The sequence below is a fragment of the Dasypus novemcinctus genome, chromosome 10, assembly GCF_030445035.2.
Source record: "Dasypus novemcinctus isolate mDasNov1 chromosome 10, mDasNov1.1.hap2, whole genome shotgun sequence".
Taxonomy (NCBI): domain Eukaryota; kingdom Metazoa; phylum Chordata; class Mammalia; order Cingulata; family Dasypodidae; genus Dasypus; species Dasypus novemcinctus.
This window is the reverse complement of record NC_080682.1, coordinates 105,948,364-106,018,647: the sequence shown is the minus strand read 5'-3', so window position 1 is coordinate 106,018,647 and position 70,284 is coordinate 105,948,364. Positions and strand designations below refer to the sequence as shown.

Below are 70,284 nucleotides of genomic sequence, written 5' to 3'. Positions count from 1 at the left end.
ACTTAACTGGGTTAGGCGTTATTTCACGAGATGGCTGCAACTGATACTGGTGCCAAAAGCAGCCTCCCACAGGTCCCCCTTCCTTATATTATTACAAGGAGGTGAGCGACTGACAATGTATCCGGACTAGGAGGGGGCTGTGCCTGTCTTAGGTCAGGGCATGTGACTGAAAAGCAGCTTTTCACCTTACCCGTCATCGAGGTTCATCGGCAGCGAAGGCTGTGTCTTTGTCTTAGGTGGTTTTCGTCTGCTTAACTGACCAGCCCAGTTGCCCATCATTGGCTAGCCAGCCCAGCACCCCTAGATTTTATAATGATGATCATGCTATGGCCTTTGAGTAGACTCGTCATAATTTTCACAATCGGCCATGTCTAGTCGGTGATAATGGACCTGGAGAGGCTGCATTCTTATGGCCTCCAGCTGTTGTTTTAAAAACACCATAACCTTGTTAAATAGGATAGGTCCTAGTGACACAAGCATTATCAAACCAAGCAAAGGTCCCAAGAAAAGGAGTAGATAGGGCAATAGTCCATTCATCCCACTCCACAGGGGGTTGTCCGCCAGCTCCTTTCTTCTTTTCTCCAGGTCTTCTTGAAGCTTCTTAGCTTTATCTCGAACAATGCCAGACTTGTTGGCATAAAAGCAGCATTGTTCAAAGAAAGTCAGTAGAATGGATCTGTCCAGCGTGGTCCAGTCACTCAGAGTGCCGGTGTATAACAGAAGGGCTCCAACGATGGTGATGGAGCTGCATAGAAGGATTCCAGGGGGGCTGCACAGCTGCATTGGTTTTAGCGTTGGTTACTCTCCTGCAAGAAAGCAGTATTCATCTCAGGGAGAGTCCTCTACCCTGGATAGATTGTTATTATCCATTTGTTTAACCAATCGTTCCGGCAGCCACCTGGCTGCATCTAGTTCTTTTGAATAGACACAAACTGATCCTCTGCCCCATATTAGGACGGGATCAGGTCCATGCCAGGTATTATCCACTGGGTCTTTCCACAGAACTGTGGCATGGTTAGTGCCGGGGTTAGAGTGCCAGAAACGCTCGACTGCAGAGTGTCCCTTTTGGTCTAAGCTTAAAAAATTTAAAATGAAAAGAGAGTGGGATAATAGATTTCTGGGGATCCCTTAATAGGATACCACTCCCCCCCTTTTTTATTTTTTCAATGGTATTTTTTAGAGACAGATACGCTCTTTCGACTATACCTTGCCCTTGGGGGTTATATGGAATGCCTGTGATGTGTTTTATGCCTAAATGCTGGCAAAATGTGGCGAATACATGGCCAGTATATCCGGGGCCATTATCTGTCTTTATCTGTTGTGGGGTTCCTAATACTGACTGACACGGCAGCTAACACGTGCGATAATGTTTTTTCCTGCTTCCCCTGCTTGTGGGGTGGCGAAGATAAAGCTGCTAAAGGTGTCAACTGTGATGTGCACATATTTTAGATTTCCGAACTCAGGAATATGGGTTACATCCATTTGCCAGAGGGCATTAGGTATCAGACCGCGGGGGTTTACTCCAAGATGAGGTGTAGGTAAAAGGGTTACACAGGAAGGGCATCCTTTAACAATCTGATGAGCTTGTTCTCTGGTAATTCTGAACATAAGCCTTGAAGTATGTGCATTAATATGATGTAACTGGTGGCTTTAATGCCTTGTTAGTGTTTTCTTGATTACCTGAATTGGGCGAAACTTGGTCAACATAGCACATTAGCCATGTGGCCTGATCAGCTAAATGATTCCCTTGAGTGAGGGGACCCAGAAGATTGGAATGAGCTCTGAGGTGACCAATAAAAAAGGGGTGATTCCTTTTATGAATAAGAGATTGCAGTTGAGTGAACAAAATAGCCGCCTCTGAGACATTTTTTATTTGAGCGGCTGTTTCAAGTAAAGGGACTGACTGAGCTATATAAGCGCTATCCGTGAAGAGGTTAAAAGAGGCACTTCGGAATGCAGAGAACACAGCTATGACAGCTTGTAGTTCTGTAAGCTGTGCAGATTTTGAATGAGTGTGAAACCGGACAGTTTTGCCATTAAAGACGTAAGCAGCCATTCCCGAGGAGGACCCGTCAGTGAATACTGACAGGGCTCCAGTGATGGGTTGGAGAGAGGTGGTCAAGGGAAAAATGAAGTCATGCGTACTCAAAAATTGTAGTAGCTTACCATTGGGGTAATGGTTGACTATTTGTCTGGCACAAGATGCACAAGCAATAGGCTAGCTGTCAGTTGTCTGCAACAGCCAGCTGATTTGTTCCTTAGTATATGGCTGAATAATGGTATCAGGTTCTTTACCAAAATAACGTTTGCCTTGTTCTCTCCCCAGGCAGACTATATCTGCGACAGCTTGGTAGTAAGCATAAATTACCTTAGCGGGTGACGCGGGTAAATGCACCCACATTATGGGGGCAGTCTGCCAAAATACAGCAGTAGGAGTAAGAGAAGTTTTACATATGACAAACAGTAAAGGTTGGCTGTAGTCAATAGTAGTGACAAACTGAGACTGTATGGCTTGTTCAACTGTCTTAAGGGCTTAGCATCCCTCCAGAGACAGATTTCATGGAGAGTTGGGATTAGAATCTCCCTGCAAGATGTCAAATAAAGTTTCCAAAACTCCTGTGGTTAATTTTATATAGGGGCGAGGCCAATTTATGTCTCCCAGGAGCTTTTGAAAACATTTAATGTTTTTAGTTTATCCATCCTGAGGTTTGCTTTTTGAGTAGTTATTTTATTCCTCATCATCTGGAATCCTAAATAAGTATACGGATCTTGTAGCTGCACCTTATCAGGGGCAATTTGAAGTCCATGTGCTTTCAAAGTTACCTCCATATCATGGTAGCACTTCAGGAGATCCTGCCGTCTCTGCCAGCCATCAGAATGTCATCCATATAATGTATGATATAAAAATTTTTCCATTTTGTCCTAACACTTTGTATGGCTATGTCTACAAACTTTTGGCATAAGGTGGGGCTATTGGCCATGCCCTGAGGTAAAACTCTCCACTGGAATCTTTTCATAGGCTCCTTAAAATTGATAGAGGGAAGGCTAAACCTGAAATGTTTCTGATCATCTGGGTGTAATGGGACGGTAAAGAAGCAATCCTTCAGATCTATAACGATTTTATAATAGCCAAAAGGAATAGCAACAGGAGATGGAAGACCAGGTTGCAGAGCTCCCATATGTACCATGGTTTTGTTCACTGCCTGTAAGTCCTGCAATAAATGCCATTTTCCAGATTTTTTCTTAATGACAGAGATAGATGTGTTCCAGGGTGAATTACTCTCTAAAATATGCCCTGCTGCCAGCTGTTCCTGTACTAACTGCTGTGCAGCTTGTAATTTTTCAAAAGATATAGGCCATTGATCGACCCATACAGGTTTGTCTAAAAGCCAGGTGATTTGGTCTGTATGGGGTACAGGAAGATCGATGACACCTAGGCTAAATTTCCCAGGCCCCTTTTGCTATTTTGTCCCTTTATAGATAGGGGTTGAGCAATGCTCAAAAGTTTTCCTAAAACTTTTCCCAGTTTAAACCCTTGCAAGAGCATTTGAGCTGTGACTACATCATTGGGACTACACATGAGAAGCCCTATTTGAGAAAGCAAATCCCTTCCCCAAAGATTAATGGGGCGTCCCAATATCACATAGGGTTGTATAGTTCCCTGATTTCCTTCTTTATCCTTCCAGGTTAGTAATTTTGAGCTTTTTTCTCAGGGTTTTGACTCTGGCCTATACCTCTCAAATTAGTCAACGTGGAAGAGAGAGATCAATTAAGTGGCCAGTCCTCTCTTTTTAAGATGGTAACATCTGCTCCAGTGTCTACAAGCCCATTAAATTCCTTACCATCCAACCATAAGGTCATCCTAGGTTTACTGGCGGAGATAGCTTGTGCCCAATATGCATCGGAGGAACCATATCCCCCTGAACTGCGCTTAAAACCTTTCACTCTATTATCTGTGCCTATTAATGGGAGTAGTAATAGTTGAGCAATTCTTTGTCTCGCCGGAATAGTGGAAATGTTCTGTGGGGAGGATGCCATTACCTTTATTTCTCCAGTATAATCATTATCAATAATGCTAGGAGAAATTTGAAGTCCATTAATTGTGGAGCTACTCCACCCAATTAGTAGCCCAGAAGTATTATGCGGCAGGGGACCATACACGCCCATTGGTAAGGCTTGTACCCCCATCTGGGGTGTTAATACTGTGTTGGTGGTGGCACAGAGGTCCAGTCCTGCGCTCCCTGGGGTGGCTCTACAGAGGTATGAAATGGATTGCTGTTGGCCGGAACGAAGTTGATTGCCCCATAAACTAGTTTGGGTTTGGGGGCCTGGGGCTGGTCCCGGTTCCTGTTTCCCTGGGCGGGAGGTAAGGGTTGACCCTGGGCATCAGTTTTTGATTTACATTCGTTAGCCCAGTGCTTTCCTTGGTGACACCTGGGGCATAGCCCAGGATTCGCACCTCCTCCTCTTGGAGTTTTTTGGCCCTTACAATTTCTGGCAAAGTGTCCCTCTTGTCCACAAGTAAAACATTTTCCTTTGCTTGGCTGAGCCAAATATTGTTTCACTGTAAATCCTTGTAATGCCGCTGCCATGGCCAGACCCTGCTGATACGCAGCTCCTATATCAGCGCATAGCCTGATGTAACCAGATAGGTCTGTCTTTTTTCTATATGGTCTAATTGCGGCTTGGCAGGCGGTATTTGCATTTTCATATGCTAATTGCTTTACAAATTCAGTGCCTGCCTCAGCATTTCCAAATATTCTCCCTGCGGCAGTTATAAGTCGATGTATGAAATCGGCAAAAGGTTCATCCGGTCCCTGCTTTATACTAGTAAGAGAGAAGCTAAGGTCCCCTTTGGCAGGCAATTTTCTCCAGGCTCTAGTGCCTGCAGTTTGAATTTGAGCAAAAAGTCCTGCATCATACTGCATTTGATCTTAATTAGTGGTATACTTTCCTTCGCCTATAAGCATGTCAAGATTCCACCCATTGACTGCCTGTGCATTGCGGCTGGCCGTGTCCTTGCAAAGCTCAACATATTCTGATTTCCATAACAAATAATCTCCTCTGGACAGGGTAGCGTGGGCGATAGTATGCCATTTGGTAGGAGTGAGCCAATTTTCTGCTATAGCCTTGAGGATGGCCATGGTATAAGGAGCAGTAGCTCCATATTGCGCAACAGCAGTTTTCATTTCTTTGATAACCTTAAAGTCAAAACCATTGTGGTGCCTCCAAGTTTGATTCTAATTGTCTTTGGTTTCTGTTACAGGAAACACTTCTGGCTCTCCTAGATCAGCTAGAGTGTTAGAAGCTGGAGTATTTTTTAAAATCACTCCTCGTCTAAGTGGTCTAACAGAGGGCTCGGGAGTTTTATGAGCGTTACCAGTTTTTCCGGTCTTTAACCTTTCTGGCTGAGATATAAGCTCCCGATGTTGTTCTTCTAATTGGATTTGTTCTTTTAGTTTCTCTATTTTTTTCCTAATAACTCCTTCCTTGGGTCAACTACCAGCATAACTATAGGTGGGGCTGCGGGATAGGGAACGTATGGCGGAGGTTGAGACTTTACCATATCCTCCTCAGATTCACTGGCTTCTGATTCGGATGTCTCATTATCACTTCCTTCTTTAAATTTTTCTTTAAATTTTTCAAGGTCAGGATATAACATTTTATTATATTTTTCTTTACTTCTGACTCTCTCTTGGGGCTCTCAGTTTATTTTGGATAGAGCTTGTTTGATTTTTGTTTTAGGTTTCTCCTCCTCTTCACTATCTAGTGAGATTAAATCCTCTTCCGGACTGGATGCTCTGGATGTCTCAGGCGGGTTGGACTTTGGGCAGTCTGCTGATTTCTTAGGGTCGGTGGCTAGAGCCTCCAGCCCCTGCCCTTCTTCTAAAATTTCCTCACCCTTCTTAATAACATTTGCCACCACCGTGTCCCTATGGTGAATACTTAAAATATCATTAATGAGATTCCAATATGAGAATGTGGTTATTGGGATTCTTTCAGGGCCAAAAGTTTTGTAAAAGTCCTGTAAAGCATCCCCTACTCTTTTCCATCTTCTCTCATCAATAGTTCCTTCTTGAGGAAACCATGGACATACTTCCTTCAAAAACTCAAAAAACCTCAATAACTGTTTTACTTTCACCTTTACTCCTCGTGTCTTTAATGCCTGCTGGAGACCCTCTACAAATGTATCATGCTGGCTCATTTCTTGCCCCATGATCGCCGATCACTTACCGAGGCTGCAACCGAGAGGCAGGCTCCCTCGCGGCGTCCTCCGATTCTCGCGTCCTGGCCGGCTCCTCGATCAGCGTTCCTCGCTTCATCCCTCGTACTCAGGTCCCTGTTCGGGCACCACTTGACCCGACCCACGGATCAGTCAAACCAAGACCTGAGGGAGGGAGTGGGAATGAAAGGGACGAGAGACACAAAGAATGGAGACAAGACAGGATTCTGATCAAGTCTCATTTATTGAGGGTCAGTCAGGGGCATTTATAGCCAGGAATGAATGAGGTTTCGTGCCACAGATCTGATTGGTCCACATCATGAAGTCTTTTCATGGATGTTTCAAAACAACCATCTGTGGATGTGCAAGGCGGGAAAGACTTTCGCACTCTTTAGGGAGTGCCCAATCGGAGCCCGGGGGAGTGGCGTGAGGATAGAAACTTAATTACTTCAGCGAGGGTGGGGAAATAGAAAACTTAACTGGGTTAGGCGTTATTTCACAAGATGGCTGCGACTGATACTGGTGCCAAAAGCAGCCTCCCACACTGGAGGACATGAAGTTAAGTGAAGCAAGCCAGATGCAAAAGGACAAATACTGAATGGTTGCACTATTATGAACTAAATACATTGTGTAAACTCATAAAGGTAATAACTAGAATATGGGTAATCAGAAAATAGAAGGAGTTTAGAGGATGGAAAGCTGAGGGTCAACCTGTGAAGCATTAGAAAAAAGGCTGTTGGTTAACCTTTGGAAATGAGGAGAAAAGGTGAAAGCACATCATAGCTTTTGTAATGAGCAGTGCTATTGTACGGGTATTACAGTGGTTGAAAGGGAAAGTCTAAAGTTATGTATATTACTAGGAGGAAAGCTAGAAAATTTAACGTGGGACCGTATAGCATATTGAAGCCTCATGTGAAATATGAATATGCGTGATTTGCATATATAAGGCATTTTCTTTGAAACAACAAATGTATTGTTACGAGATGTTATTATCAGGCAGAAGAAAAAAACTGCTAGGTGAAAGAAACCAGACAGTACTACATATTGTATGATTCCATTTATATAAAATGTAAATGTAAATCAATTTTTAAAGATGGAATTAGATTAGTGGTGATGTAGGGCTGGAAATGTAGAAGTATTGAGAGGTGACTGTTAGTGGGGTATGGAGTTTTCTTTTTGGAGTAATGAAATTGTTTTAAAATATTTTGTGATGAATGCACAACACTTACTATATAAAGGCCATTGGTTGGGAAGCAGACGTGGCTCAGCTGATAAGAGTGCTCATCTACCACATGGAGGGTCTGGGGTTCGATCCCCAGGGCCTCCTGACCTGTGTGGTGAGCTGGCCCCTGTGCAGGGACTGTCCCCCGGCGGGAGCAGGCAATGGATGAGCTCTTCCCAGTGGGAAAAGAGGTCTCCCTGGCATCGAGGGGAGGACACAGCTGCAGGAAGCAAGATCGGCCGGGGGCAAACTTCAGACGCAGCTGCTGTTTCTGCTGGTCGTGAACGGAGATCCTTACAACTTCAAGGGCAGGAGCCCGGTGAGCGCCAAGGTCTCGGCAGCCTTGCGGCCTCTTCCCTGGGTGGCCTGGCCCCGTCCGACGTGGTCCTGGCAGCTGGTGGCCGGGCGGGCCAGCAGCATGACGTCGGGGAGCGGGAGGAGGGGCTGGTGCGGCGATGCCCACGGTCGCCATCTGCACGCGGGTGTGCACGTCAATCATCCCCCCCCCTTTTGGAGATCTGGATAAAGCCGCTCTCAAAGATGGGCGCGTCCTTGAAGATGCCGTATTCTCCCTTGCGCAGGTGGCGCTGAGCTTCCCCGTGTTGAACATGCCCATGGCGGAGCCGCTCTGCGCCGTGAAATACGGTAACAGGAGCCGCTGCCAGGGCGAGCTGGGGTTGCGAGGAGGGCAGCGCGGGCCAGGCGGGTCGCTGGAGCTGCCCTGGTCAGCTGGCACGTGCGGGGGCAGCAGCGCTGGGTCACCGCGGTGGCTCCCCAGTGGGTCAGCACTGCTCACTCCACAAGCCCCGTCTGCCTCAGAGCCCCCAGAGAGGAGGGTCTGGGCCAGCGGGGGGTACGCCTGGGGAGTCTGCACCCCAGACCAGACCTCTTCCAAGTTGTAGGTTGAGCTCCTGACAGGCTCTCAGCAGTCCTGGCGGGAGCAGTAACCGCTCTCAGCCCACACCCCCTGCGCAGCCCTCTTTATCCTCTGCTGCCCTTTGTAAGCTGTCAGCGTCACAAACCCCTTTGTCCTCCTCCCCCAGCTGCCCCCTCAGGGCAGGGCCACCATCCCCCCACACCTCCCCCAGGTACCCCGTTGCCTCCACAGGGGGCAGGCCCACCCTGCGGGGATATGTGCAGGTTGGTGCCACAATAAAATGGGAAAATTTTGTGCGGTGCTTTCTTTTTCCCTCCCAAATTCAAAAGTTTCAGCAACTAAACAAAGGCTGTAGGAATGCAAGGTGAGGGGACACATTTGAACCATTTGCGCTCGTGATTTAATTTTATGGAAGAACCCAGAGTTGGCAGGCTTGGCCCCTAGCCCGTCCTTCCATAAAATCTCAGTGATGACCTCCAATAAAAATAACATCAAAAGTCGCTTCTCCCAGGCCCCGCTATCTATGTCTTCACTATCATAAGAACCCATTGGGTTTGATGCTGTCATCACTGCCCCCACTTTACAGGTAAAGAAACTGAGGTGCTAGCACTTGCCTACAGTCACAGAACTAACGGGGTGCAGGCACTATGTGAATTCCAGCCTAGAGGCTCTGAAGCCCGCGCTCTGAGCCACTGTAGTGCTCGGCCTCACAAAGAAGACTTGGGCCATCCAAGTGTTTTCCAACTGGACCGATGGTGAAATGTCTTCAAGAAACCAGCTCACTAGAGTGCCTACAACTGAAAGCAGGAGGGTTGCATCCAGCATCCATGTGGAATCTGAGCCTCCTCCTGACATAGAGGTGCAATGGACACAACCAATCCAAGGCCCACAGAGAAAAGGTGGCATTGGAATGGGAAAAGTGGACATGGTGGCTGATGGATATGGGGAATGGCAGGAAGAGATGAGAGGTGGAGGCGCCTTTGGGACTTAGAGTTGCCCTGGATGGTGCTTCAGGGGCAATCACCAGACATTGTAAATCCTCCCAGGGACCACTGGATGGAACGTGGGAGAGTATGGGCCATGATGTGGACCATTGACCATGAGGTACAGAGATGCCCAGAGATGTACTTACCAAATGCAATGGATGTGTCATGATGAAGGGAGTGAGTGTTGCTGGGGGGGGAGTGGTGGGGTGGGGGTGGTGGGGTTGAATGGGACCTCATATAATTTTTTTAATGTAATATTTTTACAAAATCAATAAAAAAATTTAAAAAAAAGAAAACCAGCTCGATGTGCTATGGGGAATGGTACAGTGAATCCTCTGCCCATGTGCCTGAGGACCTAGGACAGCCCCATCAGACAGCCTCTCCTCAGTGGCTGGCTGCATTGCCTTAGATTTTCCAGGTGACACCTCTGCTCCTCCCCTCTGTTATGCTTGTACAAAGAGCCCGTGGGGGGGACTAGTTCATTTTGTACAAGGCCCCAGTTTTCAGTGGACTCGGGGGGCACCTGTCAAACGCCCCCCTCCAGGCAGCAGTGGCGTGGGAGCCATTTACATTTGTGGGGCACATGCTAGTACACCTCCTGCTTGTCCCTCCCACAACCACAGAATAAGTGATTTTCAGACAGTTACTTGAAAGTTCTGAGGAGGACCCCCTGTTCCCAAGGCTTGCTTCTTTCAGTTTGATGTTATAGCTAAAATCCCACCTGAGAGATTCATTCCTGGAGGGTAAACACTATAAAAATACACACACCTGTTCATCAACAGATGAAGAGATAACAAGATGGGGAACCATCCACACAGTGGAACGTCATTGGACCATGAAAAGGAGTGAAGTATCGACATATACGGCGGCAGCGTGGATGAACCTAGAAGGCAACGTGCTGAGTGAGGAAGACAGCCCCAGAACACCTCCTAGTGTGTGATTCCATTTACATGAAATGTGCAGAAGAGGCAGATCCACACACACAGCAGGCCAGGGGGTGCAGGGGCTGCCGGAAGTGGGGAACAGGCAGTGACTGCTGGCAGGTGTGGGGATCGCATCTGGGGCATGAAAATGTCCTGGAACCAGACAGTGGTGATGGTGGCCCAACACTGTGAATGTATTTAATGCCCTGAGTGGGTCTTTAAAATGATTTAAATGGTAACTATCGTTAAGTATATTTGCCACATACACACAAAATATGCACACCTGCTTGGAAATATTATGGTGGAAAAACATCTTCCAAAAAATACAATTTACAAAAATGATGGGGTGGGTGTGGGGAGTGTGTTATATGGGAACCTCTAATGTTTTTTAATGTAATGTTCTTTGTGATCTATTAACTTTTTAAAAAGTGTTAAAACCCCAAAAAGCACGGGTCTCAAGGCAGCTGCGCACCCGCGTCCTCATCTGTAAGATGGGGCTGGTAATGGAGGTCGTGAGGAGTTGAGGAGATGAAGCTGTGGGTACGTGCGTAGGTCCTGACTGATAAACGTTAGCTGTTATTAGCATCAATCAACACTCCCTTTAACCTCAGTGTGGATTCATTCCTAAGACTAGTTTCTGAAAAGAGAAAAGAGGGAAGCTTCTGGGCTTAGAGCCTCCAGGAGAACACAGAAGACTGCTCAACGGTGAACTTGGCCTCCTCTGAGGTTTTACCTCAGGCGCACCGTGACTGGAAAGCCCTGTTCAGTCTACAGAAAACAGTGCTCGGAGAACCCAGAGCAGAGAATGTGACCAGGAGAAGAGAACGCTTGACATGGGTTTGGGTTTCCAAGACCCCTGAAGAGAAATTAGGAGAAAAGTGGAAAGCATTCAGTATGTCACTTGTGGATGGAAGGTAAGGATTCCATTCCAGAGCCTGTCCTGGGCCAGAGCCCTTCAAAACTCTTTCTTCTGAAACATGTGTCAGGTCAGGTGGCAGGATGAGGGCAGGAGAGAGGAGGATGGAGTCTCCAGCCTTGCAGGTGAGAAGTCACCCCCCAGCAGGAGACCGTGCACTGAAAAGACACGTCAAGCTGGATGCTCCATCCTCCAAACCCCATCCAAGTTCATTCTCCTGGGCCCCCCATGCTCCCTGCTCCTTCAAACGTGAAGCAAGAGAATGAAACAAGAATAAATACATTACTTATCCTTTTGTATTTTATTAAAGTATCAAAACATAATAAACTTGACTACTACAGAAAACTGTTTTAATGCATTTTTAAAAGAATTTACATTAACCATACACAGTGCATTATTCAGGTCAAAATATTCTTGCCACATTGCCCCCCCACCCTCCCCCCACTTCCTAATCCACTGGTATCCACGGCTGAGGGATGAAATGGGGTCCCTGTTATGGGACGAGCAGGGTCCCTGTTGTGGGACGAGTGGGGTCCCGTTGTGGGATGAGAGGGGTCCCTGGCATGGGGAAGAAAGCCTCGTACGGCCACTGAGGCTTCCCTCGGGGGCTCCGAAGGTGTGGAGGGCGCACGACCCAGGAAGGAGTCGTGGAGACAGGCTGATGGCACAAGTCTGATTTATTGCGGAAGGGGATGCAGATTTATAGGATTGGGGAGTGGTGTGGCAGGTTCTGATTGGCTAGGGCAAATGCTGTTTCCATATAAGGCAATGTTCTGGCATTGGGCTAGTGATTGGCCAGTAGAGTTTGTGCTAACTCTTGATAGGCTGACACTGTTACTAAGCTGATAGGTGGTTGTAAGCTGTTGCTGGGCAAACAGCGTACTAAGAGATTAGGTTTAAGGGAGGGGGGAGGGGAAGTGAGAGCTGGGCTAGGCGGGAGATAGGAAGGGGGAGGGCGGTGCCGGCTAGCCGTTAGCAGCAAAGGCCTAGTCAGGCGTGGCCACCTTGTCTAGGCCCAGTGGGCAGAGGCGGTGTCACCTCTTGCCGCACTGTTTGCCACTGAGGCAAACCGGGTGCCCCTCCTCCCACACACAGCAGCTTAAAAATTATGTTGCTTCATAATGGCCGATTGGTGGCACCACAGCCAGAGGGTAAGTTATTCAAGGGAGGTTTTTCCCCTCCACCAAGACAAGCGTAAGAGACCTTCTCCTGAAAGAAGCGGTGAATGGTACCAATGCCAGATGGCCTCCACAGATTCAGAAGTACCCCTGATGTGTAATTAAAGCAGCAAAATTAGGACACCAGGGAAACGGACTTTGGCCCAGTGGTTAGGGCGTCCGTCTACCATATGGGAGGTCCACGGTTCAAACCTCGGGCCTCCTTGACCCGTGTGGAGCTGGCCATGCGCAGTGCTGATGCGCGCAAGGAGTGCCGTGCCACGCAAGGGTGTCCCCCACGTGGGGGAACCCCACGCGCAAGGAGTGCGCCCGTGAGGAAAGCCACCCAGCGTGAAAAGAAGGTGCAGCCTGCCCAGGAATGGCGCCGCCCACACTTCCCGTGCCGCTGACGACAACAGAAGCGGACAAAGAAACAAGACGCAGCAAACAGACACCAAGAACAGACAACCAGGGGAGGGGGGGGGATTAAAATAAATAAATAAATCTTTAAAAAAAAAAAAAAAATTAGGACACCTATGCCATGGGTGATGGTTTAAAGTGACCACACACAAATACAAAAGGGCGCAGCACACACTGGTCTGGAGGACTCTAGTTCAGGGAAGCCTGCATCTGTGGAGAACGGCGCTGGTGACGGAGTGGCCCATTTTGACTTCTGGCCTGTGAGCATCATCTACAGGCACAGGCACAAAGCAAGGAGCCTGTTCTATTCCAGGCCAGAAGAATTGTGTGCCGTGGAAATTCCAGAAAAGTCAGCAGAATGTCGTTCTTTGAATTATCACACCCTTCCTGTCTAAAATTTCTTTCTCCCTGCCTCCTAATTCTCTTCTGCTATTTGAAATACATATTTACAATCATGAGACACAGTCAGACATGACAACTGATTTAAATCAAGCAAATAATACTTTGGCAGAACATCAGGTGTCAAAAGCTTCGGTGGAACAGGTGCACATTTCAGGTGTTTGTAGTCAGAGAAACTGATAGTCGAGGTATTTAGCAATTCAGGTTTTATAGCAAAATCCCATCCTAAGACTTCACAAGAGGCCCATGGGGTATCCTTGGCACTAGCTGCAGGGTTTGTCAATGAGAAATGGAGCAATTAGGGGCCATAGCCTGAGGAACAGGATTCAAGGTCCACTAACCTACCTGACAGCAGCCCAAAGGACAAAAGAGGACACTTTGAGGCTATTTGAACACCCCCAAGTCCGAGTGGGTGCGGGGAGCAGGGAATGGCTAGATCTCAACAACCAACAGATTTTAAAGAACAGAAACCAGCACAACACGTAGGTTTACAATATCTTGGTTCCAAAATTTACTATACTGACAGGTTAAAGACATTAGGATAAATAAGTAATACTTTCTCTTACAGAAAATTGCAATGATAATACTGAATAGGATTATTCAACACTCTGAGGATTTCACAGAAACATCAGAATTTAACAGACAGTGGCCAGAGTCCTTATGACCAGGACATTTTCTCACGGCTGCAAATGCTCTGGGCCAGGCTTTTAAAAAATGATCTAAATGGCAAAAATGGGGCCACTAGTACCCAGCAATGCTAAAGCCTGGCCATCACTGGGCTTCGAGTGCGTGTCTCCATTGACTGATTTTCAGGCACAAGGAAAGGAAAATGGAATTCCCTGGCCCTTCCAGCCTAGAAATAACTCCTGACCCAAGTCACTGAGCAGAGTCGGAGCCCCTTGGAAGGTGGATTTTCTTTCTGCTTTCTTCCTGGGATATAACTGGGTTTGCACAGAGGACCTCCAGTCGTACCCGCGGAGCTGGCATCAACACCTGGGTGTCGAGGGAAGGCGGCCTCTGTCTGCACGAGCCCCCCTGCCCCCCGGGGCTGATGAGCCCCCCCCCGCCATCTGACCATGGTGTGAGCCACTGCACCTGATGGCAGCTCCCCACGCTCGCAGAAACCAGGTCTGAGAAGAGTCCTAGAAACATCGTGCCAGTGTTGTACGAAACAAACATCAAAAGGGCACGATGCCTCGTTCTGCACTGAAGGCCTTGGAAACGCTCATCTGGTACCAACGGCACCTTTGCCAGAGGCCAAGGCACAGCTCCACTGGAGCTGTTCTCACTGCATCTCCCCTCTGAGCAGTGGCGGCAGCAGCGATGAGGGAAGTGCCCCCCCACCCAAGGTGCAGCCCTTCTTCCGTGGGAACCCCAGTGGTGGGGGTCCTGGGCAAAGGCCGGCAGGACCCTCCCCGGGACCAGCGGAGCTCTAGGCACGGCCGGTGTGGCTCAGCCTGAGCCTGGAATGGAGGTGACGACGCCCTGGTCCCGGTCCACAGCCTGTGCCGGGCAGGGTGGAGAGGCCCAGCGGAGTCCCCGGGCGTCCTCCTCGGGGGTCTCTGCTGCGGGGATGGTAGAGCTGGCAGGAAGTCAGACCTCCCGTGGCGTCGAGGCGCTGGGTGCAGCAGCATTCAGCGAGGACTCTCCAGCTGCCCCAGACCACGGCTGCTGGGCCCTGCAGCGCTCCTCCTCGCATCTGCTGGATGAAGGGGTTTCTCTCGTCTTCTGCCCATTCTGAGCCCGGAAAATGCCTGCGGGCAGGTGGGGGTTGCGCATGTATGTCAAGTGCTGCTTCTCATTCCTGAGTGCCTCCATCTGGGCCTTCGGGTCAGCGATCACACTCTCCAGCTTCTCCGACTCCTGGGGGACACGTAAGGGGTGTCAGAAAGGGAGCCAAAGGCCAGCGAGGATGGGGTGGGCTGAGGGGGCACCTGGGACACCTCGGGGTCATCAGGCTGGGGAAGGCCTGGCTCCCAGATACAAGGCCCCACAAAGCTCGGAAAGCAGCCCCAGGTTTGGGATGACACAAGCCCTGGAAAAGCCTTTGAACTTGGGGCTGCTTCAGGGTGGCCCTTGAGTTTCCACCACAAGGAGGCTGTGACCCCCGAGGGTCAGAGAGCTCTGCCTCCAGCTCACAGCCCACCTGCGGGGCTTCTGACCTGCAAGGGCTGGGGGCAGGGGAGAGACCCAGACTCGAGGTCCCTACCCTTTGTGGGTCACTGCTGGTGGCTGCCTCCTGGACCCCCGCCTGCCCGCAGAGGCTGTTCCCCGGGTGCACCCCTCTTCAGGAAGGGGAGCTGCTGGACTTAGCCGGGGCTCAGGCTGTCGTGTGAGCAGGAAGAAGGGCTGAGAAACCAAAAGCTAGACAGCAGCATAAAAACAGCACAACCACCGCTTGTGGATTGAGGAAATAACTTGTGTGAAGAGATTATTTAAAGGCTTTTCATAGTGAGCCAAACGGGAGCTGGCAGCTTCCTTTTCCTGGGACAATGGGGGAGTGAAGCCTCTTTACCTGGGCTGCGTACCCTGCAGCCTGGAGGCTCTGGACACGTTCAGACTGGCCGAGGCTGCTGGGCATCTGGGCATCAGACACCCCGTGGTTTTTAATGCCCACACCTGCCTTTCACACAGCCAGAGGTGCTTTCATTGTGCCAACGAACTTAGCACCTCTTCATCTGCAAATGGCATTTCTACTACCAACTACTACGTCTTAGAAAGTGGTCAGGTAGGGGCTGCAGTGTGATATTGTTTATGAATTCCAAACAATAGATACTGGGTTATGTTTGTGAACTGGTCTTTTCCCTGGGCATATTAGATTTTATTGGATTCAGAGGATTCACTTTGACTTGATTAAATAATGATTAAGGCTTTGATTGGTCCACATCAGCAGGACCAAGGGGCTGGGGGCTCACAGAGAAAACCACGCGGCAGAGAAGGAGGTCGGAGTTTTGATCCTGGAGCCTGGGAAGCAAGCAGCTAGAGCAGCAGATACGGGAGAAGGAGAGAAGCTCAATGGGACACAGCAGAGGCCCCGGGAAGAGAAGAGCCATTTGCCTGACCCTCCACCCTGGCCTTGTGGAGTGAGCAGAGGAGCTGAGCCCAGAGAGGAATGAGTCCCAGGAAAGGAGGAACCCAGGAAGCCTGAGCCCAGGCAGGTGTCGGCAGCCTTCTTGCTCCAGCACAGGGCAACAGCTTCTAGCCCAAATAAATGCCCTTTATACAAGCTGACGGATTCCTGGTGTTTGCACCAGCGCCCCTTTGGCTGACTCGTACCGGGGCACCTTCACTCGCTTTCTGCTGGGCCACGAGGGTGGGTAGGTGGGGAGGGGAGGCAGAGCGTTCAGGAGGGGCCGGGAGGCGCTCACTTCCTGCAGGCACTCCGTCTTCTTCCTGTTTTGGCACTTGGCCACTGCAATCTCATTCCTTTCCCATCACCTCTTTCTCCTTTCATCTTCTCCAGGGGCCCTACAAAATCCTAAAGGCACACGCTTAATGGGGGCAAAGAACGCCAGGCATCAGCTGCCACGTCACACCCACTGCCTTTCACTACCACAGCAAATACGGCAGCCCTAGTGCTCAGGGACCTGGGGGTGGCGGGGTAGCTCTAGACTTTTGTGTGAAACCCTTCCACACACACCTGCACGCTGGAGAATGAATAATGAAAGTATCGAAGAACTGCTCGTTGAAATTACACTGGTGGGAGTGGAAGCTGCTCAAGTGGTTGGACTCTCGCCTCCCACACAGGAGGGCTCAGGTCCCGGTGCCTCCGAAAGATGAGCTGACAACGAGGAGGCAGACAAGGGAGCCATCTGGTGGCAGGGGGCAGAATAAAAATAATAATTAAAAAAAATTAAATTGGTGATATTAGTTGATCAAAGTTTAGCTTATTCTAATAATGCATTTGGATGTTGAAATGAGTTTAATTCAAACTGATGGCTCCTGGCACTAACTGTGGTCACTTAGAGCAGGAGACGATGTGTTTGTGAGCGTGTCCCTGCCCCAGAGCCAGGAACGTCCTCGGGAGCACCCCCAGCCGGCCTCCCCTGCCTCTTGCTTGGCTGAAGTCTCTGCCCTGAGCCAAGGACAGCCCCGTTCCCTGCTCTCTGCCCTGGCCTGTCCCAGCACCCTCCCCTCCAACTCTGGTGATGCCCAAGCAGCTCCTGAGGACCAGAACCCCAAGCCCACTCCCAACCCAGGCCTGGGTGCCACCTGCGGAGGTGAAGTCCACCACCCATTGTCCCGTCTAACAGTAGAGTGAGCCCCTCCCCCATGCCCCCTGAGGATCCCTGGGGGTCCTCAGAGGACAAACCCTGCCCTGCTTTAGGGTCTGGTCCTCCACGAGTGCGTCGGGGCCTGAACTCCCCCAGGACCGATGGGGCTCAGACACCGTGATCCCCTCCGGAAGGGTTGTTTCCCTTCTCCTTGGAATTCGACAGCGACGCGTCTTTGCCTGGACGGAGGTGGAGGGCCTTGCAGTTTAGAGAAACATGGCCTGGGGGAAGACGCGAGAGGAGTCCACCTTTACATCTCGGACCCAGAACCGCACAGACCTCCGTCAGGACTGAGGCCCAGCCGGCCTTGACTCAGCCTCACTGCTCACTAGGCACCGAGGCAAGTCACCAGCCACTGCCGAGCCTGCGTCCTCCTCTCTAACACGGGACACGACAATGTGACCTACATCATGCGGCTGTCGTGGGGGTCGAATCCGTTAACAGGCTCTGAACCAGGTCTGCTTCTAGTGAGTGCGATGTAAGTGTCAGTCATTCTTATTATTAGCATTGCCATCAGCGTCTTCATCGGGAATCCAAATCCAGCCTTTCCTTTCACCCCTGCAGATATCAGGATAGGAGGAAGACGACACAGGGTCTTCTCCCATGAGGAAGTGCTTGAACATAGAGCAAAGCTCAGAGGCACAGGCTGTCAGATTTGGAAGAGGCTTCTGAAGACCATTGAGTTCAGCTTCCTCATTTTATGGGTGAGGAAACTGAGGCACAGAGTAGGCAGTGGCAATGTGCCAGGGATGCCCCAGGAATCACCAGCCCATGCAGCAGGCCAGCAGGCGACAATACCAGGACACAAAGCCAGGCCTTTGGCTCCTTGTCCTGTGTTGTCCCCACACACCACTCCCCTCGGCCACCCTCCCCCTTTGGAGCCAGCCCCTCCATCTGCCAGCTTCCCGGAGGTGCCTGGAATCCAGGAAACTGGCTCGTGTGGCCCAAATGGCTGCCGATGGGTTTCACAGCTCAGTGTTTTACTTTATTTATTTTCTTATTTCTCTCCCCGTCCCTGCCCTCCTCACCCACCCCACCCTAGTTGTCTTGCTCTCTGTGTCCATTTGCTGTGTGTTCTTCTGTGTCCACTTATATTCTTGTCAGTGGCATCAGGAATCTGTCTTTTGGTTGCATCATCTTGCTGCGTCAGCTCTCTGTGTGGGTGGCTCCACTCCTGGGCAGGCTGCACTTTTTTCACACTGGGCGGCTGTCCTTATGGGTGCACTCCTTCCACCTGGGGGAAACCTCTGCATGGCACGGCTCTCCTTGTGCACATAAGCACTGCACATGGGCCAGCTCATCATATGGGTCAAGAGGCCCTGGGTTTGAACCCTGGGGCCCATGTGGTAGGTGGATGCTCTATCCATTGAGCCAAATCTGCTTCCTTCAGTGTTTTACTTTAAAATGAGAATTACAGCAACCAAGGTGATGAGAATATTCAAGTAGGTCAGTGGGTATGTTCTCTTCCTAATAGGAAAATCCACTTATTAAACTCACTTAAAATCACAAGATCACGGGAGCGAATGTGGCTCAAGAGGTTGAGCTCCCACCTCCCACATGGGAGGCCCTAGGTTTGTTTCCGTTGCCTCCTGGAAAAACAACAAAAAAAAGGACAATAAACAAAAAAACCAACTCAGGGAAGCCGATGTGGCTCAGTGGTTGAGTTCCAGCTTCCCACATACGAGGTCCCAGGTTCAATCCCCGGCCTGGGTATGTCAAAAAATTATAAATAAAAAAATTACAAGGTCACTTTGGTGAACACAGAATCAGAGCCGATGGGCTGGATGGCTTTAAGGAGCGTTTCCATGAAGGCTGCCCACTTCTTCCTGTGGAGAACCCTCCAGTTAGCCTTCCAAAATGCTTTCCCTCCCTCTATGGGAAGTTTGTTTCCAACGTGTCCTGTCATCTCAACACATTTAATTAGAAAATTGGAATCTGAGTGCCCCATGGTATGCTGGGCACTGTCCCTCGTGGGACATTTTGTAGGAAGTCTGTCTCCTCCACGACCTCCTCTGAAGTTAATGGGACACAGCTAATGCCCATAACGATGCCTTATGGATACTGCATCATTTAGGTCACCCCAGCACCCACACATCGAGTGCCGACTACCAACCAGGCCCTTTGCTAGACTCTTAACAAGTATCGTCTCATTGAGCCCTCAGGTCGATCCTAAGGTGGTCATCACTGCCACCCCCCAGGGTCACAAAGGTGCTGAGCCCCTCTCCCCTCAAACTCAGTTCTGTTTGGCCACTGCACTCCCCCTCATCCAAAACGCGCCTGTCTTTGAACCGTCTTATGTGGATCTTCAAGTTGAAATCATGAAGGAAAGTCCAACGAAATGACTGAGCGTTCAGGTCCTGCCACCCCGAGACGACAGCACCGCCAGCAGCTGCCTGCCTGACTCAGTTACTCACGGGGCCTTAGGAAAGGTGCCGAGTGGGGAGACTGAGGCACCGGACAGGGGACTGAAGGGGGAGCAGCAACGGCACCGAGGCCGTGGGCATCGCTGCAGGGCGCGCAGGGCTGCTGGTCTCTGCTCCGCTGTGGGCACCCGGGTCCCGCTGGTGATGAAATCCTCACCACACTCCATGCAGACCCAGCAGGGGGTCTCACCCAGCGCCCTGGCTCTAACTACACGCTGATGCCTCCAGCTTTCCATCTCGGGCCCTGGCTCCCCTCTGAACTGCCCACCCACACACCCAGCTGCGCCCTGACACCCCTCCTGCGGGGCTGGACAGATGGACCAGGACGGCCCTCCTGCCCCGGCCCCCACCCAGCTTCCCCCAGTCTGCCAAGCCCAGCAGCAAACGGGCTTCATCCTTACCACTGCTCAGGCCAACACCTTGGCCGTCACCCTGAGTCCCCCCTTTCTCGTACCCTATGCCCAGGCTATCCGTAAATCAGCTGCACCTGCAAGAGCTCCGAACCCACCCTTCCAGCACCCCTCCTGCCCACCCCTGCTCCACAGAGCTCCTAATCCACCCTTCCAGCACCCCTCCTGCCCACCCCTGCTCCACAGAGCTCCTAATCCACCCTTCCAGCACCCCTCCTGCCCCCTCCTGCTCCACAGAGCTCCTAATCCACCCTTCCAGCACCCCTCCTGTCCACCCCTGCTCCACAGAGCTCCTAATTCACCCTTCCAGCACCCCTCCTGCCCCCTCCTGCTCCACAGAGCTCCTAATCCACCCTTCCAGCACCCCTCCTGCCCACCCCTGCTCCACAGAGCTCCTAATCCACCCTTCCAGCACCCCTCCTGCCCCCTCCTGCTCCACAGAGCTCCTAATCCACCCTTCCAGCACCCCTCCTGCCCCCTCCTGCTCCACAGAGCTCCTAATCCACCCTTCCAGCACCCCTCCTGCCCCCTCCTGCTCCACAGAGCTCCTAATCCACCCTTCCAGCACCCCTCCTGCCCACCCCTGCTCCACAGAGCTCCTAATTCACCCTTCCAGCACCCCTCCTGCCCCCTCCTGCTCCACAGAGCTCCTAATCCACCCTTCCAGCACCCCTCCTGCCCCCTCCTGCTCCACAGAGCTCCTAATCCACCCTTCCAGCACCCCTCCTGCCCACCCCTGCTCCACAGAGCTCCTAATCCACCCTTCCAGCACCCCTCCTGCCCCCTCCTGCTCTACAGAGCTCTGAATCCACCCTTCCAGCACCCCTCCTGCCCCCTCTTGCTCCACAGAGCTCTGAATCCGCCCTTCCAGCACCCCTCCTGCCCCCCTCCTGCCCCCTCCTGCTCCACAGAGCTCCGAATCCACCCTTCCAGCACCCCTCCTGCCCCTCTCCTGCTCCCCCCTGCTCCCCAGCCCCCTGTCTCCTGCCTGGATCACTGTGATGTCTCTGTGCACTCCCCACCATCTGTTCTCAAAACACTAGCCAGGGCAGCCTGTTCAAAATACAACCAGATCACGCCACCACTCTGCTCCAAAATGCCGTGATGGTGTCCTGTCTCACCCTGAGTAAAGGGTCGCGTCTTTACAGTCTACAGGATCCAGCATGATCGACCCCCACTCACGACCTCAACTAGTACTCGGCTGCCCACCCTGCATTCGCCCGAGCCACCTGCTGCCCTCCATGTGCACTACCCCACCCCACCTCAGTGCCTCAGTGTCACTCTTCTGCCGGGCACCCACCTGGCTCCTTCCCTCTCACTGCTCAGGTCAAAGGTCACTGTCGGTGAGGCCTTCCCTGGCCTCCCGCCTCACCTCTGCCCCACTCTCCCTGCCCCTCCCCTGCTCTATTTTTCTCCACGCACTGGTCCCTCATATCATGCCTTTACTTACCCCATGTATTGTCTGTCTCCTCCCGGTAGAAGGCGAGCTTCCTGAGGCAGCCATTTAGTTTTATTCACCAGTACCTGCCCCATCTGGCACGTGGTGGGTGTGCACGTGGTGGGTGTGCGCGTGGTGGGTGTGCAATCGATACGTGCTGAAAGATTGGACCCCGGCCATGGAACTGACCTCAGCTTCATGACGGACATCTGGAGGGGCTGTCGCTGGCCATGACCGACTCCAGGGCAGAGGACAGCCGGTGGCAGGGGAGCTTGTTCTGGATGGCGAACCTCAGCTCTTCCTTGACAAAGGGTGTCAGGTTTGCAAAACCCTCAAGTACCAGTGACCCAGGAGGGGAAGGCAGGGCACGATGGCAGAGGCCCTGACTGCCGAGGCAGAGACCTGGCCTGGGTGTTGAGGCATCATTTTGCTGAAAGACACATCAAACCCAAACTGCCTCAGAGGTTCTGAGGCGTGGGCTCAGGTCCCCCTGCCACCCCCACCCGCAGAGGGAAGGCCCGTCAGCCCCCAGGGCTGGTCTGTTTCCCCATTTCATGCCATCCTCATCTTGAGGGAAACAGGTTCTTCAAACACTCAGCTCGGCCACGTGGGTAAAATGCCTAATTGAAGTTGATGAGAGTTGGCATTTTAGGCTCTGCTGAACTCACAAGGGTGTTAGTTTTGGCTGGTGAGCATATATGCACATGTAACCTCAAACTGTCTTTAAAAAAGTAGTTATTTTTGCCCCCTAATCAGTGAGACCATTATATAACCCCATTTTCAGTCTCTTTTTCAAAAGGAAATGTGGAAGGTATCTAAAATCGAGTTGAATCTATCAGTGAGTGGAAGACAAGGAGAAGGGGATCCTTGAGTTTAGCAAATACATCTCTGAAGCTTCTCTCTTAGGAAGTTGGGCCTAAATAAATGAGAATGAAGGAGATAACTGTAGCATGTTGTGTCACTCCACTCCCCCCAGTCCTTGGGGGAAGTTGGGGGGACATAAGGGGACTAACAGCCCCTTTTTAAGGTTCAGGTTGGTGAAGGAAAGACTTCAGAGTAAGGAAAAATAAGGAGCCAAGGGTTGGCATTTTGGGGGGTACTTTTCAGCCTGGGGTGAAAGGTTTGGACTGGGAACAGATGGGATACCCAAGCCTGGATCTGCCACTAGGAGAGGTGGGACTTAGACCAGCTACCCCAGCACCCCGAGACTCAGAAGTCACCTGCTGGATGGCTGAGAGCTCCTTCAGCATCAGGCTCGAGTCTCCTCCATCGCCCTATCCCAGAGCCTGGCCCAGCCCCAGCTCACGGCACCTCCTGAGCCTGGAGGCGGCCTGACCAAATCAAGTGGAGAGGGGGTGGTTGGGTCACATGAGCTCTGAGCTCCCGTCTACCTCTATCGTGCTATAGCTCAAGGAACCCGAAGGGGCAATAAAAGGAAAGGAAGGGGAGAGATCGCAGCGGTTCCACGGTGTCTGTGAAAAGAGACAGCCGTAAATCTCCCCCTGCCAGGAATGCCTCCAAAATGAAGAGGTGCTCATTTGGGGGACACTGGAATTGTCCTGGATGACATTGCAATGATGGATACATTTTGTCAAAATACATTTTGTCAAAACCTATAAAATTGTGCTGGGCAAAGTGTAAACAATAATGTAAACTATAGTCCTTGGTTAGTACAATGCTCCCGTATGTGTCATCAATTGTAACAACGTACCACACTAATGAAGGATGCGCTGAAGTGGGAGAGCATGGGAGGGGCTGGGGTGGGGCATATGGGAATCCCCCATAGTTTTGAAGTAACATTTATGTAATAGAAAGCTTCTTTAAAAATACATGTATATACACATATATATACATATATACATATATAGATAAGGTGAGCCAGCAGTGACCATTCCCCCTCATCCCTGCAGCTCTCGAGGGCAGGGAGTGAGGGGACTGCTGGGCAGGCAGTCCACTGGAGAGACCCTCGTGCCTGGGGACCTGCATTTCACGAGCTAAATCCAGCCATTCAGGAAGCCCTCTGGCAAGTCGCTGACATTTGCCTCCTTCGCAGCAGAAACCTCAGGGGCATCATCTCCCTTAATCCTCACGGGAGCCCAGTGAGTCAGGTCCTAGCCCATTTTACAGAGGAGGTAACGGGTTTAGACAAGCTGAATAATTTGCCCAAAGCCATACAGCTAATATGAAGCAGTGCCAGGATTGGGAATTAGGTTTGTTTGACTCTAATGTTTACGCCCTTAACTTACAGAATTGTGCCAGATTGCACAAACAAACAAAACACCAGAGCAAAATAATTCTGGAGTGGGGCCAGGTGTGGGGAGGTGGGGGCCAGGTGTGGGGAGGTGGGGGCCAGGTGTGGGGAGGTGGGGGCCAGGTGTGGGGAGGTGGGGGCCAGGTGTGGGGAGGGGGCAGGCCTGGAGCTGACTCCGCGGGGGAGAGAGGGAAGGCGACGCAGAGATCCCCGAGGAAACATGGCTTCTGTTTAATGACGCGCCGGCCTCCGTGTCAGGTGCACCCTCGGCTGCTGCCTGTGTTCCGGGCTGTGCTGAAGCGGGTCTTTCATCCACAGGTTCCTAGACTGGGGTGAGGAGACCAGCTCTGAGGCCACTTCCTCACTGTGTCCAAGCACCCAGGATCCTGCCCTTCACTGGCTTCTCTTTTTCCTCTGCTAACCAGGGCTAACAGCAGCCATCCGATTTTCCCAGAGAGGTGGGGAGGAGCTGAACTAGCACGTGAGTGTGCTCTGGAAAGCCTCTGCCAACAGGAGGAGTGTTGTCACTGGCGCTCCCAGGGATCTCTCCAGGTAGCGCCGCCTCCCTGACACAGGCTGGTGGCTCCAGGCGGGAGGGTGGCCGGTCACCCTCTTTGATCTCCAGAGCTTCCAAAGAGAACGTCTGACCTCGAACTCCCCTTAAGATCTGAGGTACACTGAGGGAGGCAAGAATCCCAGGCCAGTGAATGCCAGTGACCATTCAGGTAACCCAGAAAATACCTGCAGTTCTCTTCCCAAGCCTCTTGTTGAGTCAGTTGAAGTTCTTCTACCAGTTTAATCCTATAATCTTAGGATGCTGGGGGATACCCCTCCCTGCTAGGTGGTAAATTCCTCTGAGAAACTAGCCTTCTAAAGCCAGGGTCTTATGACTCTTCTCTGCTTTCATGTTTTCCTTCCCATCCCCACTTTATGAAAAACCAAATAGTGGGACATGGAATTCAAGCTACCACGGGGCTGGCCTGTGCTTGGAGGCCTGGCTGGCTGCCATCCACATGCGTAGCTTGAGCTCCCCTGCAGTCGAGTACAGTTCCATTTCTCCCAGCTAAGAGTCCTGAAATGCTATCTGGGCTTGGGGTTTACTGTTTGGGATATCTTTCCCCCTTCTCAGTGTAGTATGCAGTCCTGATGAAAGAAACTGAAGAATATCCACATATGCAATGTTTTTATGAGAAGCCTTGAGCATGATTACTTAGAGATGGAAATGGATTGCAAAACTGTTAAAAAGCCTGTCAGAAAATAAAGCAGTTGTATCTAAATTTGGGCTCTCTCCGCACTAGGCCAAAGCTTAGCCTCTTGGGATACTTTCTGGTTACTTCTTTTCTCTTAAAATATGATTCAGCCCAAACTCAGACTATATCTTCACATGGAAAACAGGTTAAATATCCAGTTTTTCAGAAAATTGAGGCCCTCCAACATCCCCCACCTTGAAGAAAAAAAGCAATGTTTGGGAATCTTAGATTTTCTGAATTGACTTTTTTTTAAGGAATTGCAGGGAATGAAAAAGAAAATCAGCTAATATATCAAAACACTATCCCACTTCACACTGAAATTAGCCGTTCAAGAATTTCAATTATGCTGACTTTCTACATTGATCTTTAAGTTGCTCAGACCGGCTGCCAAGAACCTGCATTTACTTCCACTTCATTATCTCCAATCAGAAATGGTGTCATGTCATTGGCAGTTTCATCATTTTTAAGAAAGTGACACTTTACTCCTGCATTTCTTTAACTGGAAATCCAGCTCCCAAATTTTATTTCCTAGTGGCTACAGCTACATTGAATGTTCACTGTCAATGCCCATCCCTTTCCACTAAGCGCCACATGAAACCTCTAACAGTTCTGGGAAGCGGATGCTGGGCCTGCACACGCCCCGTAGCCCGGCCCTTCTCCCAGGCCCCTCCAAGGCTGGAGGAGTAAGGCGTCAGGACCAGAGATGCTGGCAGCCTCTCACCACCATGCAAACCCAGTGCCCACCCACAGGGGCTCCCCCTCCTGGGCCTGAGTCTCCTCAAGTATAAAACAGACCAGTACCACCTGGCCCAGCTCCCTCCAGGCCGGCGTGAGGCTCATGTGAGATCTGTGAAAGTGGATTCACACCCGCACACTGACAGCTGTTATTACTGGGGTTCTACTTTCCCACTTAGGGGAACACATTCTTTTGGTTTCAGTGCAATTTAGTCCCATTAGTCAAGAATTAACTGGGACCTTCAAGAAATCCTAGTCAATTCACAGCCTCTTTTGCTCTTCGATTGTCCTCCAGGTTCCTGGCACACCAGGTTAATCCCACCCCACCCCCACCACCCGCACGTTTCCCTCATGTTTCCTACTTGAGAGAGAACCCCTTTCTCACCCAGTAAACCAGTTCTCCCTTGAAAAGTTTCTGCGGTGGCCCCGCTACATCCTTCCTCCCCTGCCCTCCTCCCCTGCCCAGGCAGCGCTTGAAGCCAGTGACTCTGTAGCGAGCTCAGCCCCTTGTAAAAGGAAGGAATCCCGGTGTCTATCCTACAGTCGTCTAGGTCAGATCCTAGGCCAGATCCGAAAACTGAGGCCCAAGGCCGTAAAGCCGGTGAGTGGCCCAGCCCAGGCTGACCGGCTAACTACAGTCTTTCCTTTCACCCATAACAGGGACCCACATGGTGAGGATCCACCAACGAGGCAACCGGGGAACAGAGCCCCTGGCCAGGTAGGTGAGGGGCCACAACCTCGTCACCTGTGCCCACCACAGGGGAGACTTGGGCAGCACTAAAGGACCATGGACAGCCAGGGAGCTTAACAGAGGCTGCGAGGGAGGGGGGAGGGCAGGCTCAGGACGGGAAGGGTGGAAGGCTCCCTCAGCCGCACTTGGCCCTGGCTGTATCTTGTGCCGCTGGGGGCCTGTGCCACCTTCCATGCTGTCTCTGAAACCATCCACGTAACAAGTGCAAGCCCCCCAGATACCCCCCACCCCCTCAGCCCCCCTCGGTCTAGGACAGCATCAAAGTAAGAGCCTTTAAGGAGTAGCATTACTCCACAACAAGTGATAAATGCAAAACAAGGGAGACAGTAATTCCAATTTCTCCTTCATTTCAAGTTGGGGAGACAGAAGCCCCAAATGGGTGAGGTGCCTTTCACCCACACTGAAATACGCTGCGTTGGGACACTACCCAGATTTTCTAGCTCTCAGTTATGCTTTGTTTCTCTGTTTCCATCAGGGATTTAGCACTTCTTTATTTGTAAGGAAGCATATGTGATTTAGGCAATGAAATTAGGTAAAAGAAACCGGTTAAGGGGGAGGGAATTGAGTAGATGGGGGATGGAAATGGAGAGAGGCAGGGAAGGAGAGAAGGAGCAGATGGGTGCGGAACCAGTCCAGTGGAAGGAAAGGGAGAAGGGAAGAGATGCCCTACAGAGACGTCCCCTTTCCCCCCTGCCTGAGGCTGGCCAGTGCCGTCAGATAGAGACCCCCAGTTCTAGTTCCCTCACCGGCCCCCTTTCCTTCCCTGACACCCCTCTGGAACCTGAGCATCTTCGGGTAGAAAGGACCTGAGTGGCTATCGCTCCAACAGCACATGTACTGGCGACAGGCAGAGGGGGCGGCAGAGTGTTACTACCCACCTTTCCCAGCTGGAGATACGGGGCTTCGAGGACAGCAAATGCAGTACAAGCTCGCAGGGTCGTGGCCACTGGACCATAAAGCCCTTCCCTCAATTATCTGAACAGCCGGCCCCACACAGTCGCTTCCCCGCGGTGGGCTCCATGGGAACACGGTCGAGAAATACGCGGACCCGAGAGGAAAACCCAGAGCTGGGGCACCGGTACGAGGGAAGCGCGTGCGAGAGACTTGGGACAGGAAGTCCCAGGCCCAGGGAGCCCGACCCGAGCCTGTCCCGGGAGCCCGCTCCGCCTTCCTCCCCGGGACAGCGACACGAGCGCGCGCCACCTCCTAACGGATCCCGACTAACTTTGCCTTCCCGCTCCCCGCGCGGTCCTGCCACCCAGCGCCCCGGGGTGCTCAGGGCCACCCCCAGCGGCTGCGCCCGGGCCCGGCCGGCTCGCCCTTCCCGTTCATCCGCTCGGCGCCTGCGGACGCGCTCCCGCGAAGCCCCGGCGCCCGCGCGCGTCTCCCGAGCCCGGAAAGGGTCAGCACGGAGCGGCGGGGCCCCGGCACGCAGCGAGGGATGGAGCCGCCGGGGACCCGAGGAGCCTCGGCTCCCCCGCGCACCCACCTGCCCTCGCCAGCAGCCAGCCGGGGAGGTGAACCCCGAGGCCCGAGAGCCGCGGCGCCCCGAGGTCGGCTGCGGCGCGGGCGCGCGCCCTCCCCGTCGCCAGGAACCTCTCTCCCCTCAAGTCCAAAGAGAAAGTTCTGTCACTTTTCCAGAAACTTTCAGAATCTCCTAGAAGCGGCCGTGGCTGGGAAAAGTCCCGCCAGCGTCTTCCCAAGCCGAGGCTGGGGCGCGGGGCAGGGGTGGGCGGCGGGGTGGGCACAGGTTCCCAGGGCGCGCGGAGGCAGGGGCGCGCCGGGCTCTCGGCGCTGGCTGCGGGCGCTCACCTGCGGCTCCGCTCGGGGCGGCGGGGCTCCGCGGCGCGCGGGGCGGGAGCGCGGGGCGGGCGGCTGTCTGTCCCGCCGCCGATGGCCGAGGAGACATGGCCCGCGCTGCCCGCCTGGTGCGCTCCCGCGGCGGCGCGGGAAGAGCGCGGTGTGCGCGCCCTGGCTGCGTGGGGCTGAGGCTCGGAGCGCGGGGCATCATCCCTTTTATAGCCCGGGCCTGGCAGGCGCCCCTTACTCCGGGTTACCAGGCCCCGGCTGACGTCATGTTATTAGCAGTCCCCCCCGTCCCCCCAACCAGCCCAAAGCTGCCGAACCCAGGAGGGCGGCCTGGAGGAGGGGCGTGGCTGGCTCGGGGCTGGGGAGGCCTGGTGATACAGAAGCGGGAGGAGCCGCCCCGCGCCCCGGGCTCTCAGCACCCGCCCGTCTGCCCTCTCCAGGTCAGGCCCGCAGTCGCCCCGGCCGGCGGCGAGAGGTGAGCACTAACCGCTGCGTGTTCCAGCATGAGCCAATGCTGGCAAGCAGCGACGTGACTCCACCGCGCGGGCATCTCTCCCTCCGCTAGGACCCCGGGGTCGGCGCAGCGGGGCGCCGGGGGTCGGGTCCCGGCAGCCGCCCGCCCGAGGGGAGCCGGGAAGACGCGCAGCCTTTCTCTCCAACGCGGGCTGGCCTTCTGGAGCTTCAAGGAAACGACCCTCCGGCGCCCGCCCTCTCCTTCTCAAGCAGGGCGCGGGGTGGGGCGGGGACAGGAGCGGCCAGACTCCCGGTGGGACAGGTGCCCGAAGTCACACGCCGTGACGCTCCACCGTTACCCGCCTGGCGGGACCTGGTGACGGGGACCGCGGGAAGCCAGCCCGTTCACGCAAACACTGAAGGCAGCTCGCCGGCTTGGGCGTCGCCAGGCCCCGCTCACGCCACGCAAGTTCACACGCAGAAACGCCTCGGGGCTCACTGGGAACCCGATTCCGAGGTGATGGCGAGCGGTAAGACGGGGTCGGTTAGGATTTTTATATTTTAACCGCAAAGCGATTGAAACCGACAGGGAGATTCCTGGTGAAAAGCACAGGAGGGTGGAAAGATGAGGAACCGGGCAGAGGGAAGAAAGAGGGGTCCTCGCAGGCCGGGCCGCGCGAGGCCGGGGGTCACCCCGCAAGCGGCCAGCGATTAGGGAAAACTCACCGCCACCTTTCTAGGGGGTTCTGCGCCCAGGGCGGCTCGGGAAGGGACCCGCCTGGAAGCACTGGCCGCAGTCAGAGTGGGCCCGCTGGATCCCGCCGCGACTCGGGCCGAGGCCTGGGCAGAACTGGGTCTGAACCTTGAAACGGTTTCCCGGTTCCGATTCCCCAGCCCGGCCTTCTCGGATGCGAGCGTGGAAGGACCAGGGACCTTCTCGACCTTCAGGACCACCAGATGTGGACCTGCGCGGGCCCGGACTTTGCGAGCAGGCCCTGCAGGGAGACCGAGCCAGTCGGGTGGGGTGGGGGCGCGGCGGAGGACAGCGACACCTGCCTGCACCTGCCCCCGGGGGGAGGCGGTCACGGGTGGAGCTTGGTAGTTTGGGGTAAGAACTCGAGAGGTCTGGGAGCCGGGGCTCGCCGCAGCCGCACCCCACCCGGCCTGCACAGCCTTGGCCGTTAAGGTCGTCGCGGACCCGGGATTCCGGCATTGGGGGGCACGAGGCCCCGGCATGTCACCCACGCACACACATGCACGCACGCACACATGTCCCCCCGCCCCGGGAATCAGCGCCCCTCTTCCCAGCCCCGCTGACTGCGGAGCGGCCCGGCGCAGAGACCCCTAGATAAAACCGGATCGCCCGCACCCGGGTTCCTCGCCTCCACACGCGAGCCTCACCCCAAGTCCCCCCACTTCCCCAGAGCGTCGTCGGGCCGGAGACTCCGCGGAGGGTGGCCTTGGGGGACTCCCGGCCCCGCCGCCGGCGCGTCCGCAGCCCTGAGGTTCCACGCGGGAACACCGGAGAATCTGCCCTGGTGCTGACCCGGTATCCAGCCGCGTCGCGCGGGAAGCATAAGGCGGGTGTGTTTGCTGGACTCTTCGTCCGGGTAACAGCTCTCCTCGCCGCATGCTCCGCCCACACCCCCGCACCTCCCCGCGCCCCGCCTCCCGCAATGGACGGGCAGGTGAACCCCGGGCGTGTGCACCGCAACCCCGAGAACGCCGGGCGAGATCAGATGGAAGGGCGTGTGTACATCCCAGTGGAAGTCAGCTGGGATTCTCTCCTTACCAGACCAACCTACCCTGGGCTACAGAGCGCCACTGTGGAGTGCAGCAGGGAGGTGGGGAGTCCCGTGGGAGCTTACTTCATCCTGCCAAACGCCTGCAGAACTCTTTAACCAGATCACGTTTTCAACTATGATTCCAGCAACGCACCCAAGCCGGGGCTGTTGGGGGTTTGGCCCGTCCTTAAGGGGAGTTCAGTTTAGGAGGCAGAGAACACAAACAGACCCGGGTTCACAAAACAGTGCGAAACAAGGGCAATTACGGCAGGAGAAGACGGCCACACACTGTTGGTTATTTTTTACTACCGTCTTGTTTCATTCTAATAATTCTTGCTTTAGACTCTACAGGTTACACCTGCACAGAAATGCTGCCAAGCGCCCACGGAAGCCTGAGCCCGGCTTCCTCTGCCTCTCCTACTGAAAAATCGGTAAGAATCTTGACAGAGAAGTGCATTGCCACGTGAATGAAACTCTTATCCAAGGAAAACAAAACCTCCACCTGGCTGCCTTCCTCCTCGCCCCCAGCCCGTTCCCAGGAGATCAGCAAAATGCCTGCTGAATTGTAGAGAAACTGGGAAAGAGCAGCTGAAGGGAAAACTCACCCACCCCACCCCAAGCTCTCCGCCACGGGGAGGGAGGCTTGATAGCCGGGACCTGGGCGTCCTCGTTTCGCACTGATTGATTTAATGCCACGGGTGGCCGAGTGCACTCATCACACACGCAGGCCATCCCGTCCTGCACAGGAGGGGCAAGGATGCTTCTCCACACTTAAGCAAAGATGCCTGCCCTGCCTTAGAAGGGAGCCCGGGCCAGAGTTACTTCAGGGGTTGATCCCGAGTGAAGGAGGGTTAAGCAGAGATTGAGTATCCCTGAGGTTTTACCAGGGAGCGCCGCCTGGGGCATCCACGTGCACTTCAGCCTGCGTGGGTTTTTCTTGGGAGAGGTAAGAACTGGCGACTCCATGCTGGGGCTTGTGCAAAAGGAAGGGGGAAAACTAAAAGGGAGGGGAAGAACTAGGCAGCTAAGAACAGTCCACTTGTGGCAACCAAATCTAAACACCAGAACACTGCAGGAAGCCAAAAGCAAATGAAAAAAATAAAGTTCTAGGGATATTTAAAGGTTTTAGCAGTTTCTTCTCAGCCCAGGGCACAGTCCCTTCCCACCTGCTCCCGACTCCCATTATCCTGTTTTCCAAACACAGAAGATTATATCTGCTCACCATGTGCTAGAAAGGCAAGGAAAACTCGAGTTAAAATCAGCCAGGGAAGCAGCAGGGAGCCGGCCGCCCTGCCCATCTGGCTCAAGCCACTTCGTCTCAGAACGGGGCTGGGGTGGGTTGGCTGCTGGATTCTGCCTTCCAAAGCCCACACTCGCTGTAAAGCCGGTTTGAATGTGGGGTTACGGTCTCCTCAGGGCCTGCAGGGCAACTCTGCCAGTAGGCTCCGAGGTGCTGATTAAGCACCTAGTGGCTTTATCACTTGGATAAATCATTTCACTTTCTGGACTTAAGTTTTCTCATCTGAAAAATGACACTAATAATGGCATGGGTGGCTGGTGCAGGAACAGCTGGAGCAGGGCTTCCGCCTGCACTGCCAGGCCAAGCGCTCACGGGGCTCAGGCGGCCCCTTGGCCATTGCATCCCTGTGCCGTCTCTAGTGGACGGCCTGGGTGCTACCGCGGGGGCATCACCTCAGTCTGCAGCAGAGCAGCTGCCTGGAGCCTGCTGGGGAGGATTCCCAGAACCTCAAGCCCTCAGCGCCAGGAGGACCCCGGAAGCATCTACTTCCATCTTCCCCAAGCAGGGCAGGAGGACACACCTGGGGACGCCATTGCACCCCAGAGTCACAGGGACACAGAGGGGATCTTGCTGGAGTGTCTGTGTTAATTAATATGTGTTTAAAAGGATTGATTTAGATTATGCAAATATGGATCTATCCATATAAAAGTTGTACAAAAACTTAGTGGAAGAGAAGTTTTCAGATACATTTTGGACTTGAAAGTTATATTCCTGGGACCCTGGGGGGCAGGACATTAGTCCTCTCTCTTCTGCCTGTAAGTGTAAAAATAGTAATAGCAAATGTCTTTGTAGCACCCACTGTCCCACACTCTGTGCCAAGCCCTTTACATGTAGTTGATGCCTTGAATCCTCATGACATCCCTGTGAGGTAAGGAAAACGAGCATCTCCACTTTACAGATGAGGAAACTGAGGCACAGGAAGGTAAATAACTTGCCAGTGAGGGGCAGAGCAGGATTCAAGCCCCGGCAGCCTGGCTCCTGAGTCTGGGTACTTCACCCTGATACATATGCCTCACAGCAAGTGCTCAGCGAAAAACTTGTGAAACTCTGAGGTGGCCCAGTGCCCTCATTTGATGGATGGGAAGTTTATTTTATTTTTTATAATTTTTTGTCTTTATTTATTTTTTAATGTTACATTCAAAACATATGAGGTCCCCATATACCCCCCACCCCCCTCACCCCACTCCTACCATAACAACAACCTCCTCCATCATCATGAGACATTCGTTGCACTTGGTGAGCACATCTCTGAGCACTGCTGCACCACAAGGTCAATGGTCCCCATTATAGTTTACACTCTCCCCCAGTCCACCCAGTGGGCCATGGGAGGACATACAATGTCCAGTAACTGTCCCTGCAGCACCACCCAGGAAAGCTCCAAGTCCCGAAAACGCCCCCACATCACATCTCTTCTTCCCACTCCCCACCCTCAGCAGCTACCATGGCCACTTTCTCCATCTCAATGCTACCTTTACTTCCATTACTAATTACAATAGTTCAGAATAGAGTATCAGTAAGTCCACTCTAATCCATACTCTATTCCTCCACTCTGTGGACTGATGGATGGGAAATTGAGCTCAGAGAGGAAAGGCAGCTCTCCACGATATCAGCACAGCACGTTCTCACCTGGGAGGAGCCCTGGCAGCCCTCTGCTCTCCTGAGCCTCTGTCCCCTGCCCAGCGAGATGCTCCATTTGCCCAGAATCGGGCCAAGGGGAAGAAAAGCAGAGTTTAAGAAGAGGGTCCAGCAGCATTCCAGGGCCCTTCCCTAGTGACTGGCCGTGGCTTGCATCCTGGGGGTTGAAAAGTGGGGAGGAGGAGGGAAAAGAGCCAGGAATTGCTGCACTCGAGGACTCAGCTCAGAGGAGTGTATGTAGCTCAAGTGGTTGAGCACCTGATTCCCATGTATGAGGTCCTGGGTTCAATCCCAGGTACCTCCTAAAAGAAAAAAGAACTGAGCTCAAATCCGGTGCTGCTACCCCCTCTATGGCTGTGGACAGGTTCTTGTTTATTTCATTTTTTTAAAGATTTATTTTATTTATTTATCTTCCCTTCCCCCCCATTGTCTGTTCTCTCTGTCGACTTGCTATGAGTTCTTCTGTGTCTGCTGGCATTCTTGTCATGCAGCACCTGGAAACTGTGTCATGGGGACACTCCATATGGTAGGCTGATGCTCTATCAGCTGAGCCACATCCACTTCCTCTTTTTTTTAAAGATTTTATTTTTCTCTCCTTCCCCCGCCCCCACTGTCTGCTCTCTGTGTCCATTCACTACCTGTTCTTCTGCATCTGCTTGCATTATCAGGCGGCACCAGGAAACTGCGTCTCTTTTTTGTTGTGTCATCTTGTTGCATCAGTTCTTGGTGTGCGGTGCCACTCCTGGGCGGGCTGTGATTTTTTCATGCGGGGTAGCTCTCCCTACAGGGCACACTCCTGTGCATGGGGCATCCCTACGTGGGGGGACATCCCTGTGTGGCATGGCACTCCTTGTACGCATCAGCACTGCGCATGGGCCAGCTCCACACAGGTCAGGAGGCCCTGGGTATTGAACCCTGGACCCCCCATATGGTAGGCAGATGCTCTATCAGTTGAGCCACATCTGCTTCCCTGGCTATTCTCAATAATACTGCTATGAACATTGGTGTACAAGATTCTGTCCCAGTCCCTGCTTGCAATTCTCATATTTTTAATTTTAGCCATGATTGTAGGTGTGTAGTGCTATCTCATCATGGTTTTAATTTGCTTTTTCCTAATGGTGAGTGATGTTGTACATCTTTTCATATGCTTCTTTGAAATAACATATTGTAAAATTTGCATTTTTAATTATAATGATAAACAAGAGGATTGCTGAAGTTTTGCATGTACTGACCCCTATTCAACAACCATACTAAACTCTCTAATTAGTTTTAATAGTTTATAGATTATCTTGAATTTATGGTTCACAAAAATGACAGTTTGGCCTTCTTTATTTTTATATCTCTCATTTATTTCTCTTCTCCAATTGCTCCTACTGTACTTCTAGAATTATTTGTTCCTAACTTTAAGAGGAATGTTCCCAGTATTTCACCACTGACTTTATATAAATTATGTAAAAATTATCCATCTCTTCCTATTTTACTAATAAATTTTTAAAGATCAGGGATAGATGGAGAACTTATCAAATGTCTTTTCAGTCTTTTCAAAGATGATCTTGTCTTTTCCACTTTGATCTGTCAACATAGTTAATTATATTAATAGGCTATTAATAGTAAACCATTCTTGCCTTCTTTTGGTATAATACTATTTTGGTTGTGGTGTATTGTTCTCTTAAAGTCCCTCTCAATTCTATTTCTTACAATTTTAAGACTTTTTTACATTGATATTCACACGTAAGCTTGAACTGCGGTTTCCTCTGTGCTGCTCCTTTTTGGCACGCTGGCCAATGTGTAACAGTGACTTTACAAAAAGAAACGGAAGCTCTCCTTCTCTGTGCTTTGCAAGGCTTAACTGGAACGGGACTTCTGCCTTCCCTGAAGTCGTGCGAGTCGCTGCTCCTGGCTCTTTGGGAGGGGGCTCCTTGCCTCCCTGCCAGAGGGGCCTGCGGTGCCCCTGCTTGAAACTCCTCAGGGCTTCCCGCTGCTCTGGGAAGAAAGGCCGCTGCTTCCCGTGCTCAGGGCCCCCGAGGCCTGGCTGGGGGCTGCCCACCCCTCCTCTCACACAGGCCCCACGGTTCACTGCTCTCCAACCGCACTGAGCACAGCTCTTTAAAAATTTATTTATTTTAAAAAAACTTCAGATTACATACACGCTACATAAAAAACTTAGGGGATGTCCATATGTCCCCCTCCCTCCCCCTCCCACACTTTCCCCATTACCAACATCCCCCGTTAGCGTGGTCCATTCATTACAGTTGATGAGCACTTATTAAAGTGTTGCCACCAACCGGGGATTATAATCTCTATTGTAGTTTACATTCTGTCCCACGCAATTTTGTAAGTTATGACAAAATGTGTAATGGCCTGATCCATCATTGCAACGTCATGCAGGACAACTCCAATGTCCCGAACATGTCCCCATATTACAGGTATTTTACCCTTTCCCTCCCTTCAGAACCTCCAGTGGCCACTCCTTTCATATCAATGAAAAAAGTTCTTCCATTGCTGGAATAACAGGGAGTCTGTAGTAGAATAAGAGTGAGTCTACTCTAGTCCCTTGTTCCTTCCCCACTCCTGAGGATTCTAGTACTGTGACGCCCTCTCTGCCTCTAACTGAGGGGAGGCTTTGATCCCACAGGCCCCTGAATGGGACGATCTTGCTTGCAGCTGCAGAGTCTCTCTGTTCCTTGGAATGGTCGTTGTCCATCATCACCACCTTGCTAGCTGTCCTGGGTGAGTGCGATGAACTGGAGAGTAGGTGTTGCAGCTCTATTGAGATTCAAGGCCCAGCTGGCACATGGACAGCCCAAAGATTTAAGCTTCTTGGACATACGCGGAAAAGAAAACACTCTCCACCCTGTGCCAGAAGCCCCTCCCCCAGGGAACGCTCTGCCTGCTCTGCTGGTCGCGGTCCCTGGCCCCCTTTCTGTTCTGAAACACACAGGCACTTTCTGCCTGGGGGACCCTGCACTTGCTCTCTCTCTGCCGAGAATGTTCTTCCTTCAGCTCCCGACCGGACTCTTCTCACCCTTCAGGCCTTGTTTAATATTATATCTTCCAACAAGCCCTCCCTGACCATCAAGGCCCCTGAGTTCTGTCCTTCATTCTGTTTATTTCCTTAATGAGTCACTTACCGTGCTCTGTACTTGTCTTAATTTTTTGCTTGTTGTTTTGTTCCTTCCTCAGCTCTGCTGTTGATGGTAAACCCCTTCGAGGGCCCCAGGACCCGGCTGTCTTCTGTACTCTGTTTCCATTCCCTGAGACTGCATTAACACACAGGAAGCAGTAAAACCCAGTGCTGAACTGAGAGAATCAGAGCACCCGTGGAGGGGACACTGGGAGGAATGGCTAAGCCACTGTCGGGAAGAAGATCAGAAGGAATCGGTGAGGGTGGAGCTCAGGGTGTACAGGTTTAATTTCAGATGACAGCGGAGGGGCCACGTGTCAAGTTTGCGTTGGCATTTGGGGATGGAAGCATGAAGGGAAGTGGAGAGGTCAGAGTTAGGAACGTAGATTCCAGAGTCATCCTTAACCTTCTACTAATGCGCCCACCCACTCGTCCATCTACCAATCCATCCATCCATCTGTCTGCCTCTCGCTTCATCCAGTCATCCATGTGTGCGTGAGCAAACCATGAGCCAAGCCCTGTGATGCACCTGGGGAAATATTGGCCAATGGGCACAGTCTCTGTCCCCAAGGAGTCTAAGTCGGGAGGAGATAGGAAAGGAGTGGACAAAAGTCACAACAGAGCAGGGTAACTACTGCTATGAGGGAGCCACAAAGGCGTTATATAGATCATAGTTGAAAAGATGAGGGTGGGCCTCAGTTTCCTCCCTGGGGAAATAGAGATACCCTCATAGCAATGCTGTAAGTTAGGTCCTGCCTGATGCAGAGCAGGTGCCTGTAGATGGAGGTTGGTGGCGATGACGGTGGTGATGGGAGGGCACTTTAGAGACTGCTTCCCATTGCTGAGCAGTGTTCACTTCTGGGATTTCCTGAGGTATTTCCCCTTGATGTGAGAATACCTCATGAAGCTTTTTGTTTTATTTTTCTTTTTTTTTTTTAAGATTTTTTCCCCTGTCCCCTCCCTTCCCTGCCCCACAGTTGTCTGCTCTCTGTGCCCACTTGCCGTGTGTTCTTCTGTGACCGCTTCTATCCTTATCAGCAGCACCAGGAATCCGTGTTTCTTTTTGTTGCATCATCTTGTTCTGTCAGCTCTCCATGTGTGTGGCGCCATTCCTGGGCAGGCTCCACTTTCTTTTGCACTGGGCAGCTCTCTTTATGGGGCGCAATCCTTGTGCGTGGGGCTCCCCTACCCGGCACAGCACTCCTTGCATGCATCAGCACTACACATGGGCCAGCTCCACACGGGTCAAGGAGGCCAGGGGTTTGAACCGCGGACCTCCCATATGGTAGGCGGACGCCCTAACCACTGGGCCAAGTCCACTTCCCTGTTTTGTTTTTCTTAATCTTTTTTAAAAAATAAGCTTTGTATTACATAAACGTTACTTCAAAAATATAGAGGATTCCTGTATACCCCTCTTCCCCCCACACTCTCCATTAACAACATCCTGCATTAGTGTAGTAAGCACATTAGTTACAATTCATGAGCACATATTGAAGCATTGCTGCTAACTATGGGCTAGAGTTTACATTTTGCACTGCACAATTTTATAGGTTTTGACAAAAGTTATGATAGCCTGTATCCATCATTGCAATGTCATGCAGGGCAAGTCCAATGTCCTAAAAATACCCCATGTCATACTTGTTCTTCTCCCTCCCTCCCCTCAGAATGTCTGGTGACCACTGCCTTTGTATCACTGATACAAGTTCTTTCGTTGCTAGAATAATAATGTTTATTTTAGTCCATAGTTGCATTCTCCCCTTACGTTTGTTTATTCCTCCATCTTGAGGATTTGGGGATGGTGATACCCACTCTTCTTCTGACTTGAGGGGAGGCTTAGATCCTGTGAGGCAGAGGGATAGAACCGTCTTGTTGCACTTGTAGATACTCTCTGTTTTTTTGAGGATGTGCATTGTCCATCATCATCCTTTTGTTAATTGTCTTGAGCAAGTCCAGTGACCTAGAGAAGAGGTGTAGCAACTCTGCTAAGATTCAGGGCTCAACTGGTGTAAGAATAGATGGAAAATTTAAGTCTCTGGGATATATATTTGGTAAGTATAGTGCTAACTATATGTTCAAATAAAAGGGATGGAAGAGCCGTGTGGAGGGGAATTACACTGAGCTAACTCTGTTACCCTGGGAAGCACATACTCCAGAGTAAGGCCCCCTGTCAGGTGCCCGGTTCCTGAGACTGTCTGCCCTGCTTATCGTGTCCCGATGTGTCTAGAGCCCTCGGGAGCTCCGCTGTCTGAGGCCCTGTCTACTGTGGCAGTCAATGAGATCCTGCTGAGAGGTGTGTAAATGTAACCTCTGTAATGATGTCCTGACTCACTTTGAAATCTCTTAGCCATAGAAATTCATTTGTATTTACTATTTCCCCCTTTTGATCAAGGTCTTTTTCTAAGTGCATCACTAGTTGGCACTTGGTAATAATACCTCTGTACCAGGGAGACTCATTCCTGGGAGTCACACCCCACACCAGGGAGAAGGGAGTGAGTTTATATGCTGAGTTCGGTGTAGAGAGAAGCCACATTTGAGCAACAAGGAGATTTTCAGGAGGTAACACTTAGGAAAAATATAATACCAAGTAAAGTTTCAATTTCAAAAGAAAAGTTTCATAGCATAATCATTGATACCAAGGGCCTGGCATATTGGTCTGCCCTTCTCTAGGCACTGCCCATGTGCTCTAGGGCTCCTTGCTGTCCCGTTAAAGAATGTGGCAGACTCCCCAGGGTGGAAACTCAGTGTTCTTTTGGTTATTGTATGGGTTTCCACCCACCAGGACAATGCCCCACGGCCACCTGAGCATATTCATGTACCACAGAGGTGTGCCCCAGGTGTACCCCTCCCTGCACACCCCTCACCACCAAAACCCCTTCAGCGGTCCTCCCCTGCTACCGCTGTGTCCCTCCTGTGATTCAAAACCTCCTCCAAAACAAAGCAAAAAATAATAATAAACAAATAAAACTAATAAGGAAGCACATGGAGTTTGGGTGGAGAAGAGAAGGGTGGGCCAGGTCTGTGCCACCAGCTGCCTGCGGTCTGACTGTGGTTTGGAGGGAAGCTGGCTGATAGCCATCTGCTTTCTTCAGGGAAAGGCATTAGCTGCCATCCATGGTACTGAATTGCTGACGCGGAATCTTTGTGATGAGTGCTGAAATTAAGTAATTGCTTTTTTTTTTTTTAAATACATGCCTTCCTACTGGGTCAAGTGCCGGGGTCAGGAGTAGTTTTCAGTTAGACGCAATTTGCTTTTGATGAATATGGGGACTATGGCTTGGAACTTGGCCAAGAGATACCACCTTCCTTTTTTTTAAAAAAAAGATTTATTTATTTATTTATTTCTCTCCCCTTCCCCCCCCCCCCAACCCCAGTTGTCTGTTCTCTGTGTTGTATTTGCTGTGTCTTCTTCGTCCGCTTCTGTTGTTGTCAGCGGCATGGGAATCTGTGTTTCTTTTTGTTGAGTCATCTTGTGTCACCTCTCCATGTGTGCAGCGCCATTCCTGGGCAGGCTGCACTTTCTTTCATGCTGGGCGGCTCTCCTTACGGGGTGCACTCCTTGCACATGGGGCTCCCCTACACGGGGGATAACCCTGCATGACAGGGCACTCCTTGCATGCATCAGCACTGCACATGGCCAGCTGTACATGGGTCAAGGAGGCCCAAGGTTTGAACCGTGGACCTCCCATGTGGTAGATGGACGCCCTAACCACTGGGCCAAGTCCGTCGCCAGATTCCACTTTCTTCCTTCTGCACCTCTGTGGAGTGGCAGAGCACTGGGGATATTGGGCGGGAAATGGGAGCAGAGTCTGTGGAAAAAGCTATACATTTCTGTCAAGCAGTCCTTAAGGAGTGTCGCCTGCTCAGAGCACCCCACACGGTGCCCGCACACATCAGGCAAATGCACCTCGCAGGGGCTTTCTTGTGTAGGATTGGTAAGAGGGGTTCCTGGAGCTCTGCTGACAAGGACCATAAGAAATAAATGAAAAAAGGGGGGTGGGGGGAGGGAGCCAAGTGGGGGTTGGCCAAACTCAGTAACTGATGGGGCTGTGGGTCAGAAATGGCTGGAGGAAGGAACCCGCTCTTTCTCAAGGGCCTCCTGACGGCCGCACGTTGTGGTGGTGGCTTCATACTTGATGCTCACAGTAACCCACGAATCGCTGTGATTTACCTCATTCTGCAGGTGAGGAAATTGAGGTTCAGAAAGGGGAAGTGCCTTGCCCCAAATTATGGAACTAATTGCTGGTCAAGCCGGCATAAGAATCTAAGCCTCTCTGACCCAAAGCTCCACTCTTTCCATTGTGCATCCCAGGGCGGTTGCAGTGCTGGGGAAACGCGCCGCTGAAAGGGAGCCCGATGTGGGAGAGCTGACGGCTCTGATCTCTCTCCACTGAGGCAGGTCTGGGCTGTTCCTTCTTTGATAAACCGAATCTTAAGCGAGGTAGGCCTGAGTCAGCAGCACGTGGCATAGGGAGGGGTAGGTAGGAGAGGCAGCGGTGGGGGGAGGGGGTACACTCAGAACAGGGGTCTCCCCCCGGAAGCCTGCTTCCCCCCATGACCCAGCAGGTGTGGCCTTGATGCCTGCGGACACCAGGAGCCGGGCACCATGCCCCACGCCCCCCCAGGCACTCAGCTCTGGTGGGAACTCAGCCCTGAACTCTTTAGGGGGGCAAGCCTTTTTGTAGAGACCCAGGGACGTTTGAGTCATTTTGTGGCACAGGACCGATGAGGTTCTCAAGAGCTCACACAAATAGTTAAGCCCTGAGAAGCAACATGCGTTGACTCCAAAATGTGAGTGGAGAAATGGCATCAAAACTAATGCATGTCTAATTAAAGGCCTGCCAATGCAATATGATGTCAATGAGTCACGGGCAACCCAGATCAATTCTGATTTCATTAGAGGGAATGTAAAGTTCCGCTCACAAAACTCTAACTTAGAAAAAGCCTTTCAAAACCTGTGCTGCGGTAAGTGCTATTTAACGCAGGAGCAGCTTAGGAGGCTGTGGTGACCAGGGCGAGCCTGGGCCTGGGCAGGCCTTGGGGGCCCCCCCTTGCAGGGCAGCACCCCCAGTCCTAGCCGAGGAAGGAGGCTGCAGCTGGTGTCCCCGTGCAACTGGGACGTGGCTGGGCGGCCGCTTGCATCCGTCCCTGTGGGCTCTCAGGAGAGACTGGGGAAGAGTGAGGGGCAAGGCGGCCCCCTCCCCCAGCTACACACAGGGACCAGACAGCCACCTGTCATCGCCCCTGCCTGAGCAGGGAGAGCACCACCCTCAGACCCTGGCTTAGAAACTGCCCCCCAGCTGCTGTTATGTGGGGGGGGGCGAGGCTGAGGCAGGGCCTGGGTGAGAGGCAAAGGTGGGCTCCACCCGAGCAGGGCCCATGGAGACAGAGGAAAGCAGGTGGGTTGAGAGGTGCGCCCAAGGTAAAACGACGACTTTCTAAACACCCGGATATGGAGGGTGAACGAGGGGGAAGAGCCCCGGGTGACTCCTGGGCCTGGGTGGGCAGGGGCTGGGCGGGGCCAATGGGAGACAGTGTGGGTGCCCGAGGATGTCGGTCTGGGACACAGTGGCTCGAAGGGCCCGTGGGATGTCCAAAGGAACCGCGCGGGCCCCAGCCGGCGAGCTGGCTTTACAGGGTGGTCCGAGGAGAAGGCCCGGGTGGGGCCCACCCAGCGTGGCCATGGCAGTGTCTGTGCCACGGGAGGCCCATGGGCAGAGTCGTCCACTTTGGGCTTTAGCCTCACGCGCCATTCATTTATTCCATCCACCGAGCCCCTGCCGCGCGCCCTGGGTGGCCGCCCTCTGCTGTGGCTCTGAGGGGTGGATCCGTTGCCTCGCCCTTTTCAGCAGCTCCTGTGTTCCCAGCAGCCCTCCCGCATCTTCAAATCCCATCCCTCGAATCCCCGCTTTCATCACCACGTCCCCTCCTGTGACCCTGCTTCTCCTTGGAAGGACGGCTGTGATGACCTTGGGGCCACCATCTCAGGACCCTTAGCTTAACCACACCTGCACAGTCCCTTTGCCATAGAGGGGAACCTTCCCAGATTCTGGGGACTGGACACAGGCATACTTGGGGACCACTTTCAGCTACCACAGAGGCCCAGCACACACCAGGGTGTTGGAAGCCACACGCAGCCACTGCGCCCTGTTTGGTCCAAGGCCCAGACTTTCAATCACTACTCCAGGCTGACTCTCCAGGGACTTCTGAGTGGAATCCAGCCACCGTCCCTAAGCTTAGAGATTGTCTCACTTCCCATTAAATTGTATTTCAGGAATTAGGCAAATCTGGGAATGGCTGGGCTAAACAGCGAAAGGGCTTTCCACAGCAGGACTCCTCAGAGCCTTTACTATGCTGTGTACTGTGACTCTCCACACTTAATTCACGATGGACCTCTCTGAGGTAGCAGTCTTCCAGGGAATGCAGTTTAGGCTGCAGCGATCAGGTGCCCGCGTGGGGTTTTAGCCTGAAGAAAGGAAGCCTCAGAGGAGCAGGCGCTTCCTTCCTTTATTCAACAAGCACACTTCCAGCAAGCTAGGGGCTGATAATGGGGCATGAGATCATCATGCGTCCTGCTGTAGGGAGCTTACCATCTACTGTATTTGATGTAGGTAAAAAAGTGTTGATGTCAACACTTGCACATTAAGGGAAGGGTCGGGCTGAATGGAGAGGGAGAAGAGAGATCAGAGAAGCTTTTCAGCAGAGGTGTCTTTGGACTCAAGACCTAGAGGGGGAGGAGTTAGCAGTGGGAAGGCTGGGGAGAGAGCTCTTCAGGGGGCAGGGAGAGTGGGAGTCAGGCTGGAAGTGGGGGGTGTGTGTGAGGAGCTGAGAGGGCAGAGAGGCCACAGCACAGAGATCATGGAGGAGCAGGCAGGCGTGGGTGAGGCTGCTGGGGAGTCCAGGCCCTCAGGCCCCTCTGGGCCTGGGTGAAGAGTTTGGAAGTCCTCATGCACAGGTTAAGTGGAGAAGTTGAATGGTTTTAAGAAATAAGAAAAAGCAAAAGGGCTTTGTTTGGAGAGTAGGCTGTAGAAGCCACAGGGCAAGTCTTGTTCCTCCTGTGGCCCCAGTGTCCACAGCCGGGCCTGGTAAACAGTGTGTGCACCTTCCACAGAGTTTGTTGGATAAATAAATCAGCAGGAGAAGTAGGAACACTGGTATAGAGACGATTGCATTGGTCACTGCAGAGGAAGGGAAGAAGAGGGTGCATTCAAGACAGATTTTGGAACTAGAAGTGACAGGACTTGCTGATGGGGGAAGATTTAGGCATGGGAGGAATCTCGAGTGTCTCTGGGGTTTCTGCCTCCATCAAGTGGGAGGATGATAGCGGCACTTTCCAAGAAGGGGAATATTGGGGAGAGGTTAAAGAACATGGTGTTGGGGATGTGGCTGTTAGGTGTGAGATGCCTTCAAGATATCCAAATGCAGATGCCAAGACGGCAGCCTGAAGCCCAGAGGGGAGATAAAGGTTGGGAGCACAAACTTGGGAGTCATGTACAAAGACAGCTTTTTAAATTTATTTTTTAGATTTATTTTATTTTTTTATTTCACCGTCCCCACCTTTTGTTTACATTTCCTGTCTGCTCTCTGTGTCCATTTGCTATGCGCTCTCTATGTCCACTTGTCTTCTCTTTAGGAGGCATGGGGAACTGTACCTGGGACCTCCCATGTGAGCTTGAGCCACCTCAGCTCCCTGCTTTGTTATCTCTTATTGTCTTTCCTCTTTGTGTCTCCTTGTTGCATCAGCTCGCTGCACTTGCCTGTCATGCCAGCTCACTGTCTTGCTTGTCTTCTCCAGGAGGCACTGGGAACTGAACCCAGGACCTCCCATGTGGGAGGTGGGAGCTCAATCACTTGAGCCACATCTGCTTCCCCACAGACAGTTTTTAAAAGCACATCATGAGCAAGATCATCCAAGGAGAGGGTGTGAAGAGAGAAGAGGGCCAGGTCTTAGGTGGGTTCCGAATGGTCCATTACTGTGGTGAGCTTGAGCAATTGATCAGCTGAGTTTGTTTCCCCCACTGTGGAGTAAGATAACTCCTCCTCATAAGACCCTACTCCAAAGCACTCAGCTAAGCACCTGGCACACAGGTAGAGGCTCCATAGGTGATACAGTCCTAGAAAGGCTCAGATTTTTCCATCCTGGGATGGCCAGGGGAGGGGCAGGCTTAGCTCTTCTCCAGCCAAGGCCAGCAGAAACAGATCCTTTGGTCCTCTCTCTGGGTCCCCTTCAGAGCTCTGCCCATTACCCAGACTTCTCCTGGGCCCTCACCAGCAAGGCCCTGAGACAGTCTACCTTGCCCGCAGTTTCTCAGAGTGACCACCAGAGGGTGCACCTCCCCACAGCTGGGGCTTGCTGGCTCTCTCCTCCCTGCCTTTCTCTCCAGTCTCTTCTCCCTTCCCCACCCCACACCCTCCCCTCTCCCTTACCCTCTTTTGTCTCTTTCATCAAAACTTAACTCTTCCAAAAAGAGTTCTTCAGTTTAAAAGGAAAGGATACTAGACAACAGATCAAAACCACACGAGAAAAACAAAGATCTCTGGTAAATGTAATAACATGGGTAAATAAATATAAGGGTCAGCACTTTTGCAGTTTGGATTTGTAATTCCACTTTGTGCTCTCTAGAGAATCTAAAAGGCAAATGCATAAAATGCAATGGTAAATCAGTGGTTTGGGACTCATAATGTATAAACACGCAATTTGTGACAAGAACTACATAAAGGTGGGGGACGGAGGGTTGCAGGAATATAGTTTGTATATACTACTGAAGTGCAGTTAGTGTCTCAGCAAGCGAGAGTGTTACAGATTTAGAATATTCAGTTTAAGCCCCAGTGGAAACTACCAAGAAAATATTTGAGAACACGCAAGTTTATAGAGACAGATATCAGAGTTCAGGTTCCAGGGGCAGTGGGGCAGGGGGTGGCATTGGTGGCAACAGCGCTGAGGATGCAGATGGCTGTGACAACCCTGCTGAATGTCCCTCAGCCTGCAGGTCTTGCTGTCAGATACACATCCAAGAAGACAGGTGGCAGCTCCAGAAACCTCAGTGGAAAGTCGCCAGCAAACACTGTGACATCAACAAAGGGGAGGGTCACTGCGTTCATGCTGGCAACATCCTCGGGACTCAGCGCCAGGCCGGCTGGCCCCCAGGAGCCCACGTTGGACTGGGGGAGAGGAGATGCCCTTGTGCCCTGGAGGGGGGGGTGGTCCGCTACGCAAAGAAAGTCTGCCCGCCAATACCACCAGCTGCCAGGCTGTGGATCTGGTCGCCAAGCTGCCCAAGGGTGCTGTGTTCTACAAGACATCTGTCCATGTGGTTCCCAAGGGTGCTGAGTTCTACAAGGCTTTTGACCACGTGGTTCCCAAGGGTGCTGTGTTCTACAAGGCTTCTGTCCACGTGGTTCCCAAGGGTGCTGAGTTCTACAAGACTTCTGTCCATGTGGTTCCGAAGAATGCTGAGTTCTACAAGGCTTCTGTCCATGTGGTTCCCAAAAGTGCTGAGTTCTGCAAGGCTTCTGTCCACGTGGTTCCCAAGGGTGCTGAGTTCTACAAGGCTTCTGTCCACGTGGTTCCCAAAGGTGCTGTGTTCTACAAGGCTTCTGTCTACATGGTTCCCGCCGGGCCTGAGGGCCCTTCAAATTGGTAGCTTTGTTTTGAGCTCCTGATGGGGGCCACTGAACAGGAACTGGTGCCCAGATGCCAGGAGAGGGTGATACCAGAAGAGGCCAAGGACTGGGGGGATGACAGGCCTCCGAGGAAGAGGTCTGCTTGATGCTGACTCTTCAGGAAGCTCCTGGAAGTGATGGGCTGAGAAGCCATTGGGGAGACCTGACCTGGGGCCAAAAATAGAGTTGGCCAGAGTCATGGGGAAATAAAAGGTTACATAAGTGAATATCCTTGTTCTTAGGCCATGTGTATGGCATTATTAAGTGTTGCCATGATGTAGGCAACGTACACTGAAGTGTTCAGAAAATGGATAGGTTGATATGGCTAGATAGATGGGTAGATTGATAGACAAGAAAGAAAGAAAAGAAAGAAGGAAAGAAAGAAAGAAAGAAGGAAAGAAAGAAAGAAAGAAAGAAAGAAAGAAAGAAAGAAAGAAAGAAAGAAAGAAAGAAGTGGCAAAATATTCAAATTGGCGGATTTGGTTATCTGGGGAAATGGGGTACACTGCAGAGATAAGGGTATATATGGGAACTCCTGTAAGTCTGAAAATATTTCAAAATAAAAAGTTTTTAAAAAACCAAAGGAAACAAAAGAATAATGAATTCAGGATTCAGAACACTGTTTCCTTTGTGGGGGAGGTAGGGCATTCATAGGGAGAGAACCTTATCAAGGATCTGGTCTTTCTGTTGAGTGGTTTGTTCGCAGGGGCTTATTATATTGACAAAACTGTCTAAATGAAAAATTAGAAAAAGCAGGTCATTCATGGACAATGATTAAAGTGTGCCCCAAACTAAGGATTCCACTTAATCCAATTTTGTTCATCTCATCTGAGTCCATGTAGAAAGGGAGGGAGGGAGAGAGGGGAGGGAGGGTCTCAGGCCACATGGCAATTATGGGAAGGAGGATCGGGACTAGAATGAGAGAACAGTAATGAAGCTGCTCTAGAAGAGGCTGGCTGTGGGATGGACAGCACCTTGTCACCTCGTGAAATATTTAAATCAGCAAAGAAGAATTTCACACACACACACACAAATGGTATCCAGATGGCCAATGAACAGTAAAATGTGCTCAACCCGATTAGTCACCAGGAAAATATTAGAACCACAGTGAAGTGCCACTAAACATTCACTAAAATGGTTAAAACATGTGGAATCTAAGCCCCCTCTTGATATGGATGTGGAGTGGACACAACCATTCTAAGGTCCACAGGATGGAGGAATACAATATGGATTAGAGTGGACTTACTGATATTCTATTATGAACTAAGGTGATTAGTAATGGAAGAAAATGTGGCATTGGTGTGGAGAAAGTGTCCGTGGTGGCTGCTGGGGGTAGGGAGTGGAAGGAAGAGATGTGATGTGGGGGCATTTTCAGGACTTGGAGTTGTCCTGGGTGGTGCTGCGGGGACAATTACTGGACATTGTATGACTTCCCATGGCCCACTGGGTGGACTGTGGGAGAGTGCGGGCTATGATGTGGACCATTGACCATGAGGTGCAGCGGTGCTCAGAGATGTATTCACCAAATGCAATGAATGTCTCATGATGATGGAGGAGGTTGTTGTTATGGGGGGAGGAATGGGGTGAGGGGGTGGGGGCATATGGGGACCTCATATTTTTTAAACGTAACCTTAAAAAATAAATAAAGACAAAAACAAAAACAAAAAACATTGGGAGGGGGAAGTGGACTTGGCCCAGTAGTTAGGGCATCCATCTACCACATGAGAGGTCCATGGTTCAAAACCCGGGCCTCCTTGACCCGTGTGGAGCTGGCCCAAGTGCAGTGCTGATGCACACCAGGAGTGCCATGCCATGCAGGGTGTCCCCGTGTAGGGGAACCCCACACGCAAGGAGTGTGCCCCGTAAGGAGAGCCACCCAGCATGAAAAAAGTGCAGCCTGCCCAGGAATGGCGCTACCCACATGGAGAACTGACACAGCAAAATGATGCAACAGAAAGAAACACAGATTCCCTGTGCCACTGACAAGAATCCAGGCGGACGCAGAGGAACACACAGCAAATCGACATACAGAGCAGACTATTGGTGGGGGGGGGAAGGGGAGAGAAATAAATAAAAAATAATTCTTTCTAAATAAAAGACGTGGAAAAGATTTTTCATAGCAGCACAGTGGAAAATACCCCAAAGCTGGTGGCAACATAAATGCTCAGCAGTAAAATGGGGCAATAAATTGTTGTATGTTCACCCAGTGAAATCCCATACATCAATGAGAACAGACACTCTACAGAAACACACAACACATATATCTCAAAAATATAATCTCAAGCCAAAGAAGCTGGTCTCAAGAGAGTAGATAAAATATGGCTTGAATTTTGCAAAGTTGGGAAACAGAAGGGTTGGTGGCTCCCTGCAGAGGCGGGGCCTGTGGGAGGCTGGTGATGGGTCTACCCGTCAGGGTGGCAGCACCTGAGTCTGCTCACTTAGTGAACATGCATCCCTCTGTGCTTACAAGTTGTGCAGTTTTCTGTACACAGGATGTACTTCAATCAAGTCTGCATTCAAAAGGAGATTTAGGAGAAAGAAGCAATTGGACGTGATGACCCATTAGAAGTCGTGGGAGAGAGACTTTCCCCTTCTAGAAGCTGAGCTGCCCTGCCATAGTGTGGAAGCTGGAGCGGGACATCACGCACGACCCCACCACCCCGGCCAGCAGGCGCCCCCAAGGAGAGCTGCCCCACCCAGTGCCAGCGGCTCAGCCGCCAGCAGCAGCCCCCCCACCTGTGCTTGGCTCACCTGCGCTGCACCCCTGCTGGCCCAGAGGGCAGCCTCTGCAGCCGGGGGGGCTGTGGCCCTGCTGTCGGCACTGTCAGGCCCTGCCTTCACGGGGGCTCCAGGGTACAGAGCAGGGCTGAGCCCTGAGGCCTGACCTCTCTCACTGGGGCCTCAGGGGCCCCACTGCGAACCAGCAGCAGCCTGGCCCTTGGCACCAGGGGATGAATCAGTTTTTGGGGTGACCTTCAGGTGAGGGTTTCAGTGAGGCACTGTGGCGGTGCAGATTTGCAAATGTATTCGCCTAATCAAGAAGGTGAAAATGAAGAAATGGAAAATCTGCTCTTAGGACCAAGCTAATGTAGCGTCGCTGTAATTGGGAGTGAAAGCATAAAGGGTGAAACCACTAGGTAAACCTCTCCTCTCTCAGGAATCGCTTCCTTGCTTCAGAATCACAATGGAAGAGGGGGCCTCATGGCACAGAAGTCCACTGGCGTGGCGGATATTTTGGAACTGGACACAAGTTTGTGGGGCCTCCTTCAACCAGTGGCTCTGATGTTATTATCTGTGATGTTATTTTCTTCCCCCAGAAAAGAAGCAGCAGGAGAGGCACAGAAAACAGTTAGCGACTCCCAATTTTTGGTCTGAATAAGCAGGTAAACTGGTGATGCCCTTTGCTGAGATGGGGACGAGCAGGGAAGAGCAGGCCTGGGCAGGGCGGGGGCAGATGGGGGGAGAGGAATCAAGCATCAGCGGTGACTGGAGCTGTGCAAAGATCACGTCCAGGTTTAGATACGCTAGGATGGGGCCCCCAGCAGGCAGCCACGTGAGGATGTCCTGCAGTCACCCAGGTGCTCAAGTCACCACCGACGGGAGGTGCTGATTTGGGAGTCCTCCCCATGGAGATGACAGGGCTCTAGACTGGGTGAGAGGGGAGGGGAGGAGGCCCAAGGACGGAGGGAGAGGAGGGGCCTCGCGCATTCAGGAAAGGCTCTGAGGGAGCCCAAGCAGAGCACTGGCTGGGTAGAAGGAAGCCAGGAGGGGGTGGCAGCCACGGGCCCAGTTGTGTCAAGGAAGGCCTGAGCAAACCTGCCTAAGGCTGCTGAGAGGGCAAGGCGAGATCGGAGAACTGAGCGTGGATTTGGCGATGTGGCGGTCCTCGTGGACTTGTCAAGGGCAGGTTCTCAGAACCGTGGATGTGAAAGTGTGGAGCAGGGAGGATGGAATGGGAGGCCAAGACAGGACAATGTCAAATAGAGACGGCACTTCCCAGAGGTTTGCTGTGCCCGGGAACCGAGAACTGGGGCGGAAGGCGGCGGACGCGGTGAGGTGGGATTCCAGAGCAGAGCTCCTGTGGCCATTGTGGACCACTGAGCAGGGCCTGGTGGAGGGAGGAGCCATGGACATGAGGAGAGGGAGGAGGCCCTCGGACCATCGCTGGAACCAGGTCACTGAGCAGGTTGGATGGGGATGAGATCCAGAGCCAAGCAGTCCAGGTGGAAGAAAGGGCACGATCCGAGCGCCCAGAGCCTGGGGACCTGGCACATAAAGCGCTGCGGAGGCGGCCCTGCCTCTGATAAAGGCTGCACAACCTCTGCTTCCTGCCACCTCCAGCCGGGCCCCAGGGGAGGCGGGATTCAAAGGTTTCTTCTAAGAAACAGTTCCCTCCCAGGGCAGAGGCAGGGAGCCTTGGGGCTGGGCTCGTTGCGGCGCCCTGGCTTGCACATCCTTGGGCAGCACCCAGAGCCCGTGGGTGCTCTGGCCCCAACAGTGCTCCGAGAAGCCCCAGAGCCAGGCAGAGCACCAGGATGGTGGAGTTCGCGCCCCTTGCCGTGCCGTGGGAGCGCAGGCTGCAGACGTTCGCCGTCCTGCAGTGGGTCTTCTCCTTCCTGGTCTTGCGTAAGGCAGCTGGGTGGGGTGGGGGTGGGGGTGCAGTGGTGGGAGACCGTGGCCGTGGCGGGGGGAGTTGAAGGGGGGGACCAGAGGTGGGGGCGCAGGGTGCCACTGGAAGATGCTCGCCCCAAAGGGACTTGGCTGTGCCCACAGCCCCTGCCCAGCGGCCCTGGAGAGCCGGGCGGGTAGGCGCTGAGGCCGCTGCCCTGGCTTTGGGCAGGTCACTTAACTTCCCTGGGCTGCCGATTGTCCCTTGATTCTTGGGCAGAGACCCAGGCTGCGGGCTGGTGTGAGGGAGGATAGAGCTGATAGTGGAAAAGATCCAGGAGCCTCAGGGGGCTAAGGGGGGGCAGGAAGAGGGGGGACAGGCTTCCTTCCTCCCGCACAGAGGAGGGAACTAGGGCTGGAGGTGGGGTGGGAAAGAGGGAGGAAGGGGGAAAGAACAGGACAGGGAGGAAAGGGGGGGCTGGGAGGGGGGCCTGGGGCAGCCTCGGGCTGGGCAACGCGCCCGCCGTGGCCTGGCCGGCCCCCTGCCCGACCTGCCCAGGCCCCCCTCGGTCACCTGCAGAAGGGGGCGCAGTCGCGGCCTCACGGGGCTGCGGGGCAGGCGAAAGGAAACGCGCGCTTTGGCGCAGCTCAGACCTGGCCGGGACCCTGGGCCGTGACCCAGGAGGGAAGGGGCGCGCCCCCTGCACCCCACCCGCGATAAACACACCGAGTGTGACCGCGTAGGGCGGCATTCCCAAACTCCTGTGCTGCTGCAGTGAGCGTTGGGAAGAGGCAGGTCCCGGGAACGCGGGATGCGGTGTCCCCCGCGGCAGGTGACGGGGCCGCCGCCAGGGCTGGTGTTCAGTCTGTAGGCCGGATACCGACGCAGTCCCTGCGGTTTGGCCCTGACCGCCCCCTCCCCGCCCTGCCGCTAAGGGATTCCCCTTGGCAAAGCGGCCCTGCGGAACCCTGCCCCGGCAAGGCCGGAATCCCTTCTGATTGGTCGGTTTCACTGCCCCAGGGTTGGTAAACTCTTCTCTCTCTTTTTTTTTTTTAAGGATTTTTTTCTTTTTAAAGGAGGTACTGGGTAGTGAACCTGGGACTTTGTACATGGGAAGCAGGTGCTCAAACCGCTGAGCTATTCCTGCTCCCCAGTAAACATTTTTCATACCCCTCAGTCCGTTATCCCCATTGCAAGGTGTGCAGGGAACTGAAATGTCTTAAATGCCCTGGCTTGCCTGTCTGGAGTCCTGGGCTCCTCCTACTGCCAAAGAAAGGAAAGCAAAGGAGGCGGGGAAAGGGGAGAGGGGCCGAGGGGCTTGGGAGAAGGTGGGCGTGGAGGTGGGAGGAGAGAGCAGGGCAAGGGCGACGCCCAGGGCAGCCTGCAAGGGCACCGGGGACCAGAGCCCCGTGGCTCTGCTGGGATCACCGGCGACGAGGAACCTCGTGCTCAGCTGGGCTTGTGCCGTTGTTGAGAACAGGAGTGTGTCTGCATGCTCACTCCCCCACCCTACCGCAGGCCCTTGGCATGTGCCTAGCCCTGCTACCCCAGGAGCCTGGACTCCCAGGAGTGGCACGGAGGGATAAAATCAGCCTTGGGCCTGGGAACCAGAAGAACGACTGCTGAAGAAAGGGTTGTGGGTCCACTCGTGCCAGGTGTGGGGTTGTACCTCACCCTTTATTCCGAGGGCAAAGGGAAGCCTGGGTAGGCCTTTAGGCAGGGGAGTGACAAGGCCCAATCTGTGTGTTCAAGGCCCCCGTGGCTGCTGGCGCTCTCCACCGTGTTTGGGGTGGGGTGGGGGGGCAGTCCCAGTCCAGCTCAGGGGTCAGCAAATTACAGAGCAGAGGTCAAATCCAGGTCAAACAACAGTGTTTCTTACATTTTTAAATACTTACATTTTAAGTGACTACTTATGTACCTAAATAATAGCCTCGAATTTCCCTCTTGGGCTGCAGTCTAAAATATTTACTATCTGGCCCTTTAAGAGGAAGTTTGCCCACCCGGGTCTGGAGAGGCTGGCGTGGGGTGGGAAGAGTGTCCTGGTCCAAGAGACAGTCAGAAGATCCCGTCCCCAGGCCCCCAGGCCCGGGGACCGCAGGTGGATGGCGAGGGAGGCAGGAGGCCAGGCTGCGGTCTCGGCCCCTGCGCGGTCGGCTGTCCCCACCAAATTCAGGCACTGGGGAGGAGAAGGCTTGGGGAGTTAGGGGGACACACGCCATGGTTGATTTTGAGGGTCTGGCAGGACTTAGACGGGGAGAAGCCACTAGGCAGCTACCAGCAGTATAACAGAAGTGAGCCTGCCAGAAGCGCGGGGCAGGGAGGGAGGCAGCGTTTGAGGGGCTTTTAAGAATCCGGTAAAGACGCAAGGGCAGCCTCCCGGCGGGGACCTGCCCATGCAGAGCCCGGAGAGGAAGGGCCTCGGCACATTTCCGAGCAGTTGGTTCACACTGGAGTTAATGGATGCATTTTGGGGAGTGACAAAGATGAGGCTGGAGAAGACGACTAGACCAGTCACCGTCACCACGAAGGTCACAGATCCTGCAAGCTGGTGCTTTCCAAATGGGTTGCTTGCTGCTGCCTGTTTCTTTCCTCTCCTTTGCATCTCACACTCTTTCACAGGAAGGGATTTATCCATTCAGTTTGTCTCATTCGCAGCTGCATCTCGTCTCCTGATCCTAGAAGGGTTGGAGCCGGTGAATGCAGCTTGAATGAATGGATGGAAGTGGGAGCACCAAGTGGCCAAACGAGTGGGACTGGACCCAAGTTCCACCTTACCAGTCTGCTGTGTGACCGGCCAATTTTCACACCTCTCTGGGCCTCCCTTAAAGTGGGGTTTTCCATTTCTCCCTCAGGGAAAGAAGGTATCTCCCTTCTTAAATTACTGTGAAGATGCACAGTCTGACTGGGGTATGTTAAAAGGGGTTAAGGGGTGAGCCAGGAGTGAGGAATGGGGAGGGAATTGGGAAGAGGTCTCCTCTGGGCAAGCGCAAATGCCTTGTGGGGTTTTTCCCCCAAAATTTTGTATATTTTTTCATAACATATTTAAACAAAACATGTATCCTAAAAGTAAAACACTCCCACTTCCAGGTAACCACTACTAACCATTTTTCATTCTCTCGAACTGGTTTTCTTAAAGTGGGAGCCACCTGCACAGACTCTTTTTTTCTTTTTTCTTTTAAATCACTTTATTGAAATGTATCACCCACACACAAACATACATAAACAATAAGTGTATAGTAATAGTTGTGAATTTACAAAACAAACATATATAACATCATACAGCACTCTCATAACTCTCTCTACCACCACCTTACACTGTTGTTAAACCTTTTAAACTAATGATTAAAGAGCATTGCCAAAATACTATCTACTAACCAAAGTATTTTTCCCCTAACCAATCCAATTATTATTATCTTTATATCATTTTTATATGAACATACATAAACAATTAAGTGTATAGTAGAAGTTGTGAACTTACAAAGCAAACATGCGTAACATCATACAGGGGTCCCAAACATCAGCCCTCCACCAACACCTTGCATTTTCATGAGATGTTTGTTACAAATTATGAAAGAATATTGTCAAAATCTTACTACTAATTATAGTTCTTAATTTACATTTGGTGTTTTTTCCCCAACCCACCCTATTATTTTTTAAATATATTTTTTATGACAGAATTTGTAAACTTGTGAAACAGTCATGCACATGTGCAGAATTCCCAAACAACACCCCCCTATTAACACAACTCACTGTGGTGGAGCATTTGTTACAGATAAGATAATATCTGATTGTTAACCACATCCATAGTGTACATTTGGCTCACATTTTCCATACTGCCTCATTATAAACACAGTACATCTTTGGCATAGATGCAAGAATATTATATTATTACTGCTAACCCTAGTCCATAGGTCTCTCCAGTTGAATTTTTCCCATGTGTTCCCAACACCCTGCAGTAGTGATGTACATTTGCTCTAGCTCACAAAGGACACTCTTGCATCTGTACCATCAACCACAATTCTCATCCACCTCTTTGTTTACCGTGCTATTCAGGTCCTAGATTATTCTCTAGCATTCTGTCAATTGGCATTTATATCCCTAGACTACCATTTTCAGCCACATCACTATTTATAAACTAACTGTTGCTCAGTATGTGTTACCATCCACTCTATACATTTCCACACTTTTACAGAAAAGCTAATTAAAACTGCTACATACGTTAAACATCAGTAGTCCATCTCAGTCCTTCTCTTATCTCCTTTAAGAATCCACCACCTACCACCAGGTCTTGGAGATATTTTCCTACATTTTCTTCTAGGAGTTTTATGGTTCTTGCTTTTATCTTTAGGTTTTTTATCCAGTTTGAGTTAATTTTTGGATAAGGTGTGAGACAGGGGTCCTCTTTCCTTCTTTTGGCCATGGATATCCAGTTCTTTCAGCACCATTTTGCTGAATGGACTGTTCTGCCTGAGCTGTGTGGGTTTGACAGGCTAAACTGAAATCACTTGGCCATACATGTGAGGTCTGTTTCTGAAACATCAATTTGGTTCCATTGGTCTATATGTCTGTCTTTATGCCAGTACTATGCTATTTTTACCACTATAGCTAGGTAAGATGATTTAAAGTCCGGAGATGAGGGTTAACTTTTCCTTTTTATGATGTTTCTGGCTATTCAGGACCCCTTACCCTTCCAAATAAATTTGATGATCATGTTTTCAAATTTTTTAAAAAAATGTTGGTGGAATTTTTATTGGGGTTGCTTTGAATCTGTATATCAACTTGAGTAGAACTGGCATTAATGATATTCAGTCTTCCAATCCATGAGCATGGAATGTTCTTCCAGTTATTTAGGCCTTTTTGGATTTCTTTTAACACTGAGTTGCAGTTTTCTGAATATAAGTGCTTTACATTGTTGGTTAACGTTATTCCTGACTATTTAAGTTTTATCTGTCATGTTTTATTTTCACCACTCTTTTGACACTTTTAGTTACTGGATAGTCATCTCCATGAGGTCAGGAATCTCTGTATGTTGACAGGGCAGAGGGCTAGGGAAAAAGCCGCTCTCCTGTGTGACTGAGGTCCCAAAAAATGGAAAGTAGAACAGCTTATCCAGCCAGTCACTCCCCATCCATTTATCGAGCACCTGCTGTATGAATAGGCATTTCCCACCTGCGAAAGCAGTGTTAGTATTTCAAGTATTGCAGAATCTTTTGCAGGGAGACAGGGGGAGGGAAAGGGGAAGACTGGAGTGAATGAGGCAGCCTGGCGTGGTTGGGGGCATGAGCTTTGGAGCTGGGCTTCCCCGGGGCTCCAGTCCCTGCTCCAGGAACAAGGAGGGCTGGTTCCGCTCGAGCCTCCATCTCCCTGAAGGCAAGGGAAGCTGCTCTCATCCCTCTGGGGCCACGGGCTGGACAGATGAAGCTGCTAGCGTGGGGCGAGTGGGGACGGCGTGGCCTGGGCAGCCGTACTTGCCTCTCTGGGGCCTCCGACCGCTGACCGCCTGCTTCCCTCCCCAGCCCAGCTCTGCGTCGCCGCCTTCATAGGCCTCCTGTGCACGAGGTTCTGGCCCTGCGCTGTGCTGTACGCGGCCTGGTGGTGCCTGGACCGAGACACGCCGCGGCAGGGGGGCAGGCGCGTGGAGGCCCTGAGGCGCTGCGTCCTGTGGAAGTACATGAGGGACTATTTCCCCACCGCGGTGAGTGCTGAGGCTGGTACGGGTGGGGAGAGGGGTGGCAGGGCCCAAGGGCCCCACATCTCCTTGGGAATCCTGGCCTGGCAGGCAGGAGCCTGGACTTCCACCGCCGTGGGGCAGGGAAGAGGGGCACCTTCTTGGGCACGCGGGGCCAGTGTGAGATTGACGGCTGTCCAGGATGCGAAGGCGCTCTGTGACGTGTGGAACGTGACGCATGTGTGTGTTATACAGATGCAAATCTCAGGGCCCAGATTGGGAACATGAACGTAATAAACTCACAGGTCTTAAGAGACCATCTAGCCCCATGCATATCCATCAGAGGAGGAGACCGATGCCCAGAGAGGGACAAGGGTGTGAGCAACGGCACACAGCAAGTTCTTTTACTGGTTTTAAAGTTTGTGCATTGACTGTGGGTGAAGGGGCAGAGAAAAGAGCCCTGACTCTGGTATGCTGTGCGCCCCATTCTGAGCCTCAGTTTCCCCATGTAGCCAGTAAGCAGCCTGGACCCCCACTGCTCTGAGTGCCTTTGAGTCTCCGGCTCTCTGGCTCGAGGCACCTCCTGGCCGTGATGGCCACTTGGCCCCAGGCTTGAGGGTCACCTGAGGGGAGGAGAGCATTGAATCTGAGGGAGCCGATCCCTCAGCTCCTTCACAGACTCCAACAGACCAAGCCCTTGACTCTAAGCAGCCGGGCAGGGCTGGTTTACTGACCAGAGAGGTTAGGATGGGCAGGCAGTGGGGACAGAGAGAGGTGCCTGGCAAGGGCGGTTGCCCCTCCTCGGAAACAGGACAAGGAAAGGTGTAAGGTGTGGTCTCAAGTTAGACATACTGGATGCTAATCCCACGTCTGCTGCATACTAGCTGTGTGACCTTGGGTGAGTTGCACCGTCTCTCTGAGCTTGTTTCCTCACATGTAAAATGGGGGTGATGCCACATACCTCATAGGGTTGTGTGGGCTCAAGGCAACAGTGCAAATAAAACACCTGGAATGTTCCTAGGAACTGGCAGCTTCGGTTATTTTCCTGAGCCAGTGGGGACTCAAGGAGGCAGGGGTGTGGCTGGGGGCTGGGGGAGGACTCTGATGGCTGGAGCCCTGCTGCCCTGACCTGCCCCCCTGAGTAGCCTCTCCTGTCCCTCCAGGAGTCAGGGCCCAGCTGGTAAAGCTGGGACTGCCAGTGGGAGAGCGGGCGAAGGAAATCGGCTGGTAAAGGTTAAAACCTGCCCAGGGCATGAAAACTCAGCGGGGCAGGGCTCAGGCTGGGCCGCCTGCTGAGAGGCCTGGGGCCCGACAAGGACCAGCAGAGGCTGAGCAACAACTGCAGGGCCTGTGGGGCAAAGGGCAAGGGCAGGGCGCAGGCGAGGGCGGGAGGGTGGCTGGCAGAGACGGCCGCGGCCCTGGGGGTGGTAAATGCTGATGGGCAGAGCCCGTGGGCAGGGGCGTTGCTGAACTGGGGGTCTGGGAGGGGGCAGTCTTCCCTGCCCCCTGGATCTGCTTCCTCTCAGGGGCCCCTCCCAGGTCTCACCGGCAGAGACAAGCAGGGCCCTGGGTGTGTCACGGGCACAGTCCCTGGTTCCCCCCCAGGACCCTAGAGCTTTGAGATTCTGAACTCCCTTCCCAGCCTGAAGTGCCTGGGGGTCAGAGTTTCTTGGGGAGGGAGAGGCTGTGGCCCAGGGAGAGAAAAACCCACCCGTCCAGTCAAGGGAAAGCGTAAGCAGGTTGGGGCCTCCAGGAGGAGTCTGTAGCTCCTAGGTCTCCCCTCCCTCTGCCAGCCGAATCCTAAGCTCACCCGGAAAGCAGGGCATGGAAAGGTGGTCTGGGAAGGGCCCAGCCCAGGCAAAGGGCTGGGTGCTGGTCCCAGTGGAGTTTTGACAGTAGCCTCGTGTTCAACGTGACTAGAGGAGAAGGTGCTCCGGGGCATGGGCCGAGAGAGGTTTGCAGGGACAAGACACCCAAGCCATAGAACTGGACTCCTCAGGTGACAGAGAGCAAGGGGACAGCCTCTCGTGCAGCCCAGTGGCCTCCGAAGGACAGTGTCTGGGCTCTCTTTGCACCCGGAGCCACTGCCAGTTACAGGTCTGGCAGAACTGGTGCTGCTCGGTGCCTTTTCCAGTGTGGGGACTCCGTTTGCACAAATTCCTCATGTGCAGTTGTGTGGGTGCGCTGTGTCCCTCAATGCCTTGCATCCCCACCCACCGAGGGTGGGATAGCACCCAGCGGCCGGCAAAGGGCAAGATGCCTTTCACATTGACCTTGCATGTCCCTGCTGGGTGCCTGCGGGGCGGCCCTGCCACCTGCAGACACCCTTCCCGCACACCTCCCAGGAGACCCTCCGGGCCCTGCAGGGATCTTGGGGTGAGCAGGAGACAGCGAGCCCCGGCTCTGCCATGAGCTCTCCAGCATTCACGAGCCTCGGCATCCCCTGTGAAAAGAGAGCAGCCCCCGCCCACCCCGCATCCTGCCAGCTCTTACGGGATTTATGCACCAGCCCTGACGTGGTACTTCAGGCCCAACCAGGAAACGGCTTCTGGGCTGGAGCCACCTGAAGTCCCCCGAAGGCCCACCAAAGAGCTAGTGCAGAGAACGGGCAATGCTCCATGTCAGAGGAGCTTCCGCCCCCTCGTGCTGAAGGTCTGAGCGGAGCTGGGGAGATCTCATCATCGCGGAGCAAACACTGCACAGGAGGCTCAGGAGGGTGCAGTGCCCTGCCCGGGGTGTGTCCCTGGTTGTCAGGAAATGCTGTCCCCAGAGTTCTGGTCAGAGCCGGCTTGGGGCAGCACAGGGCACCTCCCTGAGCCCCCCTGTCCCCACCACCCTCACCTGGGACAGCCCCTCAGCTCCCCCTCAGCGCCCAGGCCTCCTCTCAGCACACACGGGTTTTCAGCCTGAGTCAGAGGGGCTCTTGGCCAGCTGCTCACCTGGGCCGGGAACTCCAGCTCACACAGCCCTGAGGACGGGGCGCTCCCTCCCTGAGATGGCTGCTTCATTGCGGGAGAAGGGCTGTCTTCCCGGGAGCTGGGGCTGGCCTCCTGCCATCCTCCTAGGAGTCCCACCTCTGCCTTTTGCAGGGGGAGCTGGTTCAGAGGCCCCTGCCCGCAGCCCTAGGCTGCCCTGAGGGGCCTGGGGGCTTCCACGTCCCCCCCAGCCAGGCGGCTCTCCAGCAGGGCTTCTCAACCTCTGCACTGCTGCATTTGGGGCTGGAGAACTCTCTGCTGTGGAGGCCTGGCCTCACCCCTGCCCTCTACCCACTAGAGGCCAGCACTGCCCCCGAGGTGCGACAACCAAAAGCGTCTGCAGACGTTGCCAGATGTCCCCTGCGGGGCAGGGGGCCAACATTGTCCCTGTTGAGGCCCACTGCTGGAGGGTGGGGGTGGTCTCCTCAGCTCCTCCTCCCTGGCCCCGTCAGCTCTTCACTGGCTCCTCTTCTGCCGACACCCCCAGTCCCTCCTCCACGCGGCGCAGGACCAGCCCAGCAGTGACTCCCAGCACACCTGGCATGAAAGCTAATCTCCACGGCAGCCTGAGGGCCCTGCACCTGGGCCTCTGCCCACCCAGCCCTCGCCCGCCTCCCTTGCCCCTTTGCCACCTTAGTTTTCCCGATATGAGTCACGTCCCTGGCACTGTGCCCTTACTTGAAGTGCCTTTAAGCCCCGCTGCCTTTCACCTGGGGACTCCCACAAGGCTGGGCCAGCTGGCTGTGCCCACGGGGCCAGGCTGCCTGGGCCCACCTCCTGGCCCTGCCTCTTTACAAGGTCAGCGGGTGAGCAAGGTCATTACCCTTGGGTCTCGGATTCCTCATCTGTGCAATGGGGACAGCGACGTCCGTACTTCCTCACAGGCTTGACGGAGGATGACACTGTGTGCAAGGTGCCTGGCACATAGTAGGTGCCATGGTGCCCGCCACCTCTGCCACACTTTCCAGATCTCCGGGCCTGGCATGCACTCTATGTCTTCAATGCTAAGACATACCAGTATTTCATGTACCAGTGAGAAAAAATTCTTCCAGTTAGAATAGCCAGCGCCTCTTGATTTCACAATGTTAAATATGAAAACAGGCGCATCTCAGAGCTGATGGAAGAGTGTCTGTGAGATGAGGGCAGGCCTGAGGAAGGAGGAGAGGGCAGGGCCAACACCTCACCCCCAGAGGCCGAGGAGGTCAGACGCGGGCCCAGAGCCACACAGGCAGTCGCTGCCTGTGCCAGGGAGACTCCAGGCCTCTCCAGCCATTGGGCCACCATGCACAGGTGCAGGGAAGGACCCATCCTAAAAACTGCAGCCCCCGGGAAAATCGCTCTTATTAACCTGAGCAGCATCACACAGTGGCCGAAGAGTGGAAATAGCTGAAATGTCTGTCAACTGATGAAAAGACAGACAAACTGCGGTCCAGGTAGACAATGGAATAGTATTCAGCCATCAAAAGAAATGAAATGCTGATTCATGGACAACCCCTGAACACATTATCTGCATGAAAGAAGTCAGGCACAAAAAATCACAAAGGATTCCATTTATGGGAAATATCCAGAAGAGGCAAATCTGTGGTGGCCTAAATTAGATTAGTTGTTGCCAGGGCTGGGGGAGAAGGGGAGAACAGGGAGTGATTGCTAATGGGACAGGGTTTCTTTTTGAGGTGTTGAAAGCATTCTGCAATTACACAGCAGTGTAGGTTGCACAACCTTTTGGATGTTCTGAAATCACTGAATTGCACAATTAAAATATGGTATACAAAATATATTAGTAAAAAAAATTAGCAACATCTGGAGCCTAGTAACTTGGCTCAGCCCCCTCACCTGATACCAAACCAGCTTGACAGCACAGGCACTTGGCCAGAGTGTGCCCCAGACATCAGCCTATCTTTGCTTAGTCACACTCCCCTATTCTAATGGAACCGAGGGGGCGAGACAGAGAACACTGCACTTTAAAGTTTGTAAACCTCTCCCCTCCTCTCTGTGTATCCCCCTTGAATTCAACTGCCACCCTGCCAGGGAGGCATTATCACTGTCCTGGTGGGACAGAGGGAAAACTGAGGCACAGAGGGGGCAGCAGCCTGGCAAAGGCCACATCGTGACCCAGTGGCAGAGCCAGGCCTGCTGCCTCTCTGGAGCAGGGCACTTTCACCTGCAGCCCAGGTGACACGTCGGAGCAGGACGGGAGCAGGCACCTCCTTCCAAGGAGGCTGCCTTGGCCTCATGCACCCACAGGCTCATTCCTTCATTTCACAGCTTTCCAGAGCATCTGCCCTGTTCCAGGCCTGCATGGGTGCTTCTGGTATGTGGGCTCTAATCTTGAGGCCCTCACAGTGCTGGGATGATAGACCGGGGCACAGGGGACAGATAGAAGGTGGTAGTGCAGAAGACACCAGCAGAGAACACGTCCGGGGAGGTGCAGACTGGGCCTCGGGGGGCAGTCATGGGCCCACCAGGGCCCACTCCTGGACGCAAGCAGATGCGTGTACAAACGCTGGCACCCGTGCCTGGACACAGGCCCTCACATCACCAGCATTTTTCTCTACACAAATTTGTCTTTATGAAGGAAGTAATCACTCATTCCTTCATGCATTCACTCGTTCTTTCATTGTTCATTTATTTCAACCTGGTAATAAGATCTTGTTCAAGATGCACAAGAGACAAAAGGATATACAGTCAAAGTCTCCCCCCCACATCATGTCCCATCTCTCCAGGTCCCTTCCCCAGGGGTGGCGTCTACTAGCAGTGTTTGGGGTGTCCAAATGCAGACGATGTATTTTTCCCTTCTGTGCCCAGTTGGTGGCATTCTGCACACACTCTCCTGCCCCCTGCTCTTTCACCTGCTGATCTGTTGTGTTCCTCGTCTCATATCAGGACAGGAAGAGCTGTTCACACTTCCCTACACACAGTGATCCACCGTGTGTTTCATAATTTGTCAAAAAAAGTCCTGTTGATGGGCATTTGATGCCAAGTGTGGTTTTTTTGTTTTGTTTTTTTGTGTGTGTGTGTTTGAGGTACTGAGCCTGGGAATTGAACCTGAGACCTTGTATGTGGGAAGCTGGTGCTCAACCACTGAGCCACTTGGCTCCCCTGAGTTGGTTTTTTCATTTGTTTCCTTGCTTTTTTTGTTTTTAGGAGGCACTGGGAACTGAAGCTAGGAACTCCCATTGGGAAGCAGGTGCTCACATCCACTCCCCCCAGGTTTTTGTTTTATTTATCCTCTCTCCCCAGATGGCACTCTCCTCTGTCTGCTCATTGTTTGCTTGCCTTCTCCAGGAGGCACAGGGAACCTAAGCCGGGACCTCCCATATGAAAGGCGCGTGCCCAATGGCCTGAGCCACATCCGCTCCCCGCAGGCCGCAGCGGGGCTGGCTTGTGGCATCTGCGCATTCAGGTGTCTGCTCGCTGCAGCGGGTACGGCGTCTGCTCATTTCTTTAGGAGGCACTGGGACCTGAGCCCGGGACCTCTCCTGTGGTAGGTGGGCGCCCAACTGGTTGAGCCACATCTGCTCCCCTTCCCATGTTTTTGATATTAACAAAGGATATGTCAGTGAATAACTTGCATAAATGTCATTTTGTACAAGGGTGAAAAATTCTGTAAGCTCATTCCTCTGCAGCAGGGTTGCTGGGTTAAAAGGGCCAATTGTGTTTTTTTTACAAATTTTGATGAGTATTGACAAATTTCCCTTAAATGGGAGTTGTACAAAATTACCCTTCCACTAGCAGAAAATGAGAACTTAAAAGCAAGTGTTTCAATGCACTGAGCAAGTTATGTTTTAGAGAAACCACAGCAGGTAGATTCCTGAGGCAGCACTTGTCCCAGGGAGCATCCCCAGCGATTGCTCTGCTCTGTCTATGTTTTCACACCCAGCAAATCCCCCAGTGCATGAGGGGAGGAGGCTTGTCCCCGTCTGGGGAGGTGTTGGGCCCTGCAGCCCTTCTGTGAAGCGTCAGTGGGTCTGCGGGAGTGGGGCAGAGGCCAAGTCCAGTCAAGGACAGGTGGGCCTTGTGCTGGGAAGCCTAGGTGGGGCACCCAGGCCCCGTTGCTACCTCCCAGGCCCCTCCAGGCCCCTCCAGGCCCCTCCAGGAATCACCTGCTGAAAGTTGCAGCTTGACGGCAGAGTGACCTTTCACGTGGGCGAAGCTGAGTCATCATGGGAAGGACAGCAGATTGCAGGGCCCAGGCCATCAGGGTGCTTCCTGCCCAGGGGTGGGGGTTGGGCCAGGAGCCCTGGGGACCCTTTCAAGTCCAATGGCTGTGGCTCCCAGAACAGAGGGCACTCTGAGGGGTGGGCTCAGCAGTTCCTGGCTGAGTGGGGATGGGATGGTCCGCTGAACAACCACTGGCCGTAGCAGACTCGGCTACACTGCCACCTGTCAGGTCACCTGCCGCGAGCAGCGTTTGTTAACTTGGCCCGTCCCTACGCCATCCCCTTCAACTAGAAGCTGCTAACCACAGGCAGGTCTCCTCCCCCACTCAATCTATAATACGGCACCTGCAGGGACCCCACGCCCCCTCCATGCTGCAGGCCTGAGCAGACCCAGGCACGTCGCTGTGCTGGAGCCCCCTTGGCCAGGGAAGGGAATGGAGGCAGGGCAGCAGGCCTGGCTGGGGGGAAGCAGAGGGCCGCAGGGTGAGAGACTTGCATTGCGAGGAGGAGGAAGCAGGACTGGAGCCAGCCTCCTGGGCCACCTGCTCTTTCAACAGGAATCCACTCCTGATATGGCCTCTCAATATTCTCACAGGTCTTTTTTTTAAATGTTTATTTCTCCCCACCCCCTTGTTGTTTGCATTTGCTGTGTCTCTTTGTTGTGTGCTGGACTTCTCTTTTAGGAGGCACCAGGACCCCAACCATGACCTCCCATGTGGGAGGGAGGTACCTAAATCACTTGAGACACTTCTGCTCCTTTTTGTTGTCTCTCATTATGCTTTCCTCCTTGTTTCTCTTGTTGTGCCAGCACTCCCTGTCAGCCCCGCACATCAGCTCACTGTCTTGCTCTCTTCTTTAGGAGGCACTGGGAACCCAACTGGGACCTCCCGTCTGTGGTAGGTGGGAACTCAATCACTTGAACCAGATCCTCTTCCCACTCACAGGTCTTTTTTTTTTTTTTAAGATTTATTTACCTATCTCCTCCCCCCCCATCTGCTCTCTGTGTCCATTCGCTGTGTGTTCTGTGTCTGCTTGTCTTCTCTTTATTTTTTTTAAAGATTTATTTATTTATTTATTTATTTATTTCTCTCCCCTTCCCCCTCCACCCCGGTTGTCTGTTCTCTGTATCTATTTGCTGCATCTTCTTTGTCTGCTTCTTTTGTTGTCAGTGGCACAGGAATCTGTGTTTCTTTTTGTTGCGTCAGCTCTCCGTGTTTGCAGCACCATTCCTGGGCAGGTTGCACTTTCTTTCGTGCTGGGCAGATGTCCTTACAGGACACACTCCTTGCACATGGGGCTCCCCTACACAGGGGAAACCCCTGTGTGGCACGGCACTCCTTGCGCACATCAGCACTGCACATTGGCCAGTTCCACACGGGTCAAGGGGGACTGGGGTTTGAACCACAGACCTCCCATGTGGTAGACGGACGCCCTAACCACTGGGCCAAGTCCATTGCCTTGTCTTCTCTTTAAGTGGCACCAGGAACTGATTCTGGGACCTTCTGGAGTGGGTGAGAGGTGATTACTCTCTTGTGCCACCTCACCTCCCTCTTCTGCTGTGTCTTATTTTCTCTCCTCTGTGTCTTTTGTTGCTTCATCTTGCTGCGTCAGCTGGCACTCCTGCACGGGGCAGCACACCTGCACGGGGCAGCACTGCCGCACGGGGCAGCACTCCCACACGGGGTGGCATTCCCACACGGGGCGGCACTCCGCATGGGCCAGCTTGCCATGCGGGTCAGCTTGCTCTCACCTGGACATGGAACCCTGGACCTCCTATATGGAAGACTGGAGCCCTCCTGGTTGAGCCACATCCCTTTCCCTCACAGGTCGTATATGCCAGTTTTTCTTATGTTGTTTTGTTGCCATGGGCCTCGCTGGGCATGGTGGCGCCCGGTGTGGCCCTTTGGTGCCTTCAAACTATATTCTGTGTCTTAGCTTTGGTAATTCCAGGAGCAGCGGGCATGATGGGTCCAAATACCGCACCTTTACAGATGACGGGCCTAAGGCCACACAGCCGGGCAGTGGTGGGCAGGGACGGCCACCCGGGGCCAGCGCGGGCTCACCAGGCCTTGTCCCTGCAGCTGGTCAAGACTGCGGAGCTGGACCCCTCCCGGAACTACGTCGCGGGCATCCACCCCCACGGGATCCTGATCGCAGGCGCCTCCCTCAACCTCTGCACGGAGAGCACGGGCTTCTCGGCGCTCTTCCCGGGCATCCGCCCATACCCGATGACTCTGCCCTTGCCCTTCCGCATCCCCTTCCTGAGGGACTACTTCATGAGCTTAGGTGAGCCTGGGGCCCGGCAGGGGCGCTGCAGGGCCGGCTGCCCGCGGGGCCGCGCGCTCCCCGCGCATGCGCAGTGGGAAGGAGGCGCCTGGGGAGCAGCGCCCGCAGCGGCGCGGGGCCGCGAGCTCGGGGAGAGCTGGGAAGAGGGACAGGGCTCCGGCCTGTCCTCAGGGGGCCCCGTGGGCACTGCTGGTGAACTGCACCCCGAGGCTGCCGCACCTTCCTCTCCCCCCAGGGCTGGTCACGTCAGACAAGGAGAGCGGCGCGCACGTGCTGAGCAGGAAGGAGGGCGGGAGCCTCCTGGCCATCGTGGTGGGGGGCGCCCAGGAGGCGCTGGACGCCAGGCCCGGCGCCTACACGCTGGTGCTGCGGCACCGCAAGGGCTTCGTCAGGCTCGCGCTGGAGCACGGGTACCCGCCTTGAGGAGGAGGGGCGACTGCACAGATTCTGTTTTGGTGGGAGATGTACCGGCCCGTTTTCAAATGCCCAGAGAAGTTTCCACTAGCGGAGACTCGGCGGTCATAGGGACTGGGTGGGAAGGAACGTGTTCCCCAAAGCTGACACTAGATCTGAGACATTTGGGATCAGGGAGAATGAGGTGTGCGGCCCATTCCAAAGCTGTTCTACCTTGGGGTAAGCCTCATTGAGGAATAGGAGCCAGCTGGGGTAGGGGAGATTTTTCTAGAAAGTTTGGGAAGATGGAAAACATCACGTGAGGTATTCTGATCTACCTGTCATGGTGCGAGTGAGAGGTCGTGGTCCAGAGAGGGGCAGAAACCTGCCAAAGGTCAGCGAGCGAGGCTATGGCCGATCGGGGAGAGAACCCAGACCTCCCATTTCCAGCCCAGGGTTCTGTCCTCCACCCCAGATCCTGGGTGCTGTGTCCCTGAGGGAAGCAAGGTGCCTTCTCGGGAGATTCGTGCGTGCCCTGACTCTTCTGTCTCTCTCCAGGGCAGCTCTGGTGCCCACCTTCTCATTTGGGGAGAATGAACTATATGACCAGGTAAAGAATCCCCCCGGCTCCTGGTTGCGCTGCATCCAGAACCGGCTGCAACAGGTCATGGGCATCTCCCTCCCACTCTTCCATGGCCGTGGAGTCTTCCAGGACAGCTTTGGCTTCATGCCCTACCGTCGGCCCATCACCACCGTGGGTGAGTTAAGACCCAAGCTGGGAGGAGGTAGGCTGCAGGGACAGGGGCTTGGGCTGGGCACTGCAAGGGGACGTGGGGATGGTCAGGCACCTCTCTGTCCTCAAAGAGCATATATTTCTAGCCTGGGAAACACACACACGGGCAGATAACCCTAATGCAAGGCAGCCTGGGATAAGACCGTAACACAAAGAACAATAGTCCCTGCTGGTTACCGAGCCGCTGTGTGCCAGGCTCAGCACTGGCTGACTTACATTCAGTGTCTCAGTTTCTCCTAACCACCTGCACGGCAGGGATTATTATATCATTGATAGCAAACTGAGGCCCAGAGAACCAAAAGATAACACTGCCTCTGAAAAAGCAAAATTGAGATTTGAATCAGGATTTATTATGCCAGAGAAGGAGGGTTTTTGATTCTGACCCAAAAGATCTCAAAGGGCTTATTGGAGAAGGTGGGTGGAGGGAGGGATGGTCCAGGTCTGGGTTCATTGTGTGTCCCCTAGCAGTCAGTAGGCTCTGAATTCGAGCCTGTGGGATTTCCTGTGAGCAGTGGGCATGGACTTTAGTGCGTCCTCTCTGACCTGTCAGGAGACCTCTGCTTCTAGGATTCATATCAGGCTCCTCTGCCCAACACTGTAGAGAGAGGCCCCTTGGTCTCCTTCCACCCCTCTTAGTTCAGCAGACTTGGTGAGCCTCTAAGCCCTGCCTTCCCTGTGCTTTTCCTGGCTGCGTGGCCTTGAGCAAGTTACTTAATCTCTCTGAGCCTCATGGCCTTACATGACAAATAGGAATGATAACAGATTCCATCCCCCATCCACAAGGCTTAAAGGAGATAATGCAGGTAAAGCACATGGCACTGTCAGCTGCTGTTCTTGTTCTATCAGTACCGTGCCGTCATGCCCTAACCTCTTAGAACTGATCACCTGAAACTAGAGTGTGGAAGGGGTTTGGTACGAGCACTTTCCTGGGGCGATGCCCATGGGGTGTGTGCCTGCACCAAGGGCCCGTGTGACCCCAGGTGGTTTCCACTCTGAGCCGCTGCCCGCTTTTGTGCCTTGCAGTGGGTAAGCCCATCGAGGTGCAGAAGACGCTGCATCCCTCGAAGGAGGAAGTGGATCAGCTGCACCAGCGCTACCTCAAGGAGCTGTGCAACCTCTTTGAGACCCACAAGCTCAAGTACAACGTCCCCGCTGAGCAGCACCTGGAGTTCTGCTGAGCGCCTCCAGCCAGAGGCGGGCTGTCCCCAGAGGCAGGGCTGGCAGCTGTGGAGAGCATTAGAGAGCCCAGCTGGAGCTGCTGCCATCTGAGAGGGCTTCCTGGTGGCATTTGTTGAACACACCAACTCCAGAGACACCCCCACCCCCACCTCCAGACTCCTGCAAATTCCACCCACGCCAGGTCCCAAGTCAGACCCGCAATGTGGGAGAGCAGGCCAGACTCTGGCATCTGTGATCCGCATGCCTGCTCTGAAACCTCTGCAAGTCTTTCTCTTCTTGGCCTCCGTCTGCTCACCTGTGCAATGGGAGAGAGGGCTGGATGAGAATGATTTCTTAGGTCTCTGTCCTCTCTTGTGATGTCACTCAGTGGGTAGAGGAAAAAGAGCAGTGACTGGGTTTTTCTTCCTTTACCACTGAGTGACAGCACAAAGAACCCACCAGCCCCCAAACCCCTCTCCTACAAGTCCCTCCATCCTGCAACTGCCCTCCTCCCCCAAGCTAGACAGGAGGGGGTGGCCACTACGTCCCCTGCACTCTCCTGAGGCATCTTCAAGTTTCTGAGTCCTTTGGGCGATGGAGTGGCAGCCAGAGGGTTCCAGAAGGTGGGTAAGGAGAACTGAGCTCCATCACTGATTGTTTCTGCATGACCTTCCCCTGAGCCTCAGTTTACCTGACTGGCTAAGATGACCTCTGATTCTCAGGCCTGACTCCATAGGTTCACTCCTGACTCACCCTTGGTAACCTCAGCCCCTGACCTCGGCACTAGAAGGGACCTCAGCAAATGTGACTGTAATAAATGGGTTGGGCCACCTCTCCTCCTGGCCCCCGGCTGTGTCTTACTCCTCCTGAAGGTGGGCCAGGCTGGGCCAGGGGAGCCCACACTGGTGACTTCATGGTCCTCAGCCCCGAGCTGACGCCTCTGGCTCTCTTCTTTAGGGGCAGAAGGAAAGCGTCTGGTAGGAGGCAGGGCAGACTAGCCCAGGGAATGACACCACATGCGAGGTCTGTGTGCTCACAAGTGTCCCCAGGGTGGGTGAGAGGGCACAAGTGCCCTGACGAGAAGTCTGGATTCCTGGGTTTGGGACATGCGTCCCTGTAGCCCCTGCCCCCCTCTCCACCTTCCAGGGCCTTCTCTTTGGCAGCAGGCAGTGAGGGGCAGGGCATGGCTGGGCAGCCTGGTGCTTGCGAATCCCCCTCACACCCCAGCAATAAGCAGAGGCCTTGCCCTCCAGGGCAGAGCTCGTGAGGAGCTACACCATGGGTGGCATTTGGAGATGTGTCCATTAGGGTTTGAATCCTGGCTCCACCCCTTCCAGCAACCCTGGGCTAAGCCACATTACCTCCAAACCTCAAGCTCATCATCTGAGAACGATTATAGTAACTGACCCCTGGTTTGGGGAGTGTGTCCTGAGAACGTCAGCCACTGCCTCCTTTAGGGGATGATGTAAGGTAGCAGTCAAATGGCAAATGGGCACAGTGTCTCCAGAAGGTGCCTGTCATCCTATAGGCAGCATGGCGTAAGTGTCGCAGGAGAAGCAGGGGTGACGGGCAGTAGGTGTCCAGAGGAGGGAGCGGAGATTCCCAGCCAGCGGGGAGACTTGGGGCAAGGGACATGAGGGCAGGGCCTTGAAGGAAGGAGGGAGGTGAAAAAGCACCCTGCCCACCCCACTCCCATCAGTTACCTCCTGCCGTGTAACAGGCCCCTCCAAAGTGCGGGGTGAAACCACCAGGGTTATTTCCGCCGTTCTGCGGTTGGCGGGTGGTTCTCCTGGGGCTTGCATTCGGCTGGTGGGTGCTCTGT

The 70,284-nt window shown here is 53.1% G+C and overlaps 1 protein-coding gene, 1 long non-coding RNA gene and 2 pseudogenes across 2 annotated transcripts in view; 3 read left to right on the top strand and 1 right to left on the bottom strand.

Moving 5' to 3' along the window:
* The window catches only part of LOC111761705 (putative uncharacterized protein encoded by LINC00869), a 24,453-nt pseudogene extending 22,073 nt beyond the window's left edge, over window positions 1-2,380 (top strand).
* A 12,175-nt stretch (window positions 2,381-14,555) lies between these two features.
* LOC131280256 (cyclic AMP-dependent transcription factor ATF-3-like) lies at window positions 14,556-23,499 on the bottom strand (annotated as a pseudogene).
* Window positions 23,500-24,224: 725 nt separating this feature from the next.
* LOC139439884 (uncharacterized) lies at window positions 24,225-39,743 on the top strand. The gene is made up of 4 exons (XR_011649968.1): window positions 24,225-24,400; window positions 26,565-26,622; window positions 31,044-31,132; window positions 36,820-39,743. It is a non-coding gene; the product is annotated as an uncharacterized lncRNA (long non-coding RNA).
* An 11,212-nt stretch (window positions 39,744-50,955) lies between these two features.
* The window catches only part of LOC101445084 (2-acylglycerol O-acyltransferase 2-like), a 20,252-nt gene continuing 923 nt past the window's right edge, over window positions 50,956-70,284 (top strand). Inside the window, exons 1-6 of the mRNA XM_058305931.1 lie at window positions 50,956-51,046; window positions 56,546-56,724; window positions 65,914-66,118; window positions 66,354-66,528; window positions 67,070-67,269; window positions 68,328-70,284. The exon at window positions 68,328-70,284 is cut by the window's right edge and continues 923 nt beyond it. Of these exons, the coding sequence (XP_058161914.1) occupies window positions 50,956-51,046; window positions 56,546-56,724; window positions 65,914-66,118; window positions 66,354-66,528; window positions 67,070-67,269; window positions 68,328-68,482 (1,005 nt within the window). The 3' untranslated portion in view covers window positions 68,483-70,284. The remainder of the gene's footprint in view (window positions 51,047-56,545; window positions 56,725-65,913; window positions 66,119-66,353; window positions 66,529-67,069; window positions 67,270-68,327) is intronic.